Here is a 61,518-nt window from a genome sequence, read left to right as displayed (position 1 = left end):
ATCTATATATGAAAATGTCTTTCCATTGCTAATATCATTTTTACTACATTTGCAAAATCTTAGTTGTATGGGATTTAGCCAAGAGCATCATCAGTTTGTCATCTCTGAAGTCTTCTGTTCCATTGTGCTCTTTAATAGTGTTGTCAAATACTGAAATAGTGGTATCAGTGTTTTACTCTAACCTGGCAGACAGATTTTATCAAAGCAGAGAAGCAAATAATATTCAATTTAATATCTGAAAATGCTTTAATTTTGGCATTGCACACAAAACATTATGGTATTTTAAGAGAGGCTGAAGAAGTCATGGTTTAATATCATCAAAAGCCTGTGAGGATACTTTGATGTTTCTGGGCAACTGAATATAATAATGGAGAACTGCACAACAAGGTTTTTGGAGAAGTACCAAATAACTGAGCAGAACTGTAAGTACCAGCACACACAATATTAGCCCAACTGAGGAGGCTTCTGAATGTAAAACTGAAATAGGAGAACAGATTTGCATTAGTATTATGTATTTTATATATACTCCTTAGAAGCAGCACTGAAAATTATTCAATTTATCTTAATGTTCTGTATTTTTGCTCAGGAAGGTACAACAAAGACTTCCATATATCATTTTAAAATTAACATTTATGCACAATATTGCAATATTGTCCACTGCTGCCAAGACTCTACCAAATCGAATACATGGTATGAATGTTCAATTAGGTAGCTTAAAAATGACAGATTTTTTAAAAAGAGAGAAGAAAAAAATAAAATAAAATAAATGGATGTATTAGTATGTATTAGTAAGAAAAAAATTGTGAATCTGTGAAACATTATGTGACCTATAAATGTTGAAACAAAGACCTTCAATAAGGGTGTATGCACATTTGAAGCTGCTATTATAATGGAACCTCAATATAAAAGAGACATGTCATACAATAAATTAACAGGTGTTATTTTTGAACAATTTCCAAAAACTTAGTCTTCAGACCAAACACTGTAAAGTAAACTGTAAAAATAATATATATACAAAAAAAAAAAAAAAAAAAAACATGGTTTATAAAAATTCATTAAAGAGGAATACAAATTATAGCATTATTGTTTAATTAATTGGAATAGGAATTATAAACAGGTATTATATTTTTTCAAGATAGGAATCATCATAAGATTAACAGATTCTGACCCCTTGGTTTCATTTAAGGAAGTATTTATGTTATATTATAATTTAAACTATAAACAAAGGTATCATAATACAACCCTCAATGTCCATGAAGAACAGTCTGGGCATTCATGGTGGGCAACAGTGATAAAAACAAAAGATGTTGTGAAGAACCCAATCACTAAGATTTTGTAGGTGACTAAAGTGTGAACATGGATGGTGTATTTATGCTGGGCCTGTGAATACACAGATGTCCGCATTTACCTGTCTTGAGAATTCCAAATTCCAAATCCCTTCATGTCCCTTCAGTTTTCCTGCTCCTATACCATCACAGACAGAGGGACAAACATAACATTACCTGTTTAAATTGACTGTGACCTGCTTTCTGCAGACTTCACAAACCAAAAGGTTCATATTTGCTCTTTTTCTCAGGAGGAAAAACAATTTAAAGGGAAATTGACTTCTGCAGTTAAACAATGACTCATCCTTAATTCCCACCCACAGTAGCCATTTGGAGGTTTTGTTTTTAAATATTGAATTGGCAAAAATATTATACTCTCTGTGGGGACAGTACTGGTCATTGTTGTTAAGAGTGTTTAACATTTTCAAGTCTAAATGACAAAGTAGTCTTAATGCCACCCTACAGAGCCAGCCTGCCTCCTCAGCTGGATCAACAGAAGATCGCTTTTCCAATGGCTAGACCTCTCATACATTCCCAGAATGAATTCAATTCAGGGAAGCTTGAAGAGGAAACCTTTCTTTTGAATTCAGCAAGACTCAAACCATGATGATAAAGATCATTCTGTGAAGCCAGAAATGCAAACAAATTACTTCCAGCCTGGGTAATCTTTGAGTTTCAGGTAGGCATGCAGAGATATATGGAAAATCAGCTACCACAAAGAATTACAAAAGGGAAGCCTTATTACTGTGAGCAAACTCCTGTCTCTTTCTGGATCCTATCAGTTAGTGGAACTCAAGCCCTGTTTTCAGTAGAAAAATTGTCCTCATTTATATGTCATACACTTTCTAGTACTTTAATACACTTTTCTTGACTAAGAAAAGGGATGGAGAAGAACATAGAACAGTTTGTAGGTCTTAACATCCCCTGTGGCTCCATCACCCAGCTCAAATTATGTTGATTTACCATAAGCAAAATTTGCAGGCAAAGCAAGATTTGTCACTGTGAAGGGAAATGAGATTGCTCAGCAATTTTACAGATATCATTTCTTCCTTAAAATACCATGAAACTTTTAAGATTTTTTTAAACATATATTGCAGATTTTTAGTGGGTAAAAACACCTGCCTATAGATAAAAGGTGGAGATCCTTTTTTCTATTACAGTTTTAAACTTTAACTGCTTACCTGAAATGACAGCCTGAAGTTTCCTCTAAAGCCTTTGTAATGCTCCAGTTCTCCCGATGAGATTTGCTAGTATATAACCTCAAAAGTTTAGTATTCACTGATCTAGAACAGGTCTCAGAACCCACAACCTCTAACAAGTTTTGGACATCTTGCCCAGGAGTGCAATTCAAATTCACCCACATGTGAAAAAAAAAATAAATAATAATAATAAAATCCATTGCCTTGTAACAGGACAGTCAACACAACGGAACTGCACATGTGCAGACAGATGTACAGATATGCTTTTCCATTGTTCGGGAAGTAATAGGTCTGATCCATCTTCTAAAGAAAATCATGTAGCCTGTGAGAAAGAAATTCAGTGATCTAGGGGGCCATAGCGTTGCATCATCAGTCAGATGATCCCTCCCATCTGGTTGTAACATTATCTTAGAGAAGACTATAATAAAAACATTATTTTTTTTTCCAGGTTTTGAGTCATCTGGCAACATGGCTTTACAACTGCAATTGCTGGAACAATTGAAGCAGAAGCAAGAGACCACTGAAGGACATACTGACCTTTTGTTGACTTAAACCACTTGGGTAACAAGTCCCTGGTGTGAACCGGCACAGGTGTTTTCTCAGCCTGAAAAATATTCTACCTTTCTCATTGAGTCACTCTCCCCTGTGGCATGTTCATTGTGGAAATTCACTTTTTTTTTTTTTTTTTTTCAGGAGTGGAAGCACAACAGTTCTTTCTAATTCCTTGTTTCATATTCTAAACTCTACTCTAGCTGAGAAATTCTACTTCAGTTGCTATTCTCTCTATTATAATCACCACAAAATACAATTTTATTTCACAAACAAAAAATAATGTCTTTAATGTATAACTAAGCTGAGAACTGCAGTAAATTAAAAAAAAAGTTATGAAAGCAATGATTTTAAAAATGCAAATTAGATGTATTAGCATTAATCCTCAGTTATATGGAAACAGTAAACTGAAATGATGACTGATATAATTAAATAAAATATATCTTACAGATTCCTCCAGATTCCTCCTGTTGAGCTTTCAATTGAAAGGCCAAAGGTGCTCACAAAGTACGGTTCAGATAACAATTTTAAACAAATCTTTTACAGCCATTGTAAATAAGCAACAGAAAATTATAGAAACTGTGTTGGAGGTGTTTCTCCTTCAAAGCCTTACACAATCCTATGTCTCTGAATGTCAGAAAACTGGATAAGGTTAAAGTCTTTGAAGCACATCAATATATGAGTATAAAATACACTACCCAGAGCTCATGCTTTGGTTGCACTTTTACTGCTACTACATGAAACAGATGCATTCAGACACAGAAGACATGCACTGAAGATCAGTAAGTACGATCACAGACAAAACCTTACGAAAAAATAACACTCTGACCTGTACTTACTACTAAAACAGACAAGTGGTAAACACAAATGCAGAAAAGAAATGTCTCTGTTTTGAAAAATACATTTCAGGAGATGTTCGCAATGGGTGCAAACAGTTTCCCCAGACTTGTTTGTCCCCTTTTTTGCCTTTCTGGCAATTTCTCCTCTGTGTCCCTTTCAGCGAGAAAATGTTTTACTGAAGAGGCTCTGGCTCCCACCCTTAATGCTCAATGATTTGAGCTACTGAACACTCATTATTGAAATTAATGCAAATTAAGCATGTGTTAATGGCATCAATTCAGGATCACATCACTCTTTATGTCAGTACATAAGCACATGCTTTTCTAAATTCTGGCCTAATTACAGTACTGATTAGGAATAGGTTTAAGCATGTCTTTAAGCAGTAGTGGTCAGAATAATATGACACCAAATATTGTAATCCCAGCTATCAGTAAATGAGTTTTTTTCCAGGTAGGTTTCAAAAATGGTCACAGGATCTAAGCCTAGGTAATCATAGTCTCTGTTTCTTGCCATTTTTTGAGAGCAATGCTTGGATTTCTTGTAATTTATTGTTTACATGCAAACTGGAAAAAAAAAAAAAACACATAGGACTAAAATAGAACATTTATTACATGCCAAGTTACAGTTCACTGCATTCCCATTTCAATTTGAACTCACAGTACTATGGGAAACTGAAATGATTTCATCAGAATCAAATGAGATACACAGAAAAGTTTGTCAACAGACAGAAGCAAGTGCATCGCTAAACCAAAAAGTCATAACATTCAATAGCTTTAATATTCCATTACATTGTTTCATAGAAATTAAAGGTGAAAGACTTTTTATCCATCCCTTCTTTATTCAGGATGTTTTCTGTTGTCCAGGTAAATCACTAGAGGTTGATTGGCAACTGACAACCAAATGAAAAAGCTAACTGGATGTGCTGTGAAATTTGTATTTCCCCTTGCAAAGTGCCAAGTTCTTTCAAGTTCCTTTTGTTTAAAGGTAAATTAATGACAACCAGGAGCTCACAAAAATTTGGGCCTGTATTGAGTAGCAAGTAGAATGCCTTTCAAATATGCATCTAACATACTGCTACTGAAGCCACCTTCATCCCTCCTACAGAGGAACATGTTCAGTGTGCCATCAAAACGCATCACACTGCACTATGGAATTAAAACTGACATATTTCCATTGTACTGAACATTTTCTGAAAATGAGACTCTAAAGAAACAATAGCATTGTTAATGATGCTGCACTTTTACCCTCAGTCTAACAGTCAGAGGAAGTTGGTGCTCAGAAAGGTCATACAACAGATGTTTGGCTAAATAAAGAAATAAAGCTTGCTTTAAAATGTGATCTCCTCAGTCACACTTGCTTCCAGAATCACTGCACATAGTCTGGCATTCTTTATTAAACTTTGGGGCTGAACATTGCAGTAACTGTTCACATATGTACTGAATATCTTATTACTTCTGGTACCAACTAGCCTATGAAAATCCATTACTTTTATTCTGATAAAAATTCAGAGGAGGTAGCACATTCAGAAATATTGGGGGGAGGGGGAGGCTTCTTCCATGTATCATTTTCTATAATTAACCATTAATCATGTCTTTATCTCTCGTACCGAGCATCCTCACCTACAGCCAAATGTTAATCCCATTAATCCTCTTTAAAGATCTGCAAGGTCTTCTGTGTAATTCTGACTTCTACTTAATGCATATCTTAATTTTACAGTGATTTTTGCAAGCTCACTTGAGACCAGTTTCTTTCTGAGAAAGGAGGAAAGACTGCATTTTTCTATAATGAAGACAATGGATTTAAAATAGAATTTAGATAGTAAATGCTGCCAGCCAGCAATAGTCAACACATAGAAGTTAGTCCAGAAAGACTACTACTGAAGAATTCCTACCAAAGGGAACAGAAGCTCTGACCACAGAAAGGTTAGAGTACTGGTCCTGTGATTTTGGGGGAATACACAACATCTTGAAGAAGGATCTGTAATGCATAAGAATTATATTTATTTTTTCCCCTTATAAAAGGGTTTTTCATTAAGAAAAAAAAAAAAAAAGTATATATATCAAAGAGGTAATTACACAGCAATCCATAACACAGTATCAGTAAATCTGGCTTTGGCTCAGTGAGAAGCATAAGCAGTAACAAACAGAATATACAAAACTATACTGTATGCGAAGCAGACCACATCCTATATTTTATTCTTAGGGACGGATAGGATGGATAAATGGTTTTGAATACAATGTCTATAGCACTGTTGTAAGGTTTTTCCAAACTCTGATGATACAAATTCTACTGAACTCTTTAACTCTTTCTCTGCCCCTGAGTATGAATAAGACAAAGTACAGGGGGATGGGGAGGATGTGTAGAGCGTTATGTTGAAGAGCCAGAATCTGTTAGCCAACACCAGTCTGGATTCCATGAAATTAGAGCAATGGCAGCTTGGTAGGAATTTTTCAAAGTTGTAGCCCTCTTGGAGAACTTTGGGGAACCTGCAACAGTGAAATAACAGCAGATGGAGCACAGACATACATGTAATCAAAGGCTGAAAGCCAAAAGCCTATATCAATGGTCAGGATAAGACAAGCTCAGAATTACCCTTGTGGCTTTTTTGCAATATACGCATTTCTTGCTGCTCTTGTCTCTGCATTTTGTATAATGTGATTAATCATGACTTAACCATTCTTCTTAACATACAGCAGAGAACAAATGTCTAGTTGAAAAATAGAAATGTTCCACTTCAACTTTTTTAAGTCAGGAATTAATAAAAATCATCATCTTATAGATGAAATGGATGAGAATAATTAATCCCATATTATTAAGGCTTTCTTTGTTAAGGTGTAAGAGATGCTACAAAATTCATCTGCATTATCATTTAGAATTGAAATTCAAAGGTTATGTAGAAATGTTCAGTTCAATAATATAGCCTCTTGTCTGTGCATTTTGTTAGAGCTGGATGAAAATAGGTTTGTTTTCAGATAATCTAAATCATAAGAGGTTTTATTTTTAAATTTCCTCTTCAAAATACCAATATCTGTTCTATAGTTGATCACAAGAGGGAGACTACATCATCATATTTCCTCTCATTGTTTCAGATTTTAAAAACATCCAATCTGAATCATTTTGGACCAGCTCTATTCTTTGACAATTCACTGAAAAGCATTAATGACAGATAACTAACTTTTTTTTTTCTGAGTTTGTCCAACCACTGAAATTTATAGATAAAGATAGCCAATCCAATAAACAAGATTGAACAATGCAAAGGCTGTTGGAAAGAAGATTCGAGAATAGGAGTCAATTTTTGCAATACGAATGTGTATCCTTCCTTCTCTCCAAGATCCTGTGCGGCAGTCTTCAAAACAACAAAAGAAGCTAGCACAGTCTTTCCCTTCTAGGCACTCATATCCATAATCATCATCACGTTCAGGGAGATGATTAATGTTATTAATTGGAATCAGTGTTGATCCAGGTCGAACAGCAATTGCAGGTGGTTTCTTAAGAAAAAGAAAAAAAAAAAGGAAAAAAAAAAGAAAAAAAAAGAAGAGAAAAATATAGTTTGTTTTTGTTTTACCCTCTCATTAAATAATTCCATATGCTTCCCACAGCAAGGGCCACTATAAGCACATTAGCACAATATACAGAAATTCAAATATTGCAGAAAACAGTTTTGGGAGCTTTGCAAATTATGAACTGCTCTATATAATTAGCTCAGGCAGGCAAAAGATCGTGACTGTTTTTCACCTGCCACAGTGAAAACTGGGTTTTGATGGGATCTGGGAATACTGGATAACTAGTTACACAGATAGGGTTAGCTGATCCCATCTACACAACACAGAAGTACATTTTGAAGTCAGCCACAGCTTGGTGACTGGGTCATAAACAAAACCATGGGCAGGATATAAGCACCACTACCAAGGGAATAATGGCTTTACTATCATTTGGAATCTTTAGTACTGGACTGGGTTCGTGTCTGGATTTTCACTAAAGCAAGCTAGTGGGATCAGAACAGCGTTACTGTTGGAGTTTTGCAGACTGATACACACAAGGCCAGGTTATGTCATCTAACCCTCTGATGCTAAATCCCTAAACAATACGCCCTGCTGAAAGAAACCAAGACATAAGGCTCCTTAGGAGAATGCCATGAAGTCAGTGAAAATGATTAATTTAGCTCTTAATTCTTACTTCTACGTTCCATGCGCATAACTCAACCCTCTTGCATTCTCATTAAAACTGAGTGTAACAGGTGTTGAGATTCATAAATAGCTTTCACAGAAAGAATCTGGGTGCCTTATTGCCTATTACATATATGGTTTGCTATTACCTTTCCTGTGACTTTCCACCTTCCTTTTAGTTGCACTACCACTGCCCATCTTTCCTCTTTTTATTATTTTGTTTCTATGTAGCTCTTCACTCCTTATCCTTATTTTCCCAAATATTCCAAAATACATTCTCCCTTTCTCTGTCTGTCCTTGTTTTAATTTCTAAATCGTATAGCCTTTTTACACTATTCTGTAGTCATCTTGTTCATTCATTCTTTCAGTCCCATCCCACTTTTGGCATCTCCTAAAATTTTCAGACTGAATATGGTGGTTACATCAATACTGCTCTTACTTTTTTTTTTTTTTGTCATATAAGGAATCAAAACAGGAAATGATGAAGTAATTAGCAACTCTGTCTACTGAAACATATAAAAGAATCTTTCATATAATTTATACATGATAGGAAAGTGTGAGAAATATATGAAAAGCAAGAAGCCACATCATATCAATTCTTCTGATGCTTTAGAATCCAATTGTCCCACTTCCAGGAAATTACTTTGGCCAGTACACAGATCTCTATACATTGTTAAAGGAGGAACTTTATTGCTGCAGGGACATTTTACTACCATATCCCAAGCGGACAGTGTTAAAACTTTGCAGCATCCTCCATATTTTAATAGCCTTTGTAACTTTATTTAATAAACATTTTTACCAGAGGAAGATTCACACAGACTGCTGCTTCAACACTTTTTAGACATGATGACCTAGGGAGCTAATTATCATCCTAAAGGTCCTCATTATTCTTTTCAGTTTTGATAAAATACTGACAACACTAAAACAGCAGCTACATGAGACATTACAAACAGATCTTATTTTTGTAAAATATAACATGTAAGTTTAAATTTGTTTTGAACTTACAAAATCATTACTTTGTTGAAGATATATAGGGAAAGATGCCTATTTCATATGCATGCCTTCTCTGACTTTACAAGAATTTTCTGACTGCTGGTTCCACCAATGTAAGACTGATGGAATGATTCATTTTTACTCATGAAATAAAATAGGAATTCCCAACTCAGAAACATCATGGTACGAAGAAAAAATGATGGTACAATTTTTTATTGCTCATGGGACAAATGATTTCTAAATTCCTGAGAACTGATACCTCATCTTTATCTGTGCCTAATCTGGAGAACATCTCTCCCCCAAGATAGATATAGATTATAAAAATGTTTTTTTTTCAATCAAACCAGTCATTATGCACTACACGGGATTAAGAAGACCACAGTAAAGAATGCAGTGAGACTTCATAATCAATGTGTTGATTCAACCCCAAAAGGGGAAGGAACGTTTTACATTTCAAGGGTACATTGATCACAAGACCTAAGTCACCACTCAGATTACTATAGTAGTCACCTGCTCCCAAGAATTACTGACATATCACAGGAAGACATTCAGAGAAGGGAAACAAGGAAATAGTCCGTTCCACAGCAAAACAGAAGAAAAAATAAAACAATCCTATAAGAAGAGGAGCCAAGGAAATCCTTACTTTTCAATAGCTTGTGCCTTCAGAATCCCAGCAGGATTCTCCAGCATTCAATGATTGTTTGCTCTAAAGTTTCTTCTGTTGCTGGAAATATTACTAGCATTCTCCCTGCCATCTGTTCAACAAATCCTATGTTATACCACCATAGTAGATTGAAACTAGCTTCTGATGTAGAATTTTGTAGAGGTGCCCTCAGAGAGGCAGAAAGAGTGCCATCTTACAGGCCTAGCTCCTTACAGGGAATACATAACGTAAATAAAACAATGTAAAGGAGGTGGCGGGGGGGGGGGGGGGGGGGGGGGGATAAGATGTGAAAAAGTTATAAAGATAATGTTTTTCAAAATATCAAGTGAAACCTTTAAGGTAAATCTGGAGATCAGGAAAGGACAAAGGTAAAATAAAATCCTCAGCAATTTGTCCTACTGAGCCCAACGTGGATCCACATCAATGAGAGAAAACACATCTAGGATCCATAACCTATGAACTCAGAGATTACAAAGAGCTCAAATCATCGGAAAGGTTCTAGTCCAGAAAGAATGAAGAAACTTTAACTGAAAACTGCTAACCTGAAGAAAAACAAACAAACAAACAAACAAACAAGATCATCTAATTTTTTTTTTCCCACTTTTGGCATAAGTGAGTTTATGGTGCTTTGAAAAGTAGAATCCAATACTTCACAATAACATGACCTCATATTAACTGGCGGGGACTTAAAAAAAATAATATGTATATACAGTACTATACGTGTACTGTACATGTACATACCTACTGATACTGCAGATAAAACTCTACATACAGTGACAAACATTTATAATACTCTGCAGTAAGACCAAAACCAAATTATTCTGAATTAATAATAACACATGTACAAAAGACAGACATCATCTGTGGAGCACATAACACAGGTGATACATTCACTTCAGGTAAAATGGAAATCAGAACAAGATCCACAACTTATTAAGTTTAATCTTTCCTTCCCAAACTCATTATCATTACTAATGTGGATTTGCATAAGCCAATTCATCCTACCTTTCTTGATTTATGCCAGCACATATTTTGTAAGATAATATTGCTGTAATCATTTGTAAAATCTTACCATTACTTCACAAGATCTTTTATTACACCTTTTCGGCATCAGTTCTTGGAATAATATTTTATTGCATTTTGCAATAGAAATAAAACTTACGCAAAGCAATCTTTCTTAGGAAAACACACCTGTGAATAAGAACTTTACAGAAAAAAATAAAATGGCTATTTGAATTAACTAAATTGTGTAGATTTTTCTTTTTTAATTGCACATCCATAATTGCAAGAAAGAATGAATAGAAGTCTCTGACAAAGAAAAAAAAAAAGAAATCTAGATTTGTAATTGTGTGACTTCCTATTGATTAACCAGATATTTTGTTTAATTGTTCTGTTTGGAGCAAGAAATTTTAAAGATTTTTATTAAAACTTAAGAAAATATATTTATTAAATGAAAATCCTTTACATCTAATTATATTCAATTTGACACCCCCCTTTTTTTTTAGTCATTTCTTATCTAGTATGCTCTTATAGCCATAATGTGCTAAAGCATGTTTAAAGAATTGTATGTGAAAAGATTATTTTTTCACTCCTTAGAAATATAAGGCATGCTTTAAGAGCAAAGTAAAACAGAACTGAAAAGTGTTTTGAGTATTATATTACTAATTCTAATCTTAGTCCAAATTTCAGCTGTTTATTAAATGTGTCATAGTTTATATTTTACCATTCTTCTACATTTTAAATTATCATATGCATGGAAAATCTCAAAGCACTTGGCAGATTATTGCACAAATGGCTGATATAGGAAGACAAGTTCTGGAAAGTCTCGGTGCTCCATTCCTTAAGAGTATACTTTCAAACCACTTCAATGTCTGCTGATTTGCCACCAGCTGATCTTTAATTTCTCACTGGTTTGAACATGCAGTAATTCCTCCCCTCTTCACTTTTTCCTTGTTGTGCATGCTGTGAGCACACCCATTTCTGATCCCTGATCCCTAAGTGTTGCTGAGACTTCATTGCCACAATAATCTCAAACTGAACTGAAACTGCTCTACTAACACTGGGATGTACCCCAAATTCTGCAGCCTCTATCTTATACTGTCATTAAGCAATGACAGTAAGTTTAGCTGTGGCCCTTGCTAACACCTACCTTCCATGCCTTCTATGCAGTTGCTCCTACCACTAACAGCGAGGAGGTTTTAGGTTTACATTTTCCAATTGACTTCCAGTTTTCTTGTCTGGAATTCCCTGAGGATCATGGTGATGCCCGACCAAGGCAGGATAGGGTAGTATTAACCCTTCACCACTAGTCTTGTTGTAAATACCAAGCTGACACTCTTGGACCAGCTCACCACTACTAGTTGTGTATATGAAACAGGACTCTCACTTCCCTGCTATTAGGCCACAGCAGTTCCACAGGGCTGCCATAAAACAATTTCCCACAATAGCACTGCTCAAAACAGGTGCACCAGCACTTTCTGATGTGAGTCACAAAAGAGATATAGTTCATACCAGGATTTCTGCAATTCCATATATGGGCTTTTGTAATTTCATTTCATCTTCTGTTTGATCTTACACAGGTGTCATTCAGCCCTTGCCCAGGAAAGACAACTGATATTATGATTTATCTATGCTACAACTTGTTTGGATGAAATGATCCAGAAGGGGGCTTTAAAACATTTTCCTTCCTTTTATTTGGCCCCAAAGAAGACTACAGTAAAGCCTCAACTAGTAGGACTACTGTTCTAATGAATAAGCTATTTAATTCCTTTACCTAAATATTTTAGTAATTTAAAGATTAGCTTTAAATATTTGTACTGTCTTCCAACAATGGATTTTTTCAGAAATTCCAATATTCTAACTATGTGAACAGAAATTCTCTTAGAATAATATTTACTCCTATGATATTTGGGCATTCATACAATAAAAACTTCAACTTGTAAAAAACAGAAGATTCATTTTACTAGAAAGAAACATGGAAGTAAATGAAAAAATGACTTAAAGTACTGTTTATGAAGTGAAAGAGGGTCGGAATTCTGACTGATAATAAGCAGTTTTTTCTCTGCAGTGTTAGCAAGGTAAGATCCAAAGGACGTTAGGTGATACAGACCCTAACAAATCCTCACCGCTTCAGTCCATTTACATTACCTTTGTTGCTATAGTCTTACCTGTGGTTCTTTGATAGATGTTGTTTCCAGAAATGCTGTGCCCCTACATAGGCACAAGCTCTTTGGGCAGCTCTAGAAGCACCAAGGGCATAGCATGGAAAATTACATCAAAACACCTCTCTAGGGTGTTTTAGACTCGTGTTCTCACTCACATATGAGTGGAATGATCAAAAAAGTTTGCTTGTTAGTAGTATTTACAGAAAACGAATGCAAACCCCCACTTATATAAAAATAAATAAATAAATAAACTAGCTGTCTTTGAAAAAGTCCCTCAAAATTAATATGATAATAAAATCAAGAACCATTTTTTTTCCTTCTTAATCATTTGGTTAAACTTACTGATGGCTTAGATTTTGCCTTCTTATCTTTTCCTTTGTCCCCTTTTCTGTTGCTGGTAAAATAATGCAAGGTGCCATATTCCATCAAGGCAGCAAACACAAAAATGAAGCAAACTGAGACAAAAAGGTCCATTGCTGTCACATAGGAAACCTTTGGGAGTGACTTCCTGGCAATTGTACTCAATGTTGTCATGGTCAGCACCGTTGTAATGCCTGTTTGATAAAGCAAGAAAGACAACAGAAAAATAAGGAAATATATGAGTGATTTGATCATATTGTCACTATGTATATATAAATACACCACTCAAATTAGCCCTTAATTCATTCATGAGGCATACAAGAACTGAGCCACAACAGGATTCACCCCAGATCACACTCATACACACTAGTGCTACTGTAAGAAGACACTATGGATCCAGTGGCCACCAGGGGATCATACAGAAGGTAGCACATTTCACCTTTAATTTAAATCCTTCCCATTTTCAACACACACTGAAGAAAACAAGACACGGATAAAGTTTGTATAATTTTATAAATGTTATAGAATGCACGCATAAAACAAGTACAATAGGCAAACCGGTACACATAAGCACACATTTAATAAACAGGTAAAAGACCCTTGGCTCTTGAAAGTTTAAAATATATAAAAACACTCACTCATAAAAAAAGGTGCATTATGTATCAATAATTAAAAACAACAACAACAACAACAACAACAACAAAGAAACAATAAACTTTCAGAAAGCATCAGAAAAAGGAATTCAGTACTTGAAGGGGACTTATAAAAAAGATGGGGAGCAACTCTTTGCTCAATCGGATAATGACAGAATGAGGGGAAATGGTTTTAAACTAAAAGAGGGGAGATTTAGATTAGAAGTTAGGAGGAAATTCTTTGCTCAGAGGGTGGTGAGGCACTGGAACAGGTTGCCCAGAGAGGTTGTGGATGCCCCATATCTGGAGGTATTCAAGACTAGATTAGATGAGGCCCTGAGCAACTGATCTAGCAGGGGGGTTGGAACTATAAGATCTATGAGGTCCCTTCCAACCCAAGCCATTCTATGATTATATGATTATATGAATAATGTTTACAACTATTTGTTTCTGATTTGTAGTAGGTCAAATTAGATGACTCTCTTGGCCTTTCTGGTCTCATTCTCTGAGTTACTAGATATTTTTTCAACACTTTGTCTTTAGTAATAAAAATGTTTCCCTTTATTTACTTATATATAAGTTAACTAAATGAACAAGCTGGCCTTGGTAGCAATTTGCTTAGTATCTTCACAATACCCCTCTCACTGGTTTAACATTTAGAAGGTGTTAACACTTTCTTCTTATATGTGACGCTTCAGGGAGATGCAAAGCTTTTTCATAGTAGTCCAAAATTAAGCTGTGACCTTTACTTTGGAGAGCAATACTTGAGCACACACATAATTTGTTACTTACATGTGTAGGCTTATTGAAAAAGAAAAATAAATAAATAAATAAAAAAGTTTTTTTTTTTTTTTTTTTTAAAAAAGTGCTATACCAGTCTAGGGCTTTCTATGGCTTTTCAATCAAAGCATGGAATCAGGAGTTGCTATTGACTGATGATGCAGGTGGGAAGCAGAAGTGATTTTGCAACAGATTTTTCAAAGATATTACTTGCCTAAAAGGGCACACAGACAACCACAGAGTTTTTCAGCAGTGTGCTTTGCTCCCAGTAGATGTTTCTGAGAATCAATTAGACATTACTCTGCAAAATTATGTATCCAAAGACCTTTAATCATTGCAATCCTTCTGCTTTGGGAAACCCCAATCTGCCAGGATCTTCCAGCATGTATGCAAGAAAAATTACCAGGCATTTTAAGTATACCAGACCCCAGCACAGCCTCCAGGTTGGAAGTGACACCCACTATTCCCTTTGCTGACTTCTGTTCCAAAAGGATGAAAGATGACACGGACTTTCCCAGTCCTCTCCACTCTCCGGAAGGAAGCAAACCTTCCACAGCATCACAACTACTTGCCATGATGCACCTTACTTAGTTTTGGCTTTCTTTTCTTAATTTATCAATCCTTATTTTAATTATTGTTTTTCCTTTAAAAATCACATCTATGTGACTTGTAAACTCTTTTAACTCTTTTTTTTTTTTCTTCATCAGGACACCTGCATTTGAGAAAAGTCATCCTACTATCTGCCAAACATTGGGTTTTGAGTATTCACACAAAAGGAACTCAGATTTAACTGCAGGGAGCCATAAATATGATATGGCTAACATTTGTAGTACATCTCAAGTAGATGAAAGACAGTACTGCTGAAGTGACAGCATGAAAACTCTAGCTTCATCATGAGATCCAAAGCAAATTTGCTAGGTTAGTGGTACAGAAAAAGCACTCCGTAAAAAGAACAAATTAGATACTAGCAGGATACCAGTATGACAGGCTTTTTTTTGTTACAGCTAGCATCCTCCTAGACTGTCCCCACATTGACACCCAATGATTAGTAAGTGAAAGAAATTTTATAATACATTTCTTAATAACAAGAGATAGTTTCACTTATTTATTCAAGATTTTTGGCACTCTTCACTAACCTTTGCAGAACTTTTGAATAGCACATACATAAAATCCAAGACTTGGATTTTCTTCCCTTACCTTTTCATTAGGCTACTAAGCCATACTCATTTTTGCTTAATTTCTTTCTTGACTCATTAATCTTCCAGTCCTGACTGGACTGTAGACCAGTTTCAGTGGAAAGGAAGGGAGCTAAAGCCTGGACTTACTCTTCTAGTAGCAAATGCTCCTACCAGGTGGGAACGGTGTATTCAAAATCCTATAAACTGATGAGGATCTCTCACATCCTAAGATACACTCTCAACTCTTGGCCTTTCCAAAAAAAAAGGGGTCATACTGCCATTACCAGTTTTACTATAATCATCCACCAATGCTAAGCTGTGAATTGCTAATGTGCATCCTATGCCCTCCATGCATCTCCATCTATTGTGAATATATGGGGACTATGACACTTCTACAAGGTCGTGTATGAATCCCAAATGGTCACATGTAGGAGGCCAGTGCCACACTAATCAGTTCAGCCAAGATGACACTAACACAGAACTAAAACTGTAGTGAACTTGCAACATTTCAGTAATATCTGTAATAAAAACAATGTCCTGAAGGACAGAAACAGAAAATTTGCAATTTAATGTACTTAAATGCTTGAAGTTCAACTTTGGTCGTAAATTTTCTCTCTTATCCTGGACTTAAAAGAGCAAATTAATTGTTTTCATTATTAAAACAAACAAACCAAACAAACAAATTCACTAAACACACACACACTAAAATAAAATAATAAAATAAAATAATAAAATAAAATAATAAAATAAAATAAAATACCACACATTTTCAGTTTTCTGGAGAATGGAGATGACTGGAGATGACAAAAAAAAGAACATAAAAAAGAAAAATATATATTTATGTGAACAACAGCATGTCCACAAGGCTTGGGCCAGTATTTCCAGATTTCCATTCTCAACACTCCCTCCTTAAGCCCTGCTGTGCTACTACAACAGGATCCTCCTACCTTGCAGTTTAAGAGAAAGGGTGAGCAATGGTTATAACTTGAAGGGGAATAAACTGTGGTTAATTCAGTGCCCTCTGCAGATTTGTATTCCTGTGGAGTACCAGAACCTCCAGAGGTGACAAAACACGTCCTTACCCAGAGATGTCCTTGCAGGAACTGCATCCTTATTGATCCAAAATGACACCCATGAGAGAACAACTGTGAGAATACACGGAATGTATGTCTGGATAGTAAAATATCCCATACGTCTGCTGAGATCAAAGAAGATTGTCATAATAATATAATCACCTACAAATTAAAAATAAATAAATAAATAAATAAAAAATACATTCTTGGATGACATTGAAAATGGGTTTTAGCTGTATCTTCTTCTATTATTTTTGTTCTACATAGATATTACATGCAATAAAACTTCACACTTTGCCTTACCAGACAGAGTATGAGAAATTTCAGTTGTATTTCGTAACCCTACAAATGCAAACTGATATAATCTCCAGTGTTTTGGATCTGCTACTTCAACAGAGGTTTTCTTCCATTTATATTCAATTTCATTTCTGGGATATCCATCTAGAACAAAACAGAGCAAATCAAGCATTCAGCCACAGTATATATCAACACATGTTTTGTGATTTCTGAAGTTGTTTATAAACTAAACCATGGCAATATATAAAGTGCATCAGAGAGCGAGAAAATCTGTACTCCACCTGATACACCTAACAATAACAAAATATCTAGCCTAACTTTTACGTCTAGCTAGTGTGATCAACCAAAAACTATATAAATAGAACTGGTTAGAAAATACCTACACAAAATTTTGGAACTCTGACATGAAAAACTGTCTCAGAGTCATCACCATGTATCAATATGTAATACACATTAGGTTTAATAGACCTCAAAGAGCTTCAAAGTATATACAATTGTTAGTCTATACTTTGGTAAAATTTCAGTTCCCTAGCATGGATTTTTGTGACCTGAGTCACTGTTCAGTAATCCAGCTGGAACTGCAACCTTTTCATGTGTTTCACATGTTGTTCCAAATTATCCAAATTTTATTTAATTGTCAGAGCTACCAAAATTCATTTAGCTAGAAATATTCAAAAAGGAAGTGCTAAATGAAAATATTCATTTAAGAAGAATCACTAAAGTTTGATTTCATTGCCTATTAGATTTCACATTCAAGAATAAGTTGTTTGGCTGTGTTCAGGTTGTTTAGGATTCTTTTGCCAGTAATAGAACAATTCCCTTAGGAACAATATATATATATTTAACACAGTTTATATTAAAAAGTAAGTCTGTATGTTGTATTTCTTGCTCACATAAGTAAGTCCAACTGAAAAGAGAAGGAGTCCTTATACTGATTTAGCATTTACAAGAGCAGGCTGAAGAGAGCAGGTCTTTTTGCTCTTAAGTATACCACATAGAACCAATTCAAAGCTGGCAAGTATGGCAGGCATAAAAAATAAAGTTCTTCCAGGAAAATAGATTCCTATTAACTGGAATGGGCACTGCATCACATTCCTAAGCAACATGATTATTTTTAAAGTTGCAACTAAATGAAATGCATGTAATTCAACTCACTCATTATTGCATTTAATAACGCAATAAGTAATGCAATAAATCAAAGCAAATTATAGACAGGTATGTTATTTTTCCTTCACTGCAAGGCTTTAAAAAGTAATTACTTGCTCTCTTGTTGCCAGAACTTAAGGAAATTTAAAGCCTGAATGTAAAAAGAAAAGAAAACAAAGTATTGTACCACCTACAGCTTGAAAATTCCAGTGGACAGGAGTGTTCATCCATAGGAAAGTTATGAAGCTGAAGATAACATTCAGCATTAATTGTCAGTCTAATTAGAAAATGAAATTAAAAAAAATAATAAAAAAATAAAAATAAAAGAAAAAAAGAAAAAAAAAGAAAAAAAAAGAAAAAGACAAGAAAGATTATATTCAAGCATCCAGACATCCAGACACTTCAGACTAGATAGTAAAAAACATGCACAGAAATCAGTTTTGCCACTTAATGGATCTTATGGATAGTCAACTGTGTATCTGCAAAAAGCATCCACCATGACCTTTGAAAAACAAAAACTATCATCACATGCAGCCTGAGGACCTGTGTTGTTTCAATTGCCATATTAAGTCAATTTCAAAAATGTCAATTGATTTGAGGGATCTCCCAGATGTCTCTCAAAGAAAGAGGGGTAAAAGGGTGGGGATGAAGGCAGGGCAAGGAGAGGAGTTTATTACAGCAAAACTTTAACATAGGGCCTACTCTACACTTATGGAAGAAGCTCTGGTAAAGACAGTAATATGGATTGGAAAGAGCAGTCTTAAAATTTCTACTCATTACATGTCTAAAGTACTTAAGTTATTCAGGTAGCTAATATACATTTTAGAAGCAGTTTTGAACTGATAATATTTGGACAACAGAATCATTTGCTGCTTTTAAAAAATACTATCACAGATTTCCAAAGAGCTTCCAAGCAACCAATGAGAAAACCAGTTCAACTAACTTCCACTGGAAAGCTAGATTAAAGGGTTAGACTCTGAACTGCCTTCTTTGCATTTAAAATAGTTCCTCGTCTGATGGCACTACAGTGAAGAAAGTCAGAATTTCTTCTAAAAACAACTTTGAAAATTAACATGAAAATTAACAAAATGCTCACGTGCTGAACTGTATGCAATACTTCCGTACCAGGCTAAAAGGGATAGGAAAAGGAAGATTGTGCCATGCACTGCCACAAAGCACCGTAAGTCTGTGAACGAAGTCGTTATTCTACCCAAAATGTTATTAGGAGCTTTCCCAAAATCTGACCTGACCGAGAGAAAGATATGGGATTATAAGGGAAAGTGTAGTTCTTGTCATACACTTGGGGAAAGAAAAAAAAAAAAAAGACCATATTTCCAAGTGAGAGACCTCTGAAGATGCTTTTCAAATTTACCAACTATGGTATATGCATTTATTGCCTTTGTTTTCCATTTTCAGTCTTTGGATAGCCAAGCCCTTAAAGAAAAAGAAAACAAAACCAGACCATATTATTAAAACCATATTATCTATTTTAATAAAATTAAAAGCAATGCAATCAGATCTGGAATCACTGATGGGTGCAAAGGAATGAGTAAGGTCTAAGGTCTGAGTAAGCTCAGTAGGCCAGAATGTAAGAGTAGCTGAGCATTAAAGAATCACCACGTCTACTCCCTCAAGTAAGGAAAGAGTGGTGGTGCAGGGGAATCTGGAGCACTGTCAGATCTAATTATTGTTCCTTCAATCACCAACCTATGAATTTCTCAATGTTATTCCACTTAAGGCTAAATTCAGACCATAATCTCAACTATACAGATGTTTGCTTTTTACAGTGCCAGGTGAATACACAGTCTTGCTTTTTTATTACTAGTTTATTGCACTTTATAGCTCAAATTCCAGCACAATAATTCTAAACTATTGCTTTGCGAGAGCTCACATTTTTTGGTTGGGTTTGCTTGTTTGATTGATATATTAAACCCTGTTAAAAAAAAAAAAATATATATATATATATATATACACACCATTGAAATTAAACAGACAATGGAAGGGTAAAGTCTAAGTATGAATTTTTCACTAAAAAAAAATAAAAAAAATAACATGTTAACAAAAGAGACTATCTAGGGATTTTTATAAACACCAGAAGAATAAACTGTTTACAAAGTGCTCTCCCAAGGTATTCATATACCTTCAAATGAAGCATATTAAGAAAAAATTAAGGGAACAGAATCTCTTTAAAACAATACAATTCTTCTTTCTTCTGTTACAGAATACTTTTATAAAATACTCATACAGCACTAACAGCCTGCATATGAAAACATCATAAATGATAAAAGAAAGTAATTTAAACTTTCTACTTTAAATAGTAACCATAATAATAATAACTGATAGAGAGCAGAATCAGATTTATGGCATCTTTTGCATTCACTACTTCCCTATCAGCTCCAAAACTAGCAAGATTTTTTAAACTTTCTTAAGAAATAAAAACTGAGAGATGACCTAAAATCCTTTCTGTAGACTAAAGCTATTCAAGAACTGTTTGATAAGTGACTAAAAGATCAGTACAGATAGCCTAGATGCAAAACTTAAAATCATCCAAAGCATGCCCCATTTACCAAGCAGATTAATTGCCAACATGTTTGCTTATGCCAAATTTGGAGGAACAGGTTTAAAAGCTTTTTAGAGTAAACATGTAAAGTAGTATACGCAGAACTTAGGCCTTAGACTAAATTAAACTTTTTATGATTTTTATTTTTTGAAGCATTCATATTTTCCTTATAGAATATAATTTGGTGGAAATTAAATACTGAACTGCTTAGCACAGAAATGTGTTAAATGATTTATGACTAGATCTGTGATAGCTTAATGACAGACCACCACTATGTTACTGGCTACATAATATCTTTTTTTTTTTAAATCCTGTCTGTACATAAACAGGATTAAAATTTGCTATCCATATCAATTATATCTACCCAATTATCTGGGCAATATATTTCAATACTAACTATTTTATATTTTTCATGATCAAATAATTTATTCTTTTTCTCCTTAGAAAACTCCTTGCAAATTCCTGTGGTCCAAGAAAGAATTGCCACAGACATGCTCCATATTTTTTACTCTCATATTCTTAGCTATAACAGTTCTGTTTTTGTTTTTGTTTTTTTTTCTACTCATTTATTAAAAACCCACCTTAGAGTGTATAATACTCTTCCATCACTCCAGATTCGAAGTAAGCGATTTGGAGTTGTAATCCAGTGAGCATCAGATTTCCTTGAGTTCCGGAAGAAAGTGTCTGGAATCCAAATTTTTCCAACCATATTGCTATTAAGCATAAGCACTTTCATTGAGCTGTTAAATTTTAGACGACTGTCATACCAAGTCTGGGCAAAAATTATATCTATGGTGTATTCCTAAAAAAACAGAGAAATATCTATATCTATGTATACATTTACCAAAGCCTGCAATCAAGAATTTGTAATTCATATATAAATCCAAGGCCACCTCTTCTATTCTCTTTTGTATCATTTGTGTTGCACTCGGCTGCCTATACCCCCAAGCTAGGAAATTACAGACTGATGAAACACACATACAGCCTTCTGCCTCTACCTCTCCTCCCCTGAAACATAAGGGAGGAGCTAAGGAGGAGGAGACCTGATAGAAGCTTGTTGTGACTTGGTGGTCCCCAGAAAACACAATGAATTCTGGGGCCACAGGCAGAAATTTAAGAGCAGCCTTTATACTTCTGGGCTAGACTACATACTAAAGACAGAGATTCTACATTGCTTAAAAAGCAAGCCAAAAAATTTCTTACATTTTCCTCCCCCAAAAAAACTTCACAGCATACAGTTTAAGATCCTTCAAGAAAGCTACAATCATCTTCAACATTCAACAACAAAAAATAAATTAAAAAAAAATAATCATCCACTGGCCAAATTTCAGATTTTGAAAAATTCCTGGATATGCAGGAAGTAAACAACACAGATTGCAGAATTATGTTACCATCTGCCTCAAATATATACCTATGTACACACAAAAGTATACTTTATCATAGTCAGGAAAGAAATTTCCCTAAATGAACTTCACCTTACTTATTAGATCCTGAAGAAAACGTTTTGGATAGAAAGCAAACTCCTCAGTAGACTTTTATGGACATAAAATAAAAGTGGTGAATAATAATAATAATTTTAAAAAAACACGGCCTTTTAGTGAGGCAATTCTTGACACAGTTAAGAGGGAGATATGAGGGAGATATGCATTGAAAAAAAATATTTCATTGCATCTGCAAAGAATCCCACAATTTGCTCCTCCACACCACATAAAGAAGCGAAGCAGCAGTCTCTTCTCTGTTGTATTTGTCACAGCTCCAGACCATGGCACTGATCTAAACATCAATAGCCACTCCATTTTGTGGCAGATCTTCCCTACATGGCTGTCCCACGACACCTCCAATAAGCAACTCAGCATCTCCTTTCAGAGCTCAGTCTGCAGGGAAAAAGTACTGAAGACCTACCAGACTTAGACACATTGTGTTTGTTGGTCACCTGTCATTTATGAGGGGAAAAGAGAGAGAGAGAGAAAGGTTCAAATGCCTGCCTAAGCCAAACGATGCGCTACTAGTTTACTTGGCCAATAAAAATGCATGTTGCAAATAGTCAATTCTGTTTTTAAATGTAGTGAAAGTGGAAAGCTTTGCTGATTGGATTAGTGTTTCTTGTTCTGTTTATTTTTAAATAGGCATAGCAGCCAGCTGTAAGAGTTATAGACTCCTCACCCACTTCTCCAAATGATAAAAGCCACCTCCCAAGAAAACTTGTGAAATTTTCCACTCCATCCTTAGGAAGTGCAAAGACAGGTATTAGGACTGCCTAAACCTCCCTCAATTTTCCCACCTCTTCAGGTGGGAGAACGGGTTTGGGATAGAATAGATATTCAAAAGGGAGGCTTGCCTCCGCTCTCTTGTCCACCTGGACTTTGGTAACTCATTCACTCAAAGATTACAAATGATTAGTGTATGAGGAAAACAGCAGAGGAACAGAGGGAACAAAAGGAGTAATTAAAAATGCATTTTAGGGACGACTTCACTCTAAAATTCTCCTTATTCCTTGAGGGGTTTTGCCACCGGGGGAACATTCTGCATGTCAGAACAAGTACTTGATTATTTTATTTCTATAAAAGTCCTTCAAGACAGCTGTGAAAACCCAGGTCTTGTTTATCCTTAAAATTCTGCTTTCTGTGTTCACCTACAATGGTTACAAATGGAAAGGAAACTTGCTTTGGTCTATTGTAAATGAAAACCCAAGACAGTACACTAAAGAAGTGCCTTAATGGACTTAAATAGGACAGCATGAACAAAGATTTATTTATTGCCTTAACAGTACAAATAGGAGAAAAAAAGTCAGTGAGTGAAATCAACAGAAACAACCAAATGTACGAAAAGAGCAGGCTGACTGAGTTTGAAGGTGTTAACCTAAGCAACCACTTCACAGTGGCACTGCATTGTCTAAAAAAAAAAAAAAAAAAAAAAAAAAAAAAAAAAAAAATATATCAAAGTGTTATTACAGTCAAATCCACCCAGGGCAAGGAAACTCAGGTTCCCATAGAATACCAACCACCGTAAATTAAGATAAAAAAGGAAGAGGAGCTCACAGATGATTCTGAATGCACAGAGCAAAGGAACAGCCTCAGTAGACCCAGATGCTTGGATTCTATTACTTTTCATTATTAAATGTACAAGTTTTTTTATCAGAACTGTGTATTACAGGAGTTGTTTAAACAACCTTTTGAAGGAAAAAAAAAGAAACTTTTGTTAAAATCCTTCATGAAGCATTTATCATTGCTCAAAAAGAATCTGATACATAATAATTCAATATCATAACATCAATAACTATTTGTTTCCAAGTGTCTTGCTGAAAGCATGCTAAGAAATGCCAGCTTCTTGTCACTTATCTGCGGAGAGTGATCCTCTGTTTTGAAGCTGACATGAGCACCCAGACATGTACCTCAGGATTCACACAGCCAAAGGCATAATCCTACTCACTCATCCTACCTGAAAGATGTGAATTCGCAGCTTCTTCATGGGTGACAGCAGCAGTTTACCCCTCTCTTCAGCAGGGACCCAGACTCAGTACTCTCTGATTTCTCACAAGAGCATTTATTCCACTTCTAACATTTATGTTGGTGGACTTAACTACCTAATTCTTCAGTATAATACATCCTTTAAGCTTCATATCTTCTTCACACAAATGTTCTCATAAATTCAGACAATTTTATCTCTACTATCCTACACTCAGGTGAACTTTAGCATAAAGTTCAAGCACAAATATGTTGTCCTGTATCTCTACAGTGTGAATACATGTGAAAATGGGACACAAGTGGTTATTAGCCTCATTTCTGAACACAAATGTCCTCACAAAATAGGCCAGGTGTTACAGATCCAAACATCCTGCACAGCCATGAAACACACTGACAGCTGAGACTCAAGAGAGTCTGGCAGTATGCAGCTGTGGCAGTATAGATACCTGAGAACAATAACCTGAAAGTGGTACTGTCAGAATGTTGGATCGGTTCTGAAGATCTAGTTTTGAAATGGGACTGAAATTTGAAGGTTTTATGGCTTCATACACTGAATTCCCTTAAATTTTCAGCTCCTGAAAAACAACTCATATTTTCTCATTTAAAGGGAAAATAGGGGTCCCTAAAATATGTTGAAAATGTGGTAAAAAAATCACTACAATAAAGCACTTAGGTATCTTCTCTAAAAGTACTTTGTTTCCGGAATCAGATAAATAAAATCCCCATCTTTGTTTATATACCATAATAAAAAGCACAACGGCACATCAGATTTATAAAATTTTCTTTTAGTGCAACAAATCTTTCTAAGCAACTATTTTGCTTTCCTTGTTTTCTTAGAAAAAGTGAAATTTAACACTTATCACTACCTCTATTAGTCTCATAAAGCTCACAATTCAATGCCATTCTGTAACCATAAAAATTGGTTTACTATTTTCTCTTCCAAATGAAACTAATGATAAAATAGCCATGCAGAATAAAATGAAATCAATCTATGCCTACATTAGTCACAGCCATAGCAAAACATGTGCTTATTCATATTTAGCCTCACATGGTTCAATAACCATGGCACATGTTAGCTCATATTTGGTATTTGATTAGATCACCGAACTCTCTTGCGCAGCTGGCATAAAGAGCCCACCTGCCTAATTATTTACAGATAACTGCAATCCTCTTCCATCTCTTTCCTCTCTAAAAGATCATAACAAACTCCAAAGTCTGGGAACACAGTGGCTAATCAGAGATTACCATTAAAGGGCCATGCAGTCACAACAATCTGTGAATACTGACAAGCAGGTGTGTAGTCTCAGAGAAAAACAGTAAGTAAAAGCAACTATTTCAAATAGAGTAGGAACAGTTATTTTATGGGAATATATTGAGTTCTCAAAATTAGTTTCTCAGAAAGAACAAGCACAGTTCAATTATAGTAAAACAAGAAAATAGCCTGCTAGAGTTTTTTATTGGAAAGCTGGGAAAAAAAAAAAAAAAAAAAAAGGAGGCAAATACCATTTTACAAGATTATTTCTTAGTGTACCTACAACATGCCAATTCCAACATAGCATCAATAAGGATAGAAAAATCACACAAAGAAGAAAACAATTTTTCTTGATTATTTTGTCTGGCACTCTCACAAGTGATTTGATATTCCATAGTAAAAACTGTAGAAAAGTCAAGCAATGAGTAGCTAAATGTCTGGCTGGATTGTGTTAACCACGACACATTTTCTTTGGCAACTGGAAAAAGTGGCTTAGCTTTCTGGGACTAAATACAAATGCAGTGAGAAGCCCCAAGACAAAACTGGAGCTGAAGTATTGTGTTATCCAACTACGGTCCTGCAATACAGTTCATTACTGATGAATTTCAGAGAGAAAAAAAAAAAAAAAAAAAAAGAATAAAAGTGTCTACTTTTCATTCCTTCTTCACTCACAATAAACCCACCCTAGCTTCCCTACTAGATTCAAAATTTCATGTGAAGCACACCTGGAGTTTTCTGCAATGCCACAAGCGAATTCAGAAATCTATTTCAGAGGTAGCCCCTGAACTCAGTTCAATCACCAAGTGTGACATGACTTCATCTTGTTTGGTTACCCATAATATTTTCACCATGTTTCTTCATTCTATTCAGTTTTCTAATTCCTTTAAGTCAAACTTAATGTGAATGAGGCAGGGAATTCTTCAGGGAAAAAGAAATGAAGAAAGGGAAGATAGAGAAAACACTCTATCGATCTATATGTTTTGACATTATTAAGTTATGCAATTTAATATCAAAGACTCAGGTAAGTATGATGGTTAAGAGGTTTAGACAATGAAGAGTCATAGACAAACTGGTAACCAACCACATGCTCTCCCAAGAGGTAAGAGCCAACAAAACCATCAGGCACTAGCCAATTTATCTTCACCTTGTCATTGCGCAGCGAATATGCTCTCATAATCTTTACCTTTTCCCTCACCAAAATATCTCTGGACACCAATGCAGTGTTTTTAAGTACTTTATTAAAATACTTAGCTATCCTTGAAGTACAACTTCTCTTAACAAAAGTTTTAACATATGGTTGCTCTCCCTGGTGGGTTACTTTAAAAGCTGTTTAAACAAGATTCTTGAGCTGCATCAGACTCAACCATGGTTTCAGAACTTGATCCCCATGTCTGGCACAGAAGCAAAAGTAAAATTCCACGTTTTAGTAAACCATTTTAGTTTGCTCACTTGTAGACCCTACAGTGAGATTGAAAAGATCTGACAAATCACAGTGATTCTGATATGTACATCTAATATTAAATTAATGATATTACATTGGTGGAAAGGGTGGAGGTTGCAGGAAATACACTAAACAAAAGTGTACACCATCTGCTCCCAGACTCTTTTAACCAGTCAGATTGTTATAATCATGCCGATAATCACACTGGAGGGTATTACTATGAGAGCATATGCACAGGGGAAGTGTAAATATGGCAAATCATATCTACAGAAGGTGAGGGAGTACAGAGAGACCTATATAGCCATGATACAGAAGACATCCACTGCTCTTCACAACATAATTTGGCATCTGTGCTTCTCCAGTCCTTATTTTGAACATGTAAAGTGACAGATGCAAATCAAAATGCGAACAAAAGGCAAGATTTATTAGTTTTGAATATTATAAAAAATCTTGCCCACTAGTTAAAAGATTAGATAGAAAAATAACTAAAACACTTCAGCAAAATCTCTGCTTTCATATGATCAGCTTAGGTTTGGGACTTTTGAAGAAAGCATGAGAAGAGGAAGTAAACAATATGCATATGTTTGCATATTGAAAATAATACAGAAAGGGTTTTTTATGCTTTTCAATTGAAATCTGAACATTTCAGCCACTGCCATTCAAAAACATTAAAGTACAGAAAGAAGCAAAGACAACTCAGATCTCAAAAATCAGACAAATACATACATATATATATATATATACATATATATATAAATAAAACCCAGGAGTGAATACTAAAAAGGAGTAAGTCTTCAGCTTCAAGGCTGCCAGTAGTGATCTATCAACTGCATTAGCAGTAGTTTCTAAATTCTGAAGCTACATCTACCTTTCTGTAACTAGAGAGACTTAAGTAGTCAAAATTAGTCCCATGAACAAATTTAGCAACAAAGCTGTACATCAGTCAAGCACACATGGTTTTCTATAGTTTCCTTTTATAAATGTCTCAAACACAACGTTTCACTATTCAGTACAGTACAACTGCTTTACCACCAGATTAATTGCACTCTTTGCTCTTTTAAAAAAGAGCAAAGTTACTCTTTGCTCTTTTGATTCCACGGTTTTCCTGCTAAGATTCAAAATCCCAGCATTGATGGCAAAACCAAAATCCCAACATTGACAGCAAAACCAGGACAGAGACTTACCTGCGTTTGGTTCCTACCCTTCAACTCTTGTATGATACATGATCCGATGTGAAATAATAGCAGTCATACCAGTTTACCTTTCTGGTTCCTGAGGCAGTCAGGAACCTCCTAATACCTATGTGCTACACTGAAGATATAAGAACATGGATAACTGCTAAGAACTTCCAAAGACTTTATTTAACTATTGATCCCAAGTTCTTTGTAAGGGCTGGCGCACTACAAGAGACAATACTGTTATTCAAAAAAGTGAAATCTCATGCAGCTATATATGCTAGTGAATGACAAACTCCAAAATAGCCATACAAAATGTGGTTTAGATGTGAATTTTCCATGGTAGTTGAAATAAGCAGCAAGAACATATAAGACTTCAACAAATTTAAAATCACACTACAACAAAATAAAAATAATGAAAGCCAAGATAACAGGCAGGGAAGTTAAATTCACTAGTAAATGAACATTGCATTCCTTAACAGCTACTTTATCAGCTCTCTCACACCTACTAAGAGTGTAGGACAAACACTTCTTCCAAAAATGGGTTTGCCTGCTTAGTAAACAACTAGGAGGTGTGGCTGTAGAAAGAGCAAGCAGACCATTCCCTCACTTGGCAAAATGGATTTCCTAGAGCATGCACTATGAGGAGAAAAATCCTGTTCCTGTAGCTGCTCAGCTTTTAACAGATGTTGAGATTTTATAGTGTCAGCATAGATCCTGGCACTCACCAGGATAGCAGCTTTCCTCTGGAGCACAGTAGTGAAAGAGTCAATGACAACCTGTACTATAGGAGCCAAAGCCAAGGGCAGTTTCTAGATGACTACAAGCAATTGTAACAGTCAAAGCACATCCCTCATCTTTCTACCCAAAACCTAGGCGAATCTAGGCCAGCAGAATCACTCCCACAATTTGAATGCAGCATCACAAATTTCCATATAGACAGACAGATTAGGAATTAATAACAAAGAACAGACATGCAATGTTCTCCAAAATATTTATAATATATTTGAAGCAAAGATAAGAGGTACAAGACAAAGAACTATATGTAGCTTGTCTAAGCTGCAGACACAAGAGAGACAACCACAGCAGCAGTCAGAAAGGGTTTGGAGCAGATATTAAGGCATCAGAAGTAACAATAAACTGTACAGCAAAGCAGCCAAGCAGTCTGTGCAGTCTGGGGAAAAAGCAGGAGCAGAACACTGGTTGAGTGATAGCTGATACCTTCATCTTTTCAGTGAAATGCTACGTGGTAATTATATTAATGTTATTCTTGGTTTAGGTCAAAACTGATTTCACAGACACTCCAAAGTGCTTATATAGGATACACATCCTCTGCAAGGAACTTACAGTTTAAATTTAACATAAAAAACAAAATCTGGAAAGACAATAGGGACAAAAGTAACAGAAAACTGAGAACCCAATACCAGTCAGAATTACAGGCAGAGATTTTAGCACAGCAAAAGCTTAATTTCTCACAACATTTTGTAGCCTCCACACAAAAAAAAAAAAAAAAAAAAAAAAAAAAAAAAAAAAAAGTTTAAGCAGGACCATGATGAGAAACAGGGAAAAAGCTTAGAAGCTTTATTTGTTTATAGAAAGTTTCTTTCAAGCAGAAGCTAGCAGAAGCTGGCCTCTTGGGGGGAAAAAAGGAAAAACAAAACAAAACCAAAAAAAAAAAAAAAAAACAAGAGCAGAGAATAGGCTTTGAAGTGCCTTAAAGGAAGCAGGAGCAAGAAATGGCTCAGCAGAAACTGTGGAATGTTTTCTCTGTAGGACATCTCTAAATGGTATGAGTGGAACAAGACTGCAATTGGAAAGGTTACAAAAAATTGTCATCATAACAATGGAAACATGGACAAGAGATTCACTGTGATAGACGGATTAAGAAAAAAAAAGGAAAAAAAAAAAAGAAAATCAGAATTTGTGAGGCTGTCTGAGACCTTGCTCCTGGTTCTGTGATCCATCACATTATGGAAAATTTTTAGATTTCAGACCTCAATGCCATACAGAGCTGTGATTATCCACAGCAAAGGACAGTGTGGAAGGGTCAAAAAGTTATTGTTCTGTCTGTGGATATGACGAATCTAAAATGATATAAAATGGATTTTAAACCAGTATATGGTGGCATACTCTCTACTGAAGTCAAGAGAGTTAAAGTCAAGTTGTTTTTTTTTTCTTAATTATTATTTATACTGAAAACATGTCAACTGTGTCTTAAGTAACACAATGCTACTAAACAAAAACAGTATCTCCTGAAACATGCACTAGACTAACACAAGATTTAAGAATGAGCTACAGCACAAAAAGTCTGCAGCCTCAGATTGCATCATTCCTAAACAGCACAAACAAATTAGGGCACATTTTATACCAAAGAGCACAGATCGTCTAGTGCTCTGTGTGGGACCTTAACTACCTATTCTGACTTCATATCTGTAAAGAGACAGCTGGTAAACTGCAGTTGAAAAAGTGACAAGTACTGAATGCTGTTTAAAGGGGGGGCTGAAAAGATGGCTCTTTGGTTTGCTTTCAGAAAGCTAGTGCAACATTTCCCTGTCATACAAAGGCTGTCTTTTCCCTCATCCCTTGCCATTCCCTTCAAAATGATCACAGAAATTGAGAGTGACATACGGACTGTTGTGCTGAGCCAGTATGAGCAGAATATTGTTTGTACTTGGCTGATTCCCCTGAAACCGGGTAGGATAAGCTGCAAGTACCTTGCAGTAGTAACAGGCAAACTCGCTGCCTGCCAGAACCAGACTAATCAATTTAAGCTATTTTTTTTCCCCCATGAAAAACAGAAAGCATGCATAAAATTGTATTTATGAATTATTATTCAAATTCCTACAGCTGGCAAAATAAGAAATACTAATAGACATGCTGTTTTTAATACTTAAATGTATTTTATAACAAAGAAACAACAATGTTTAAGATTACTGAAGGAATATTTCCTCAACTGTTGTAAATGAACATTGTCTCCATCTATCTCAAACACTCATCTGAGTAACAAGCAATTAACTCTGATCACTTTTAGTGCTGATAGGCATCAGAATGATTGGGATCTACCTTTCTTAGTCAAAATAAAAGAGTAAGTTGGGAAAGAAAGTGTGCTATTCTAGTTCAATCCAAAGAAGATGCTATACAAAAAGCAACAGGTAATATTCAAAGACTTGTTGATAGTTCTGTTCTGATTTCGAAACAATTATTCCTACCGTATGAAAGAGAAAGGAAGCTGCTTTCATAACATGCATACAATGGACTCCAAAACAAAATAAAACAAAGCCTGTAATGCTTGCATGATGAACATGCACAACCTTATGAAAACTCATAAATTGTCAAACATGGCCAGAAGTGCTCATGCCCTTATTCTCACTTGGTCATCATAGAGCTCTTACAGACAATGGTTCTCCTCTGCACAATCTTCTTCCAACATGAAAGGAATTCCAACCTGAGCTGTCAGAACACAAAAGCCAAGGCTCTGCCACAGGCAGTAGCAGAGAACATCTGCATATCCCGGAGACATTGGGGCAACAGTAGCACAAAACATTACGTGTTGGTGAACACAGAGGGATTGGGGGATGAAATTGAGGGCAAAAAATAAAAGATTGTGAGGCCAACAGACAGCATGGATGAACATGTATTTCTACACAGGGACCATATAACAGACTTAAAACCTGTACCACCAGAGTGGCTTTTTTTTTTTTTTTTTTTTTTTTTAAATATTAGTCCTGGTTTGGAAGGAAAGAGCCTAGTACGTATATATTAAGCGCTCAGCAGAGTAAGTTTCCACATAAACGAAAACAGGCTCTAAATATTCATCATATGTCTAAATTCCATTAAGAAACCTCTAGACCACTGCAGAGGTATTGGGGACTGAGACTTTGGCCATAAAAATGCACTTAGATATGGTTTATATGACCCTTGCAGGATGCATAGCCCAGGGTAGCTCTAAACAACAGATTCAAAAATCTTTAGGCTTAATGAGTATTAGAAGCCTAAATACTTTGTTGATCTGGACACTTGTTAAAAATGTTTACTGAGGCTGCAGATGCGTAGAGAGACCACACACTGTAGGAAAACATCTTTTATGCATGGGGTGTCTATACCATCTAGAAATTTATGTAGATCTTTGTTAAATTAAATACTGAAAGCCAAAATGCAAGCCTTCAAAAACAAGTTCTAATGAATGTCATACATATGCTTAAAGCCTCACTTTTATGAAAGTGAAAGAGTCTATCAGATAGCAAGAGGAAAATAGACTGAATTATAAACATAAATCAGTTTCCTCTCATAATGAGTGTCCTTTGAAGCTTTCAGAGGAACATACTCCCCTGATATGCTGTTTCAACATCGTTTCAAAAAAAACCCTTTCTACATCATGCCATATTGTTTCCTAAGTAAATAGTTAAAGGACATCATTTGCCAGAGTGAATTAACATATCTGGCGAATGAGTAATTCAATGGGGAATCACAGATATATGTTCTCACATAAAGTGATAGAATGAAGGACTAAGGACAACCCTTGTAATGGAAGCAATTTTTGGAATACTGGTTAACTATCACAAACAATATTAACTCCAGGGAAAGTGCTTCCCTAATGAAAGAGCTCACATAACAATTGCTTACAGGGTCAAATCCATAATTATTTTTTGCTGAGATTGTCGTTTCCTAGATTAAAGACATCTTTGTTGGAAGCCTTAATAAAAACTGTTTGCATATATATGGTTTTATTTATTTTCACAAACATTTGATTTTTCTAGTGATATTAGATGCTCATATGATTCAGGTTCCTGGAGTCCAAGCATAGAGAAAGCAATTGCTATTTTATGAAGGCCGTAGTGCCCTTAGATTATAATTTGAATTGCTAAGTAGTTCTTTGCTCATTTTTTAAAAGCATAGAATAGTTTTCAAAGTTCTGTGTTTTAAAGACATTTACCTTATTAGCCTCTGGTGAGCGGCTTCATTGTTATTTCTTTTTTAAATCAGGTTAGGGGGATAAATGTTGATATACATTATAACCTACTTTATAATGAAGTAATATGCTTTTTCAATATGATATCCTTGCCTTAGATTAAAGTCAGTATGACTGCATTTTGTTAGCACTATGGCAAAAGCAGCATTGCCCAGCTGTAGCGGATATGGGCAGACCTCTAACCAAGTGGCATGATACAGTCCTATGGATGATCCTATAATTACTGCAGGTGCAACACAGGGTAGGGGTAAGAGGATGGCAAGAGTTGGTTCTTTATAACTGGCAAACTGGAGCTGTAAGCATTTCCCCTTTTTGGTCCTCATGTATGCAACCTACTGGTCACAGGCTGAAAGACTTATGTTGGTTACTTGTAAAGGAAACATTTACAATTTGCTATGTCCTCATTAGCAGTAACTGTCTGTCCCCATATTTTGCTCCTGCTGTAAGTTCCTTCAGAAGATGTGAAGAGAAGAAGCAGAGGAGAAAGACTACAGCTGGAAAACGGATGAAACCACAAAAAAAGCACATATATTGGACATGAAAATGTGAAAAATTTCCCCTACCACGTTGCTCTTCTGCTCTTTCAATCAGTTATTTACATACAGCCCTCACCTGAAACATTGAATTCCCTGCCACAGCCCAAGTGATAACAACCCTAAACTTAGTAGATTGTTACGCTGTAATGTATGTCATTTGCTACAGATCTGCATCATCTGTTTTTGGCACCTTTATCCCTACTATCTAAATACCACTGTCCTTTCCTGCTTCACACCAATGAAAGTCAACATTCCCCATCCCCAAGCATGATGACATACAAGCAAATCACAAAATCTTTAACAGTCTTCTGGAATAACTATGCTTTCACCAAGTGCTCAGAAATTGCCTGCACTGGCATATCCCAGCATACTAGAACTGAACAAAATGCCCTTCTGCATGCAAATGCAAAACTGTGAGCAATCCTGTAGGGAGGTGGAAAAAGAAAAAGACAGGAGGACAATGAGCTCAAACTCGCCCAAGTGCCAGTCTCAGTCTTAGTATTTCAGATCCTGAGCTACTGACAGGAGCCATTGCCACTGCTGGGTAGCATTGCCCAGGAGAAGTCTTGTACAGAAGCCTCTCTAAATCCTCCAGCATCACCATTTCAGACAGAAATGACAGAAAATCTAAGTAATTTGAGAAAAGGCCACAGGCTGAACTTTCTCGTAAGTGCTGTTATTTCAGTATTTGTACCAAATAGATGAGATCTGACCTCGACATATCTCTCCTGAAACTAAGGTGCACTGCATTGCTTTAACTTCTGAAGAAACCAGCTATGTACACACACATTGAGGAAGACCCATAAAACCAAATAAGACATAGAAGAAGGAAGACAATAGAGTTTTATTTTTTTTTTCTTTCCATGAATTATCAAAATAAGTAACTCATTACACTGAAAATGGTGTTACTCACAAATGCTGGGTAAATTGTTATTTTTCCTAGTCTTAAGAATATCTCCAGGAAATATTTTATACTGGGCCAGAGGTAGATCAAGTATAAACAAACATAGTGAAATTGTTCAACATGTACCAAAATAAACACTTGATGCAATGTCTTCTGTATTTTTAGAAAACACATTTTTAAAAAGAAGTTTATTGAAAGAATAAAACAATTTGAAATACAGAGTCTAAACAAGTTTCTGCAATAAGCACAATTATATCTAACAACAAAAGAATACCCAGTAAGAAATAAAGAAGCTTATTTGAATAAGATTATAATTATTTCATAACATTAATCTACAACATCTCTCAGATACTACTTTCTGTCAGTATTCAAAACTTACCATATTGATTGGGTCAACTGGGCCAATGCTGTTAACGTAGACATCTGTCTCAATTACCGTAGTCCTCACTAAACAAAATAGTAACAATAGTAATTACATATTTAATTAACTCTTTACACTGTTAATGTATTTCAATGTATGTATTAAAACAACAATATTCATTTATTAAACTCAGAAAAAGTAAATCTCTCTTTTGTTCATTCCGTGAAGAATCATATATGATTTGGCTCCCTTATTCCATGTGAATTAAGTTAGAATTATCAAGATGAATTTTTTAATTCTTAATACAACCACCATCTGTACTTTGTCACGTGAATAGGTATAAGATAGATATAAAAAAGTATAAGAGGTAAGGGGGGTGGGGGGGGAGAACATTCTTCCAACATTAAAAATCATAAACAGAAATAAATATTTGGAAAAAAATGATAGTACAGCAAACCATAAGGTCTTGGAGCAGGTGTGTTTATCAACTACAATAAATCAATATGCAGCACCTTCTGTCAATTCCTACTGAAGATGTCTGACAAAAATAAAATAACTTATTACATATTTCTTCAATTCATGCGATAATAGAACACCTAAGGATTATTAATATCCTTTCATCAACTTGATCAATATACTGCTCCACACACCAAATTGGAAGTTCATTAAGAGAAAGTCATTTAAAAGTTAAACATTTTCAAACTTGTTTTTCTTAAGAAATCCAGTAAAACTACTCTCACTGGGCTGACAAAATTAACTGTTTTAGAAATATATTCTCATAATGTATTTACAGAAAGACAAAAACTCTAAGCAACTTCCAAAGAGAGTCACGTCTGATGTACGTGTCATTGATAAATCAGTTCTAACCTCATAACTGTTTTTTGGGGAAAAGGTACAAATGGAAGAGGTCAGGGTGTGGTGCAGGGGAGATTTGCATTTAAACAACATCAATTCACCAAGCATTTTTTCCAGCTTGTACTGGAGAGTGAATGACAAAGAGTATGGACATAAGAAGATACGTGTTCTAGTCCCTTAATTACAAAATTCTGCTGCTCTTTCTCCCATGATCTCACACATTAAAGTGAAGCACCTCTGTTTATTCGTAGATGGACAAGGAGGAAGGTACAGGAAAAATGTACTTTGATTTCATAGAAGAGGGTTGCTAGGTCATAAGATTTGATTTCTTTATACTGCAAACCATCAGAGATCTCCTAAGTGCTCTATAACAAATGTAAAATCTTAATTAATAAAGGATTTTTCAAATCTCAAAAATCTAAAACTCAGGCACACAGAAAGAAACAGGGCAACAGCCCCCCTGTCAGCTATGACAACAGGCAAGATACATTTCCTAAATATCCAAAGATACCTTTTCCCTGCCAGTCTCACTTGGCAGGAAATTCTCCCTGATCCTAAACCTGACTACCCATTGCCCTGAACCTGAGACCAAGACACCCTAGTCAGGCTGCACAAAGAATTTTTTGTATGACCATGGAGCACTAAATCCGTTGATCATCCTGCTGTCCCGAGCATGCTTCACAGGAAGTTTAAATGGACCCTGGAAACTAGTATGCACAGATGGAAATATCAGAGGAAGAAAAAATAAAAATAAATATATATATTTGTGTGTATATATACACATGTTGCCTGTGTAATGTGACGTATTTTTACACACACCACGTCTCACAAATACATACGTACTCCCTTTGATTTTGCAAACCTGTTTATCTATATAACAGCCAAACCCCTCATTTTAACCACTGCCAGGCTAGAACATAAGGAGCTGGATCAAAGCATATCTTGCTTCATTGGTCAAGAAATGCTGAATCCTGTCCTGTTTGCCCTGTAACTGTAGGAAATATTTAATTCTTCCTATTAATAGGAAATTTTGTTTTATTCTGAAGTTCAGTTCTTTAATTCCAACTTTGGCAATGCCTAGCCATATGTCAAACCTCTTCACACACAAACATCTACACACAAGGATTAAAGTCACCTCAGACTTCCGTAACCTGAGCAGTTCATGCCACATACTGCAAATGCTAGTCATGGATAATCTGTTCAGCTTTAACTTCTAAACTTGTTCTATTGTTTCCAGACCCATTTTGAAATGTGGACACCAAGACTGGAATTTTTTGTAATGGTGTTATCAGTGCTGCATGAATACTTCCAGTTTTCTACTCATAGTGTCTTTTCAAAGGGGACTTACTCTTCTGGGTGATGCATACCTAAGAACTCGTACTACACAAAATAACTAAGTTTTACCCTAAATCATTGCTCTTCTGTGCAGCTCTCACCTTGAATTATAACCCACAGGCTTTCTTTTTCTTTTTTTCTTTATTTTAACAATTATCTTTTGTTTGTGTCTCTGAATTTACTGAAGGACGGAATTATTCTGCACATACAGTCTCCAACAGTCTGTGTCATTTGCCAACTTTACTTTAAAAAAAAAAAAATGCTGAAATCTTTCAAAATATCACTATTCTTGATCAAGACTTTCCTGTGAGACAGCCCTACTTCTGATATTTCCTTATTAATAACTTAATTTTGAGATCTGTCAGTGAGCCAGTTTTTAATGTGGGCTGTGTCAATTTTATGAAATTCCAGCTTGCAGAAAGCAGTACTTGATCTGCCACAAGGGTTCTCTTGTAATGTGCCACACAGTTCAGTTGCCTTTTCCATACTGCTCTGAGTAAGATTATTAGACCTATTAAGAGCCAGTGAAGAGTCTGAAAATCTGCCTCTGTTGACATTGTTTTAATTGACCCAAATGAAGAAGAAATATATCTGATGAAATAACATTAAAAGGGACTGTTTTTTCTTAGTTCTTCTGTATAGAACAGATCCCAGTGTTTCTGTGAATTAGAAGAAAGAATTCATTCTACTCATGTTCATAAACTAGAAGTGATATGAGCCCACTAAAATGACAAAAGCTGGAGGAGAATACATTATTTATACTAATTTAACATCCATATAATTACTTTGTTCAACTGCTCTCCACAAAGAGCTAACTGTGAAACGTGGCTTGAGAAGATATTTCTACAGTGAATGCTTCTTATTTTATTTACGAAATTTAGTAACAGCCTTGAAAACATTATGAGTAGGTAGAAACCTGTTTAACACATCCTGAGTGAAGTGTAAAACAGTATTGTAGACTTACAGAAACTTCTAAAGAGTGAAAAGAGATAGCACAAAAGAGGCTGGAGTAAAGCAAGAAAGCGAGAGGACAGTAGACTGCATATTAAACAGGGAGAGCAAAGAACACCAAGAAGCAGCTGCCCCCAAGAGAGAATTCATCAGGTCCCAAATTAGCTGTAGCATGCAAGAGACAGAGGAAACCCATTCGCTGGAGAGATGCACTCACACTTCCTGATTTCCTGCTTTGCTACCATTTCTTCACTAGTCTAAATTTCTGTTCTTTAGAAAGTTTGACTGTCACTGAACATCATTTGACACAAGCATGTAGCTAAGTACAGGCTTGTCCCAGGAAAGAAATAAGTGACTCTTGTGCTTAAAATTCAAGAGTGAGAAAGAATTTCCCAGAAAGCAACAAGACATGGAAAGAAGCCTTTCTTTTGCAGATATGGACCAGTGCTCCCCTAGCAAGGGATGATGATGGATAATCCCCAGGAATATTCTGAACTCAAATTTGGGTTCAAAAATCTGTATTCTGGAAAACATTAGCTCTAGATTAGAAAAATCAGAATGACAAAAATCTACTTTGATCACTGACAAATTACTTTAATAATTGTTCTTGCTGTTGAAAGTAACTCTGTTTCATCCTGTATTTATCCAGGTCCAATTTTCAGCCTTTGATATTTGAAATCTCTCTGCCTTTTATGCTGAAGATCTCTCTTTACCAGTTATTCTAGGTTTACAAACCTCTATCTCCTCACAGAAACTATTACAATTGTTTTAAAAGTGTAGATTGTTGCTCTTTTTCTTGTTGAATATTCCTCCATTTAGTTTACTTCAGTCCTCACCATTACCCAATGGAATGTTAGTCCATCTAAATTCACTCCTGTTCATTCAGTTTCCCTTAACTTATCAAAAAATGTGCATTTTACAATGAAGGCATAGCCCTTATTTTTATTTATCATGATTTTTAATTTATCATGATTTTTAATTTAAACAGAGACTTTTACTAATTTCATCTAAGCTTTTTTTTTTTTTTTTTTGAGAAAATTTTCTGTAATTCCTTATTAATTGCATAAAGAAGCCTAAAGAGTTTTCTCTTCTTGGTGATAAAGCAGTTATTCAGCAAAGAAATTAGGTGCATAAAGAAATAACAGGGGTCCTTAATTTGTAAAAATATTTAATATAACAATACAATTTTCACTACCAGTAATCTAAGAATATACTTATATGGCTATCTATATTAAAATTTGTCCTCAAGTGTCTACATTGGGCTTCCAGCTCCATCTCTAAAAAATTTTTTCAGTGAGTTTGATGAAAGCAGAGCCCTGTTCTTCAATCCTTTTTTATTAAAAAAAAAAAAAAAAAATCTTTAGCAAATACCTACCACAACACTTTTATAATTTCCATCATTTTCCATGCAGTGCACCCATAGAGTACTTTTAACATTTACTGCATACAGTCTTCTACACATTACTCTTGTACTTAATTTCCTTTAATTCTTGTAAAATATTCTTCATATCAGAATACATACTTCTCTACATTTACCTGCTACTTTTTGTGCTTATTTAAGTTTATTACTTTCCTGCCTATAACATCCTTTTGTTGATACTACACTAAGAGCACCTACATGTTCAAGAGAATATCCTCATTATAACCTTATCTTTTCAGAGTTAGTGTATCTGTCAGTCTCTTGAAAGCCCACATTTTGTTGATGTAACCTTTAAATCCCTGATTACGTCTTTTCACCTTAGTGGACTGAGATGCAATTACTTGCCCATGCTCTGCTTACAGGGCAATCACAACTATATAAAATTCTCTAGGTAGAAATTTCTCTATGCCCATGAGCTATAATCCTCATCATTCTTAAAAATCTTTCAATAATGACTTTTCTTAACTTGGTGATTGAAAACATTACATTAGAGATGTAATATGTCATTAATCACTATTTCTAATTGAACTTTCAGATTATCAGCTGTGTTTTACACGACACTGGGCATAAGACAGCTAGAAAAAAAAATATATAAATTGATAAACTAATATTAATTATTTTAGTATCCCTAAGTTGTGAAAGGTGGAATAATGAGCAGCCAGAATACTTGCCTTTTAGAAAGTTGAAAAATAACAAATAATTTGATCTAAGACTGGAGCTAAAACGGTGTGGTTATAAGTAGCCAAAAGGTAAACATACAGGGAGAATAATATTTTTTCATTAATACATCAACACTCCAAGATTGTATCTGTAATTATAGGAATTTATGCTACAGATAAGAGAACCCAGGTGGTAACCGCTACTATTTCATACTGAGAAGAAGTACTTTAATAATATGTTTATGCTCCAAACATCTAAAAGTATGTTATATGTGAGTTAAAGACTAATATGTTTAATAAACATATTAAAGGTTAGCAATTTAGAAATCAGTACAACTCATGGATATTTGTGTGAGACACACCAAAAATGACAGAATGTGGTTTTCTGCTATTAAATTTCAGTACTACCATTAACTTTTCAACTTTCATTTGGCTCTCCTTTATCATCTTCCTCTGTGTATTTAACAATGAAACCCCTTATCTCACTCTGTGATGCTGAAATTCTGTGTCAACATTAGGAAGAAAACAAAATTCTGCTCTGCTATTTAAATTCAAAAAGTGCAGGCCTCAAAAAAAAAAAATAAAAAAATAAAAACAAATGTGGTCTTTTTAACTGAGCTTTGTAATACAATAGCAAAGATGTTGTGGGGGAGATTATTACCTTGAAAGATAATTATAATTCCAGTCAATAACCTTGCTGTAAAAGTACTGACATATACTCTGGAATTGTGGAATCTGACACTACATTTTATCCACATAATTGAAGCAGACTAAGATGAATGAACCATAGGCTGATTTTGTTTTTCTCGCTGATAAATCTCTACTGCACTTCTCAAGCATCTGGACAGAATAAGATGCCTGTATTTGAAGCTGGAACTTTCATCTTACATTCTCCAAAATTTCTGCCCTGTGGCAGAACTCTGCAACTTCTCCTCCATCCAGAAGGATCAGCCTTAATACTTGTTCTCCTAACAACAATGTGAATACCCCAGAACGTCTCCTGTTCTCATCATTGGCTAATGTTCACAAGCCTTTTAATATATGGATAGAGGTAAGTCCCAGATAGCAAAGGTCAAATTACTACAAAAGTGTACCATCAAGAAAGTAAAGAAGAAAAAGAAAGGGAGCATTTATATGAGAGAAGGTAGAAGTTAGGAGGTGTTTTCTTTTGGGAACTAATATTAGAAATCCAGAAAGTTACACATAGAGTTACTCACAGAAAGGCAGAGCTTTTGCTCTGCCAAGACCAGTGCATAACCTGTTGGATATGTCAGAATAATTTTCTCTTCCTCTGTTTTCCCTTTCTTTATTACAAAATATTAAGGGGAGAGAAGAGAAACAGAATTCTGGTTTCTTTCATGTACACCTTCCATTAGAAGGATTTTTTATGGAGATAGATTACTCCCTTATAATTCTTTTGCTGTCTGATGCATGGAGCAGTCTGAAAAAAACAGGAATGCTATACATCTGCTACACATTGATAATTTAAAGAAAAATAAGCTTGAAGAGTTTTTTTGTTGTCTAAATGTTCACAGTAATTCAATTAAATAAAGGTGAAGGGAAAGACTTAGAGCAAACTTCATGAGATTCCCTATTATGACAGGGAAAGAAAAATTGCCATTCAGTGTCTTCAAAGAAACAGTCAGCAACAAAACAGAACTAAGAAATTTAGGGAAAAAAAACAATTTGTCAGAAGCTTTCAAAAGAAAACAGTCTGGGATTGCATCTCTCTGTTCTTCTACATAAATGAAATAAGTCTAGATTGTACAATTGTTTATTGTATAAGCAGCTTATAGACTTTGCATTTCTCTGACACCAAGTATTTAACACATAAGTCTGTCCTCCACCTCTCCCTCCACAGTTCAGAAAACAGACCCAGAGAAATAAAATTATTTTTCTTAGCTTGATCCAGTATGCATGTGGTAGACGAGAGCTGGTGAATTTTTCATGTGTTCTATGTTTTCAGCACAAATCCTACAAAATATTTATACTTAGTTATACCTGAATTGATATTTTGACTATTGAAAGACAAAATTGATTTCCTACTAACTGCAAAGTTTAAACTACAGTGATGAAATCTTCCTTCCTATAATCTTCAAGAAAAGTCCTAAACTGTCTTCATAGATTCTTACAAAGTTTTTCAAAATCTGAGCTAAGGAAAGAGGACTGGTGGATTGAGTTCAATCTCTTTAAAATACACATTTACAGTTCACTTTCAAAAGTAAGATTAAAATGTCTAGGAATAATACTTTAATAAACTCCTGCTGACTCTCTCTCTATATATATATTTAATTGTGGCTGGTTTATATATACAATTATTTTTGTAATATTATCTTGGAGTAACAAAGCAAAATATAATTATCTTTTAAAGATTTATTGATCACTGTCCCAAGAAAACAATACTTTGCATAAGAAAAAGATTATAAATATAACACAAACATTCTGCTCATGCATGGTATATTATTTTTATCATGTCTAGAAAACCACTGCATTTTATTGCCGTTATATTTAACTTCATTAAGCATAATAACATATTAAACACATTTTTGCCAAATTTAGCAAAATGCTGGTGATCTCTGGTTCACATCTTCTATTTACTGAATTATTTAAAGAGCTTACCTCCAATATCTGGCCGAAGCTTATTGTCATATCCTTGAAGTAAGGAGTCCAGTATGTGAGTCACATCCCCACCATGAATCTTTGGTGCTAGGACCCATGTTTTATTCACTGTTAGATCTTCATCATCCTCATCATCTGCTTTATCGGCTCTAATGGTGATTGAATTAAAAAAAAAAAAAAGAAAAGAAAAAGGTTAGAAAAAAAGAAACAGTGAAACAAAATACACAAGAGGTGAAGAAGAAACTGGTAAAATACTGAACATAATTTACAGTATTTTATAATGAGTTCTGGTGCCAACAGAAAGAGGAAGTACCTTATTTGAAACACCAACATTTTATTTTATAGCAGAGAAATTTTAAGCTAATAAATATGTCAAGAGAAACTTTAACACATTACATACACAGAAAAACTCAAACTATGAGTAAAACTCATAAAAGCACCAGTAGGCATCCTCTGTCAACCTTTTCCTGTTTTAAAACACAAAATGGAATTCTGAAATTTTTTGCTGTACATACTCCGTTTTCAATTCATGGTATTGATGTTTCTAATAGATGTTTAGTCATCATAATAGACACATATTGGTGTCAAAAGCATTAACAGAATTTCCTTCTTAGTAGCCTCTTAATCTATCTATTACATAAACAATAAGACCTCAAATACACTCACTCAACTCCATTCAAATTTTAAGAAAGCAAACAAATATTGTGTCCATACGCTATGAAACATTCACAGTTAGAAACTGCAGCCACGTGTCAAAAATATACCTGCATGTATATGTGCTATAGTTAAAATTCTGTACCACTCTTTCCAGTTACGATTATTTGTTAGCCATCTATTTTATCAAGATGGAACAAATGCACAAGAAAAACACTTATATGTTCATGCACTGCCTGTCTTTTAATTAGATAAGCAGCAATATATATTTTATCGCTAAGTCATTAGTAAAAAAATGGCAGTACGTTGGTTATGTCTGCAGATTCACTCAGATATCACCAAAAGGTCAAAGAATGCCTGGAAGTAGTTTTCTTTCCATTTGGATCAAATGCATGTGGACTTAAGTATTCCTCCAGTGCTAAAGTTTGCAATCTACATTACTCATCCAGCATAATTCAGGGAACTGCTATGGGCTTCAAATCAAGCAAAGTGCATCAGACTGATAGAAGTAACTCTGACTGTCATATAATCTTCACAAAGGGACACTGCATAGCAATTATTACTGAGGGTATGCAAATCATATAAATCAGTTCTAATGTTACCATAAGCATAGATATTCCAGTAAAGGAAAGGAATCAAAGTACTGTCCTTGTACCAATTTGTATTGTACACCAAAACTAAAAATGTATTTCTATATTATTAGAAAATGATTTTAAAGAGCTTCTAAATTACAAACATACTGCACTCAAGGCTAAGGCTGGAATTTTTCAGTAAATTTCCTACAGGAATGAAGACCACCAGGATGTTCCACAACACTACGACTTCATAGAGAAAGGACAGAAAAAATCAGGAAAGGACAGAGATGGAATAGGCATGCCTGGTTGTTATTGTAGTCCTTTGTCGGAATGCACCAAAACAGTCTGTATCCATAAGACCTTGCACCACCTCTCACATAATACTATTAAGTCTCGCTGAAACTCAAGACTATCACCACTGTAGTAACTGCTTTTCAGGCAAGTGCAAGAGGGAACTGGCCACAATTCAGTAAGTTGAACACAATTCAGAAGGTGAACAAAAGGCACTGCTTGGATATCAAGGTTTTCATACCTAGCTTGCTGCAAACAAGTCACAAGAGTCTATTATAGCTGAAAGTAATAAGAAATCTAAATACAAGGTTCACCATCAGCTTCCCCTCTAACAACCTGAAAAGTGCTTTCATTCTTTTAAATTGAAATGTACCTTTTACTGCACTACATAGACATTATAGAAATGTCAGCTATTAAATATTTAACATCCCCCATTAGCAGGATTCCACTAATGGGAGTGCTAAAAGAAGTAGGAAGTGAAGTTTTGTAAATGTACACTCCTTTTCCCTCAAAGCTACCTATTGCCATCTCTTTCATGTTTCATTACCACACTGTTTTATTTATTTATTTAATTTTGGCCTGTTTGTACTTTATGTCATCTAATTACTATATAAATTAGCTTATGGTTCCTCAGAGTGCAGAGGCAATCCCAGCTTTTCCCTGAGGCATTAAGATGATGAGGAGTAAAACTTAACTTATGAGCAGCTCCCTAAAGAAGGAAACATTCACTACAAAACTGACCGTTGTGTCTTATCCTTTTTGTTCCCCATCCCTTAAACAACAGAAAGTACAGGGAAACTACCAGAGCTCCATACATGACACAGTGATGAGGACACAGTTTTGTCTCCCTTTAATGTTCTTTTTGCATCATCATTATTAAAAATATCCTATATTTAGCCAAGATGAAAGGTACAAGAAGTCATGCCAAATGCCCATGCCGACCTAAATGCAAGAAGAGTTACAACCATGATACCTCCATGCACAGCCACTCAAATACCCTGCCATTTTGAAGCATTCATTTTATTTATGGATTCACATGACAACTCATGTGGGAAGGGACCAGAGGAAGTCTCTAGTCCAGCCTCCTGCTAAAGGCATGGACAGCTCTGAGGTCAGACCAGGTTGATCAGGGCTTGATTCAGTCAGGTCATGGAGACCTCCAAGGAGAAAAAACTGCACTACCTCTCCAAGCAATCCACTCTCCACTTCTCTTTTTCTATCATGTAATATCTTTAAATATATTTGAAATTAATAAAAATAAAAGAAATATACAAGTACATACCAGATTTGTACTTCCTGGTTTGCCTAAGGCAAAATCTCTGGACATCTACTTTTAAAACTTTGAACTATAAAGTACTATGCAGATGAGGTCACTGATAGGTTTCTGAAAGCTATTAATAATACAATAGCAGGGTGAGATGGAAAAATTCCATCCCAATATCCAACAGCTCTTCCAGACACTACTAAATAAATCCATTTAAGGTAGTTCTTTTATCAGGAACTGTTTCTTTTCTTCCATACCAGTATGCTAGCTCAAGACCTTGTGACTTGCTCATCCATTAGCTAAACAACCAAAGGAACCAGTGCAGATTAGAAATGAATATATCCAAATGTGGAGGAAAAGGCACTATTGCTATTCACAATTTGTGAGGAGACATTCTCACTCTCTCCAATCCTATCTAACTAGCCTTTACAGAGATGATTGACTGTGACATCTTGCTACCAGAATGCCATCCTTTTTATTTTTTTTTAGAATGTGCCCAAGACCACTTTGAGCAAGCAATGAAGACTATAATCTCTCTGCAATGCTAATGGTAGACATTTCTGCACTTTTGATTCAAAAGCCATAGCCACTGACTTGCAAGTCACACAAGAGAGATAAGACAGGAATGGTGTTGGCTGGAAAAAGGAAGTGAGCAGAATATATAGAATGTTTTCTGTATGTGTTCCAGTGAAACAGAGCACACAACAACTGTCAGCTGGAGTCCTCCATTCAGAGGTTGGGAGGGAAGTCGCATAAAGCAGATAGTTTCCCAGGCAGAGCACACAGACATATGAAGGGCAGACAATGGATATACACTCATTTCTAGGAATCAGAATTACTGATTCTTATCATGCTACATTGGTTTGACCCACTCTGTTTCAAAGGTAGAAAACCCTTCAGAATTACAGTCAGCAGGATTTGTTGAGAAGGTGTTACCAGGATCTAACTGAGGATGCTAGACCACATTATTTAAAGAAATATTCACATTGGAGAACAAGTTGGTCCAAAACTGTTTATCTTTGGCCTAATTCTCTGTGCCTCTTAATTCACTTTTCAAAGGCCAGTTTTTTCCCCAAGTTTTGGAATGGGATAAAGGGTAATAAATTTAATTCCAAACTAAAAAGATAAAGTGTTAAATTCAGGTATGCCATTGAAATATTTAGCAACAACCGTTAATTTCAGCTTAACACCATTTTACTTCTTTGCAGTTGAAATAAATCTTACAAACCCATGAAGATTAATGCTAATTAACTCCACCCTAACTTCAACAATAGCACTTTCCTCTCTCTCTCTCTCACAACCCAGGGAAGAAAGGCAAACAATTAAAGAGGAGTTCTTTTCCGTTCCCAGTTTATCTAAAGGTTATTTCACTATACACAGATCATCACACTTGATCCTCTCTCCATTTACTATAAACTATATATTTTTTTTCAACAAATTTCACTCAGTAGGTCTTTTTCAAACTCTCTGGAGAGACAAAGGTTCAGAGCAAAAATATGACATCTTTACATTCAAATATTTCTAGGTTGACCCTAATTTTTATAATTCTCTAAGTATGTATGTCTTCACTTCTTAACATGCTTGTTGTTATAACACTTCCGTTAGCCTCATAAACTTAACAGTAACTGCATGTATACAGTGAACAGTAATTAGGCACAAAGTGCCCTAATTATGCTCTCTGTCCTTCAACTAATTGGAGACATTACCATGACTAATAAATCCCTCAGCACAAGCAACTAATGACTGAATAAGTCTTTCCAATATCAGGCAGCATGTACATCTTCAGACATTAATATCACAGGTCTTTGTTCTATTTTAAGTATGAGAAAAAACAATCAGATGAGCTTTAAGTTGCAATTAACATCTCTCAGGTTATATAAGGAACTGAAAAAAAAATGGATATAGTGAGACTGCTGCTACTGCCATTTGCATCAGCATATGAAAGTATTACATATAGAACTATATGCATAGCATAGATGGAGTATTTAAACACAGATGAGGATCAATTTCATTACCCACTCCCAGGCTCCTCTTCCCACCCAACACACACAAAGGTTCCCAGTCCTCCAGGTAGGGTTGCTCTACGGGGAACCTATAGACTTTTGGAGAAGCAATAGAGACTGGCCAGAAAACCTGTATTATCTCCACTGACACTTCATGCCTTCCATTTCCTCTGAGTAAAATGAGCATAATCCCATTTTACTCCAGAAGCACTGCTAACTCTCTCCTGTTGGTAAACTGGACACACTGCCTTGCACAGAGCATTCCACTCATCTGACTCTCTGAGACAAGCTAAAAGAAGAACAGAAGTCAAAGCTGAGGATGAAAGAGAAAGCTCCTTTTAATGAGCAGATGACGTAATATTTCCATTTCTAAAAGACCAGTCTCGATGCTGCTCTTCTGCCTGACGAATGAACTGGTTCAGCAGCTAAAGATGCATGCAGAGGCTTTACAAAGGAAAGGAAAGGATAAGGGGAGGAAATCAGTGCTTCACAAACCACAGACAACTAATAGACAGCTTACATTGGATGTAGTGACTGGGACCTGAGAAAGGAAGTTCCCAGCACACATTGCCTGCCAAGGTTTCAAAAGGTTGCATAATGATAGAACAGAGCACAAATGTGAAGACCATGTCATGACCATCTTGACAAGAATAAAGTCCACAACAGAAAGTTTAAAAAATTAAAAGACTCCACAATCAGTAAGTGCACTTTTCTGCTTCTTATATGTAAGGTCCTAGAAGCCTATATATTTTTGATATATTTAATGCAAGAAGCAACTAACAAATCACAAAAAATGCTTGAATACAACTGTTATTCACTGGTTGTGCTTCCCAGCATATTAGTAGTATGTCCTCTAAGTATAATTAAATTTAATCTCTATTTTACGGTACTTCAAAAAAAAAATGGTTTTCAACTTTCAGACAAAATGGTAATGTTTCACAAACTGCAAATATGAAAGAATACATCGATAATAAAAATACAACTTCAGAAGTCTGTCGATATCCTGCAATTAACCAGACACTGTTTCACAATAAATTAGTCCAGACAAAGGTTTCCAGGGCAGGCTTCCAACCTCTCAGATATCTAACCAGACATGATCTTGCTCTAGAACACCAAACATGATAAGCTTGGATACAATACAAAAGTGTATTTCATGGCCCCATCAGTGAGAGTTCAGATATCAGATGACCTAGTCAACTATGAAAAAAGACCTAAAGCGTTGCTGAAAAACAAAGCATGGGATTTGACAACCCAATATGCAGACTCAGGCACTTTTACAGGTGCTGGTGCTGGTTCTAATTCTGAAGGTAAAAAGGTAAGTTCTTACATGTTTCACATGAATGACCAAGGCATAGGGCCAGGTATAGATGAAAATCTGAACTGTAGAAGGATGACAAGTTTAAACATTGCCTGAGACAGAAGAGATTTCGTTACAAATAGAGCAAAATACAACTTCAACATGGTAGGAAAGAATAATCGCTCTTATCTGAGTAATTTAAAATATATAATAGCATATTTTCTTGGATCTACCTAAGATAAAGCAAGAACCTGAAACAGACTTGCAGTATCCTTCAGGACTCAGAGTCCTACACATACAAAAATATCCCTTTTTCACAGCAATAGCAATAGCAGCAGAACCACATAGTCATGACTGCTAGAATAGGACACAACAACATTTTTTCTTCAAAGACTTTCCTGATTTTTTTTCTTCTGCTGCTGTAAGTACTGTATTGTTTAGGCATCTCTCCAGAACTTCCAAACTTGATGACTGACTTCATACTCATCTGCTGTATGAAATTTCAGTAGAACTCTTTTGCACTTCATCATCAGCTTCTTCACCAGTATGCTTTATTCATGGCAGAAAATTCCTGGGAAAATACTGGAACTGCAAACAAAGAAATGTGGCTACTGAAAACATGTATCCGGGAAGCATTACTAGCTCGTTCTAATCCTGTGGGATATAGACTCACTGACATATTCCTTCATCTTCATTCTTCTTAAAGTGGTTTGACATTCTCTTGACAAAAACATCTCTTTTCTTTTCTCCCCATCCATTTCATCTCAGGTGCTTTTATCAATTTATTCCCTTACCTCCTGCTTTTTTTGCCTTGCCAGAGTCTGGCATCTTGTTGTGTGTCAAAATGCATTTCTATCCCACTGAAGTATCCGTTTTACTTAATATAGCTTTTTAAAATATTTTTGCAGTATACCTACCAGATACCATTAGGCTGATTCTTCTTCTGTATATACATACTTACTTATGTTCTTCTCTTTCTCTAATCTCATATTTTCTGGCTATTCATTATTTCTTGCCTTGTTTCCTCTTTCCCTTCTTCTTCACAAGTTTTTACTGAAGGGATGAATTTTCCCCTTAAACCAGCATTCAAATTATCAGGGAAAATTATGGGAAAAATAATAATGATAATAAAAAAATAATAATTAAAAAAAAAACAGATTCTTATCATAGAGAAACATTCAATTTTTAGGTTAAACTTAATAAAGAAGTTTACTTACCGATTTGATAATGGGTAAAGTTTTGTTTAAGAAAATCACCTAACAAAACAAAAGCTGGCATTTCAACAATTCATGTAATGGAAAGTGTTGCTTACAAATTTGAGTGCTTACACTATCAGACTCGTGGCATCTTAATGCATATCACAAGCATCAGGTGATCAAGCTTTTCTGAGTGATTACAGCTTTGAAGTACACCTCTGAAAGATATGAAACTTTTCTCCCACACACAATAAGTTCAGTACAATTAATTGTAGTCTCAGTAAGACCTTCGCTTAAAAGCATTATTACATTTCTTGTAAAATGATCTTCAACATCTCGGTGATATAGTAGTATAACAAAAACTAATATGAACAATACAACTAGACTTAACTCTGAACACTTAACAAAGGCACAACCTGACTCCAAAGAACATTTATAGAAACATGAATTTTTGAAGTTCAGAACAACACGTATTATTAAAGATATGATACAGAACAATTTTTTTTCTGAGACCAACACAAATTGCTCTCCTCCTATGTCAACTTTATATAATGTTATATTATTTCAAATGACACTTGTCAAATTTGTTCTTATTAATTCGAATTGCTTCAAAGTTCTCACAGAAATTATCATCATCATTCTAATCAAATTATCACATCTATCTGTCCACATATAGGTAATTCTCTGTGCCAGTTCAGAGCTACTGGTTTCTCAAACATATTAAGTCTGATAAAGCACTTTGACCACCTTAGTAAAAATAGCAGTTTACCTTCATATGTGGTCACAAAAATACTCTTCCCAGTTTTGTAAATCTGATGGGGACAAGTAGCTGTTTCTGCACCTCTCCACCCCTTTTCTTTTACACTATAAAACAGGGAGCAAGAACCTCATATGAGTAAGATAGCAAACAATAATGGGGAAAAAAAAAAAAAAAAAAAGAGGTAATTTGCTAATTCTTGCTATTTCCCACAGAATCACGCACTTTAGAAAAGACCTTGGGAAGTCAACTTCAACTCAAAGGAGGGCTCATGCTGAATTCAGACCAGGATGCTTAAAGCTTAATCCATTTGGGTCTTTGAAAACTCCAAGGACAGAAATCCCACAGCCTTAATGGACATGTTCCACAGATTATCTATCCTTAGAGTGATTTTTTTTTTTTCTTTATACCTTATTGGGTCTTTTCCTATTGCAATTCTTCAACATTGTTCTTTATTCTCTTACGGCTCATTACTGTGAAGACGCTATCACTGTCCTCTTAATCACCTTCCTGTAAGTGCTAGGGGTTCCTATTGGGTCCCTCGAAGCCACCTCTTCTACAGGCTGAACAAGCCCCAGTCCCACAGCTTCTCGTCACAGGGCAAGGTTTCCTGCCTGACCAGCTTGACGGCCCACTGCTAAGTTCTCTCCTGTTTAAACCCAAAAGTGGATGCAGTGGCTATATGTCGTTTGGCAAGTGCTGAGCAGAGGGAGACGATCACTTCCCTCAACCTCCTGAGTACATGCCTGTTCAGCCCAAGATGTTGCTGGCCCCCTTTGCTGCTAAGGCACCCTGCTGTCCACTACAAGTTCCAGGTCCTTTCTGGCAGAGCTGCTCCTCAGACATTAGTCCCCAGCCTGTTCTGCTGCCAGGGGGCTTCTGGCCCAGCTGCAGAACTTCATATTCATCCTCAACGAATTTCATAATATTCCTCTCGACCCATTCTACCATCAGCTCTGGGGCCCTCTGAACGGCAGCCCTGCCATCAAACATATGAACTTGGTATAAGCAGTCTTTCAACAGGTTAAAAATAAATAAATTGTCTTCAACAATGGCTATACTAACATCATTATTCCCAATGCTCTGAGCAGCTCTTTTTCTGCCCCAGACAAGTGAGGAAACAGGACACATTTATCACTAGTCCTCTTTCTTCACACCAATTATTCTATGTTCTGATTACAAACTTGCAGAATGTGTTGTGTGTTTTGTTTTGGCTAACAAAACCTGTGTAACTTATTGATCATAACATTCACATTCACAGCGGAAGTATTCTTCTTCCTCTGTTCTCAGAAAATCGTTATTACAATATCTTAAAGCAGTTCTTTGCCTAGACAAGTACTTGAAAGTGCCCATTATCTTCAGTAAGTAGGTCCTTCCTTTTTTCCAGTACAAACCTTTCTATTGCTAGCTGAAAAAAAATAATAATAATAGAGGCCCTTATGCTATCTATATTTTAATCTTACAGATGAAGAGCATTCTGCCTTTATAATTGTTTTTTAGAGAAATATACATTTATCTTCTCCTACCAATTGTCTTCTAAGGAGAGTCTTCCCACCATTATATGCAAAAGAAAATAAAACTTATCAAGAAGATAAAGTAGTTTTTAAGAAAATTGATACTGTCTTGACTGAAACTAAGTGTAAATTACTAAAATTCTTAGGGAGATTTATTTCAGATGGATTTGAATGAAATGGACATTGTTAAGTTTTGCTTTCTCAATTGGTAAGTCTCACCTTTTTTGTGGGTTTTGGTCAGACCATGCAATCAAGTAATTAAAACATAAAACGCCATATTCCAGTGCTCCTTCAGACCAAATAGCAGGAAAGAAATTGAGCTTCGGAGAACAGAAGATAAAAGGATAACCATAGCAAATTATAGAGTCTAAGTAGATATGACTGAAAAGAGACAAATGGTACTAAATAAAGGACAAAATGTTCCCAAATTACTAAGGAAGGACATGATGATGAAAAGGCATCACCTCTGGATATCTGGAGCACATTAAGCACAACAGTATCAGACCTCCTAGGATTTTCAGACTAGAATCATCACACAAAGACAAACACACATAAATCCATGTGCCACAAATCAGCATCCAGTTCAAGAGACTGCAGATCTTTATCTGCAGTCTCTTGAAGATCTCTTGCAGATCTTTATCTGCAGTTGACTGATGAAAGGTTAATTATCATCGGGTTCAGAATGAACTGATGTATTGTTGGTGGGTTAAGTGCTTTGATTGAAGAAACATTTTCCAGAGTAGAACTAGACCTAAAACAAACCTAACATAAATGAATACTGAGATCCATAACCTTAATAAAAAGCAGTTACCCTAATTAAATGCCATCCCACAGCCACTATAACATTAATCAAATCACAAAGTCAACAGTGTTAGATTTCAACTTTAAAATGTCTCCTGCATCACAAGAAATATATAAACAAGTTCTCCTTCATGAGGTAATTTCAGTTATATAAGCTACTGATAATTCTGCATACTCATGCAAACATTTGTTCTAACACAATTCACTGCATATTTCCTGCAAAATCTTCAGGTAACTAGTTATCTACTATAGCCCTTCACAAAAACTAGCTTCTTCAAAATACTTCCAAATAATGACACACACCTGAGCAAGTACCAGTCTCCTTCCCCAGGAGTTTAAGTAATATATATAGACTGAAGTAGCAACAGGACCAGAGACTTGTATTGAACTGCATACCATAACTGCAGTGTATAGGTGAATCTGGCTCAATACCATAGAAAAAGCCATACACCTTCTGTAACCAGACAATGACAACTTATCCCCAAGAGAAAGAGAGTTAATGGATTCTTCTGAAATTTTTGTGTAATTGTTATTAGGCAATTGCGGACTAATCCAAAGGTCAATGAAATTAATGAATAATCATACAAAGAGGCAAATACGCTCTTTAAGGGCTAGTGGCAATACCTAAAACATGCAAGATAAAATTTGCTGTCTGTCTCTGCAAGCAAAATTCTCTCTTCTCCAGTGTAATTTATTGTGTATTAAATATAACACATATATTTTACAAGAGAAGCATTCTGCCTCTTGTCAGACAGTGAATAAAGCTTATGACTGTCAGAAATGTCCCCTGCTGGATGAAACCTGCTGGCCATCAGATGGATGGTCTTCATCAAAAAATCTTGATCTTAAGATATGACTCCATAGCTCACCTGCAGCAGGTCTGACACAATCTGGTATATATTCAATGTCTATATGTTGGTGAGGTCAAGTACATTTCTCCATCAAGGAAAACTTTGAGAATAGTTTATTTTTAAAAAATGTCTACCTAATTCATTCTACAATGTAAATGTGACACTGCACAATGAAGAGAAAAAAAAAATTGTCATGACTTACAGTGCCAGAGTTAGCAACCTAAATTAATACTTAATACTACAACTTTTCCTAATATAAATTCCACCCAGCTGAACTTTATTCTGAAAGATAAATTGGACCATAATATTACATTATTAATAATAAGACTTAATCCCTCATGGTACACTGCCTTAAATAAGAAGAAAACCATATTATATGGACAATCAGCCACTTTTTAAGACTTTGAATAATTTCATCTGGTGGGGATGTATCTTGTGTTACCTCAGATCTTTTCTATCCACAATTTCTGTCTATCTTCTTGAAAACAAGAATGACTGCATATGATTTAGGACCACGAAAAGACATTCACACCCGACCAGGAATGAGGAATGCAGTGGCACTGAAAAGGATTTGAGAATCAAGGCAGAAAGCAAAAAGAACACGAGGTACACCAGGGCAGTACTGGAGCTAATCCCGGGATCTATTACCTCAGCAGTATTAAGCAGGAGTAGGGGAGTAATATTCTGTGTGTATATACCATTAGTGAGGCTAATATTTGTATAATCTACCCATTCTTGAGGTCTGCTCTTCAAAGAAAAATTGGAAAGGGTTTAAAAAATGTCTAAATGAATAATTCAATATTTGCTGAAGAAATTTAAGTAGCTCAGTTTACTTATCTGAGAGAAAAATGTAAGCCGCTATCAAGTTGCCTCTTAAACTATATATACCAAGGAAATAATTCCAGCTATAGCTTGGGTAAATCCAATTTAATGGAAAATTCCACCCTGTGCTGAATATCTCTGATTGTGACACATTTGTATAAAACTTTCATTTTGGACTAGATCACTCAACAGTTGCTCATCTCTGAGAGGTGAGGAAGTTTTTTGGAGCAAGGAAGTAACCCACATGTCATGAAAGACTATGGTGAAAACAGAAAACAGGATGTATTCTAACCAAGATAGTGATTCCCTTAAGAATCTTCAGGATTAATTTTAGGTGCTCTGAGATTTCTTCAAGGTGCTGCAGACCATGCTCCATTCCTAAGAGCATCTCCAGCCATGGGTCCACACCGTGAGGTTGCCCTAAAAAATCAGAGGTACAAACGGGGTCATGGATTTGCCAAGAGATGGACTGAAGCACGTTGGATTCAAAAGTGGCTGGGACAGTTGCAGCATGTGGTACATGGAAGAGAAAAAAAAAAAAAAAAAAAAAAAAAGGAAGGAAGAAAAGGAAGAAAGAGAGGAGGAGAGGATATGAGGCGGAGAGGAAGAGAGGCGGAGAGGAAGAGAGGAGGAGAGGAAGAGAGACTTTTTCATCTAGCAGAAGAAGGCAGAAAATCCAGTGGCTGGAAGCTAGAAGAACCTAAGACTAGAAATACCGTAAAATACTTCACTGGATTCCTTCTTGTTGAGTGTGTGTGCAGGGGTTTAGAACAGTTATACTGAAGCAACAAACCTGATGCAGAAGTCAAGTTCTGCATCTTCATTTATTCTTATGTTGGACCAGATTATCACAACAGATCCTGCAGACTTTAACATACATCAATGAAAGCATATTTTATGAAGTATTTATTTTCATCTTTGCCAATCATTAGGATTTCCCTCTTTGAAGCAAATTCCATTCTGATCAACTCCTTGGAGCACTGGAGAGACGTATCTAGTCTTTCCAGTCACCTATATCACAACATCCTCTTCAGTGCATGATTTACCATTTTAAGTTTAAATATGTAGAATCAGGTTTTTACATAGGCCAGTAGGCCACTGAACTCACCACACTATTTTCAGACTTATTAATAGAAGCACTCACATGTGTAAAACTGCAAAATCAGGGTTTCCATGTCATCAGCAGATTAATTCAATTGCATCTGAGCTATTCTTCCTTACAAATTTTTACTATTAAGTGAAATTGTTAAGAAATAAAGCTTAGCACCGCTGCCATCCACCACCCTTTCAAAGGCTCTTGTCAATGTGCTACATACTGTTGTTCGTAATCATAACTTCTCTCTGTCACTTTTTACCACACATGTTATGATATTATCATTTTATTTAAGTGCATGATCTATTTAGTATGCCTTGCAAAAAAGGACTAAGCAAGTAATTAAAAAGCCCAGACATTCTTCTCTCATAAATGTTACTATAAAAAATGGTTGTTTGCTCATCTTGGCAACTTGCAGACTCTTTTTTTCTGTGAGTTCAAAATACATGACCTCTTCAGCTATATATGGTAGCACAAACCAGGGCAACTCACTTTCCAACTGCACATATGCCAAGGTACTCTGTTCTCTCCATTTAGGTAGTCCTGCATACTATCCATAGAAATTAGGTGTTGCATTAAACCCAAATTATTACAATTCCTCTGTAACTTCAAAGAAAAAACATAGGTCCTTCTATCCCCTTGTCATTTACGTGGTCAGACATGTATCCATGAAAAAGTTGACCAAAGTCAATGAGTGCTCATCTTTAATGTTTTCTACCCAGCTTAAAAAAAAAAAAGTTTGACTTGGTAGCAAGCAACAACAACAGAATATTTAACAAGCAGAAAGTTAAAAGCAATTGAAAATGTTGTTTAATTTACTATGAGAGCATTTTTAGATTGCCATAGTTTGAAAATTTCCTTTAAATCCAATAAAGGAAAATAAAATGATGCATAAATAATAGTAATTCTTAATGTTTAACTATTTCTAGTTAAACTTTATATTAACACCCCCAAAAAAGATTATGAACTGTTAATGAAATAAAGAACTTTTTAAACAATTGGTGCTAATAAATAACAAGTTCTTCACTGTCACATCATGAACAAAGCATATATGAGTGAGGATAATAATGAATAAACATCACAGATGTTCAAATGAAACACTAAACCACTATTATCAAGCATTAAGAAACCCATGTTGTTATGACAGGCTTAACTCTGATCCATGAATTTATCCAAGAAGAAAATGTAGGCTGTATTATATAAGTATTTTCCTATGAGATGCTATGAAATGGAAAAGAAAATATTAGTTGACATTTGCACCTGCCGACAGTCCCATTGTGATGGGGCATTTATAATTGCTTTTTAGAACAGCCACCGCCAAAACTAAAGAGAAGGTATAGCAAAATAAAGTAAACCTTACAGTATGCTGTTATAGATGCTGACCGACAGGTATCATTTAAAACAGCAAGAGGCATTCAGACAATGACCTCGTTAATAAGCTTTAACTTTTGGTTAGCCCTGAAGAGGTCAGGAAGTTGGACTTAATGATCTTTGAAGGTCCCTTCCAACTGAACTCTTGCTCTACTCAGTAGAAATTTTTAAAAAATGTGACAGTTTAGCTGTACCTGTATATTTAGAACTAGGAAAACAATATTAATTTTATTATCAACCCTATGGTCTCCCCAAGAAATATCTGTTTATATGAGATTAATAAGAATAATGAGTGTGCTGAACTTGTAGGACTGCGGTGACTGCTGGGTAACTACTCTTTTCTTGCGCATACCTAATGGAAAGGATCACTTCTGTAGAAGGTATACCAGCTATTGAAGACATCCCCCTTCAAAATACCAGCTCATGAACTTACACCGAGTGCAATGGCAATTCTGGTCTCTTTGTGGTGTGTGTGCAGAACTAGGGGAAAACAACTGTTTTACGGGTCAGAGTTCAACTGTTGCAAATTCCTTCAGTGAAGGTGTGCTATGGCTTTGGGGGCAATACACTAAAAATGATAAACTCATGGTTGAAGTCAACTTCAAATTTCCTTTCTTAGGCTTTAGTTCCACGTCACATCTGCAGTAACTTTTACCCACACTCAACACAAAACAACACGTATAACTGAAGGTTGGAACTAGATGGTCTTTAAGGTCCCTTCCAACCCAAACCATTCTATGTATATGAAAAGTTATGCAATTTGCAGCCTTTAAAAACTGTGTCTTGAAAGATGGCTTGGCTCCTGCAGGATGTTTTTGGAAAACCAGCTAGAATTGGTGCGGCCTAGTCTATTCTTGAGAAAAGCATTGCTTTTACGTTTTTTCGTTTGGACTTCAATGAAAAGCTCTGGCTGAAACTACAGAAAGGCAGCCAGAGAAGAGAAATAGTATTTCCATCATACTTTGTGGCAGGCTGCTAAAGGACGCTAGAGCTCACAAGCTCTCTGCAAACACCCTGAGTTGTAATGCAATACACATCAGAGAATCAGGAAAACGTCTGAAAAACATGTCCATTTGTGGTTACTTAAAAAAAAAAATAACAACAGCAACAACAAAATCTCTCAACAGACACCGTTTTCCTATGTATTCTCTGAATGAAAGGCAAGGCTGAAAAACGTTGATTCAGATATGTGCATATTTAAACCAAAGGGTGCATTTTATCTGAGATGTTCTGAAGCACAAAATAAAAAGATGCATGTAAGTTACTCCTTTTTCTCACTGAAGACTTCTCATCAACTTCTTTATACATGCGACCATTAATGAGATGTAAACATAATAATCTAACACCTAGTCTTGTAATCACAACCACACTTTGACAAAAAAAACAACAACAAAAAACTTTTTTTTTTTAAGCTAGTCCTCCTCCTTTGTAACCAAGCCTTTGAACTGATAAATTAGCATGCATATTCTTTTCTCTCAAACCACTTGATAATTTCTTTCATACCTGAGGTACAATATGTTCATTAAGAAGCATTCTGAAGATGCACAGCTGCACTGGTATAATTTCCATCAATGCTTTTGAAAAATATTTCCATAATATGCCAAGGTTTTAAAAGACAGAATAAGGAAAGTATAATCAGTAGGGTTTCTAAATGGGATAACACAGCAGCCTTCTGAAGATGAGAGATGAGCTGAGATGAACACGCTTCACACAGATTGATAAATGATCATTCAACATGACGAAGGGGTCTACATTCTAATGGATTTAAAAAAAAAGTTTATGGATTTTTTTTTTTCTTTTTCAGCCAGTCTTTATATATATATATATATGTATATATATGCTATAGCCTCTTGGAATGACAATTTGGTCTTCCTTTACGAAGACACTGAGCAACAACCGAATACCATTTCGATACTGCTTTGTGTTTTTTAGGAGAGTATAACCTGTGGAATGATGCACATTACCTCTGAATTATTAATGCCGTTGAACGATCAGATTGCCTTTTGTTAATTTTTTTACGGGCACTAGTAACACGCAGCAGCACCAAACTGTTGTGTCTTGAGACCCTCCAGCCCAAATTTCGCAACTCTCCCTCGGAAGGCACGTCTCCAACTTGGCGGACTTGAGCAGCAGCAGCCCGGCACGCGTGGGCCCGATCCCGCAAGCCAGGGCTGGGCAGGATCAAGGCCAGGCGGCACCCCCGGCTGCGCGCACCCCACAGGCGGCGCGCTAGGGAAAAAAAAGGGGAGAGGAAAAAAAAAAAAAAAAAAAAAGAAAAGGTAGCAGCACCACGAGCGGTGCCAGCACGCTGCCACCCGCGGCGGGGGCAGACTCTCCCCACCCGTGGGAGCGCAGCCGGGGCGGGGGGTCCGCTTGTTGCGCCGGCCGGGTGATGCGACGCTCCCACGAACAAGTGGGATGCGGCAGAACTTTTACTTTCCCGGTGCCGACTTCCCCCGCATCCGAAGGAAGCACCTTTAAAATTTTATTATTATTATTTATTATTTTTTTTAAGTTTCTTAGCACGCCTCCTTCCCCTCCCCAAGCCCGGCCGGCACCTCCCCGGGAGGAGACGGGCTGGCGGTGGCGGTGCCCGGCCGTACTCACCCGCTCCCCAGCCGCACGGTCAGCAGCAGCAGCAGCAGCCGGGCCCCGCGGCGGCAGCTCCAGAGGGGCGCGGGGCCCCCCCACGCATCCATGGGCGTGCGGGAGCTTCTCCTTTCCCCGACTTTTCTCCGGAGAGGCTGGGGAACGGCGACCCTGCCAATCCCACCGTCCCCCCCCCCTTCGCGGCACACGGCAGGCAAAGGGAGGGGAAGGGAAAGGGGGGGGGGAAAATAAAATAAAACACCCAAACAGGTAGGGACCCACTCTACAAGGACCGAGCAACTCGCCCAATAGGCTCATCAGGTTGCTCCATAAATTATCCTAAAAACCGCCGGACGAATCAATCCCTAGCAGAGGTGGAGCCTTCCTTACTAGAAGGGAAACATGCTTGGGGGAAAGAGAGGCATTGATTTGCTATTTTCTCCAAAGAGGGAAATAAAACAGATCTTTAATATATATGTGTGTGATGTATAAAATATTTAATATATATTTAAAGCTACGTATTGTATATATATTAGGCTTTTTAATATATATATTAATCTTTTTTTTTAGCCTGAGGGGCAGCACCTCGGCCCTGGCAAACGGGGACCCGCAGCCGGGAGGGGATGCGCGGGGTCCCCTTGCGCGGAGACCCGCGGGAACTGCGCGGCCCCGCTCGACCGCGATTTTGGGGGAGGGCGGCACCAGCTGCAGGCATGGGGGGAGCCTCCAGCCTCCAGCCCCCCGCCCGTCCCCAGGGGCCCTCCCCTCCAGCCGCGGCCCCCTAGAGCCGCGATGGAGGCAGGCGGCGCGCAAGTGCAACCGCGGGAATTGCGTGCACCCCAAAAACGAGAGCCGCGCAAGCCCGGAGGCTGCAGACGGCTCTGCGCGGCCGCGGAGCGCCCCCGGGGTGGGGAAGGGAGGCCGGGGGCTGGAGCCGACGATGCTACAAAACGCATAGGGGCTTGCTATAAAATGCAAAACGAGCTTTTTTTTTTTTTTTTTTTTTTTTTTCACCTCTCCTTCCCCTTGTTGCTTCTTCCTCCTGCCCCTCGCGGGAGACCTGCGGGGAAGAGTAGGCGAAAAAAAAAAAAAAAAAAAAGAAAAGCGATTTGTATAAATTGTGAGGCAACTGCAGTGGCGGAAACTCGGCCACCATTGCGCGCCCGCAGCCCTTTCCTCCGGCGGGACTAGCGCGGAAACTACGCGCGTTCCTGTGCTTCAGGTCGGGTGGCCCCCCAGTCTCTCCCCCTAACTCTTCCCTGGCTCTGGAGGTGTCCCAGACTGCAGCTGTCTATTGGGCACTCCTGGAGTAACTGCACTGCTTGATTCTCAGCATGGAGCAACCTGTTTGGTTGTGATCATCATCATCATCCTCCTTTGAGTCAAAACTGTATAGAAATGCAACTAGTGCCCCATTCAGTGGTTATTCCGATGAAAGGTATTGTTTTGGTTTGGGTTCTCCTGTTTCTTTATGCATCATCATCCAGTTATTATTCCATACGCACAGTTTACAGCTGCTTTAATGGTTAAAGAAATTCACCACGCTTCAGAGAGCTGCAGTACATTAAGTGAA

General features: G+C 36.2%; 1 protein-coding gene across 2 annotated transcripts; it reads right to left on the bottom strand.

Annotated features, from left to right (window-relative positions):
* Positions 1-2,969: 2,969 nt before the first annotated feature.
* On the bottom strand, positions 2,970-60,246 carry GABRG1 (gamma-aminobutyric acid type A receptor subunit gamma1). 2 transcript variants are annotated; one of them, XM_040556193.1, is made up of 9 exons: positions 59,964-60,246; positions 42,868-43,016; positions 35,047-35,114; positions 21,508-21,728; positions 18,561-18,643; positions 17,227-17,364; positions 16,933-17,085; positions 13,243-13,454; positions 2,970-7,401 (listed from the first exon to the last, which is right to left on the bottom strand). In XM_040556193.1, the coding sequence occupies exons 1-9, from the start codon at positions 60,053-60,055 to the stop codon at positions 7,123-7,125; spliced, it is 1,395 nt and encodes a 464-aa protein (XP_040412127.1). In that variant the 5' UTR covers positions 60,056-60,246; the 3' UTR covers positions 2,970-7,122. The 2 variants fall into 2 exon arrangements, with proteins under 2 accessions (XP_040412127.1, XP_040412128.1); XM_040556194.1 differs by having other exon boundaries at positions 2,970-6,399.
* Between the last annotated feature and the right edge of the window lie 1,272 nt (positions 60,247-61,518).

The sequence above is a fragment of the Cygnus olor genome, chromosome 4 (genome assembly GCF_009769625.2).
Source record: "Cygnus olor isolate bCygOlo1 chromosome 4, bCygOlo1.pri.v2, whole genome shotgun sequence".
NCBI lineage: Eukaryota > Metazoa > Chordata > Aves > Anseriformes > Anatidae > Cygnus > Cygnus olor.
This window is presented reverse-complemented; position numbering and strand designations above follow the sequence as displayed.

What these genes read in the sequence shown, in the direction of transcription:
- GABRG1 (XM_040556193.1), bottom strand. Translation starts at nt 60,055, where the DNA reads ATGGATGCGTGGGGGGGCCCCGCGCCCCTCTGGAGCTGCCGCCGCGGG. An exon ending in AGAGTATTATACACTCTAAG is followed by an intron (nt 18,644 to 21,507) that starts GTGGGTTTTTAA and finishes TTTTCTAATTAG; the next exon opens with ACTGACAATTAATGCTGAAT. An exon ending in TCCTGCAAGGACATCTCTGG is followed by an intron (nt 13,455 to 16,932) that starts GTAAGGACGTGT and finishes TTTATCAAACAG; the next exon opens with GCATTACAACGGTGCTGACC.